General features: G+C 53.5%; 2 protein-coding genes and 1 long non-coding RNA gene across 3 annotated transcripts; 1 reads left to right on the top strand and 2 right to left on the bottom strand.

Moving 5' to 3' along the window:
• Positions 1 to 16948: 16948 nt before the first annotated feature.
• On the top strand, positions 16949 to 19489 carry LOC135287270 (cytochrome P450 4F3-like). The gene is made up of 8 exons (XM_064400623.1): positions 16949 to 17134; positions 17398 to 17542; positions 18134 to 18229; positions 18304 to 18433; positions 18505 to 18623; positions 18698 to 18783; positions 18868 to 18950; positions 19050 to 19489. The coding sequence occupies exons 1-8, from the start codon at positions 16949 to 16951 to the stop codon at positions 19297 to 19299; spliced, it is 1095 nt and encodes a 364-aa protein (XP_064256693.1). The 3' UTR covers positions 19300 to 19489.
• Positions 19490 to 19604: 115 nt separating this feature from the next.
• On the bottom strand, positions 19605 to 33592 carry LOC135287365 (zinc finger protein 664-like). The gene is made up of 4 exons (XM_064400724.1): positions 33439 to 33592; positions 32795 to 32866; positions 21920 to 21998; positions 19605 to 21733 (listed from the first exon to the last, which is right to left on the bottom strand). The coding sequence occupies exons 3-4, from the start codon at positions 21939 to 21941 to the stop codon at positions 20388 to 20390; spliced, it is 1368 nt and encodes a 455-aa protein (XP_064256794.1). The 5' UTR covers positions 21942 to 21998; positions 32795 to 32866; positions 33439 to 33592; the 3' UTR covers positions 19605 to 20387.
• A 19776-nt stretch (positions 33593 to 53368) lies between these two features.
• LOC135287441 (uncharacterized) lies at positions 53369 to 54869 on the bottom strand. Its single transcript, XR_010351121.1, has 3 exons — positions 54737 to 54869; positions 53921 to 54100; positions 53369 to 53672 (listed from the first exon to the last, which is right to left on the bottom strand). It is a non-coding gene; the product is annotated as an uncharacterized LOC135287441 (long non-coding RNA).
• Positions 54870 to 69659: the final 14790 nt, after the last annotated feature.

Below are 69659 nucleotides of genomic sequence, written 5' to 3'. Positions count from 1 at the left end.
CTGTGCCCCCCGGCACAGGCCAAGGTGAGGCACCAGCCAAACGCTGTCCCCACATCCTGCCCTTTCTGGCCTCCCATCCCACCCTTTTGTATCTCTCTCTGTGCCCCTGACCATTCCTGAGGCCTTTCCTTCCATATTTCCCCTCAGTCCTTTGCATTTCTTCCTCTCCAATGCAGGAGGGTCCCCCTGTACAATTCCCTGACTCACTCCCCACTTCCACACCATCTCTCAGTCCTGTTGGTTTTGTCCCTACCTGTCCTCATTTTTCTGTCCCCACCAAGCCCCTCTCTTGCACTCCCATGTCCCTACACTGCAATTCCTTTCTCCTCCCCTGTACCTCACACCCTGCTCCTTCCACGCCCCCAGCCCTGTCTCATGGGCCCTCAGTTGACGCCAGATCAGTGTCTTTGGGTCTCCCCCCACCTCCAGCAGATTTCCTTGGAGGCCCTGAATTCCCATCCCTCTGCCTGGGCCCTGCTCCCTGCACCCGTGTCCCCCCAGAGCCCCACAAGGTCCAGTCCAGACCAAGCCTTTGTTCTCCTTTCCAGGCACTCCTGGAAGGAACCCAAGATGATCTCCGGGTGGTGAGTGGGCTGCTGGCATTGGAGGGCATCCCCTCAGGGAATTGGGTGGCAGTTCAGTCCCCCCATCCCTCGCTGGCACTGGGGACATCCCAGTGACCAGCCAGGTCTCCTGCTCTCTCTGCAGTTGGATTTAGACAACGTCGTGGACCTGGAGACGCCTCTGGTGGGTACCACGAGTTCTGCCGGTGTCAGACCCTACCCTTGCATGGCCACCACAGCCCAGGCCATCCCAGTCTGTCCCAGCACAGCCCAGTGCACCCCTACTGACAGCCCAGACAGCACCCTGCCCCACGGCTCCTCGCCATGGAAGCCTTTGCCCAGGGGCCCTGCTGCATTCCCGTCCCTGTCACCCCAGGACCCCCTGCATGAGCCAGGACGCAGCCCCTGCCCCAGCTGTGCCTCTTGGCCAGGAGCCCAGTGCTTCTGGGCAGGAGCACAGCAGCTCCTGCACCCCATTGCTCCTGCAGCCCCTTCCCCAAGGACCCCCCTGCTCTCCCCTGCCTCCCAGTCCAGCCCAGTGCCCCCAGTGTGTCTCTAACACTGCCTTTGTCCCCAGCCCCCTCTGCCTGAAAAGCTGCGGGATGTTCTGCGGCAGAAGCGCCAGGCCGAAACTCACCAGGGATGGGTGAGCAGCACTTGGTGGTCCCCCAAACCCCACATGATCCTGTGAGGTTCATGGGGGACCCTGGAGTGTTCTGGGTGGGCAGAGTTTGGGGCCAGCCAGGGACAGAAAGGGGCTTTCACTGATCTGTTTCCCAGGGGTGCTGCACAGAGCAGCCCCCAAGTCTTTCCTTGCACCTGGGCAGCTCTGGGGAACCCCACAATCTGCATGGGTGCTGGAAGCTTCTTGGGTTAGTTTTGGAGCATCCCAAGGCTTAGGGTGTCTGGAAATCCTGTGGATCTGAGAAGCCAAATCATGTCCTGGGTCTACCCAGGGCCTCAATTCCTTTTTCCCTCCAGAAATAGGGGCAGGCACGAGGCCCCTCTCCTGTCCCAGGGAACACAGGAGATCATGTTTTTGGCTCTTTTTTTAGAGGTGTATCTGCTGGTGAAAACCATGTCCTGTCCCTCTCCTGTGGCATGAGGAGATGATCATCCCTGAGGAATTGCCTGATCCCCTGTGAGCCCTGGGCCTTTTTCCTCAAATGAGAAATAAACCCTTGCACCAAAGCAACACACTGTGCCTGTGTATCTGTGTCCTTGTTTGTGTTGTTCAAAGGAAATTTCCCTAAATCTCAAGGAGGTTCCCCCAGAGGTGTTCTCTTGTCCCTGTGTCCATCTGCACACCCCGTCACTCTGCCACTGTCACCTCCACACATCTCTGACCCCGCTGGCACCTCCCAGGTTGGCGCTGAGCTCCTCCCTCCTGCTCCCCAGCCCCAGCAATGACCATGGCAGGGAGCTCAGAGCAGGAGCAGTCAGGCCAGGGATGGAGAAGGAGCATCTGGCAGAGGCAGGAAGAATCCCCCATTCCAGGGGCTGTGTGGGGTGCACGGGGGGCAGCTGTGTCCCCTGCCAGCCTCAGGGCTGCAAAGCAGGGAGGAGATGTCTCAGCTGCCTCAGCTGAATCGCTTCCCTCAGCCCTTGGCCTGGGAAGTCTCTGGCTGCAGCACAACCTGCACAGGAGACTTTGCACCTGGAAGAAAAAAGAAAGGAATTGTTTCTGCCCTCTCCCTCATCCCTCCCCTTTTGCTGATTTTCTCGTCATCTGTTAGCAAAACCAACCAAAAAGCATCTACACTGAGGTGTTTCCGAGGGTCAGTTCCTAAATAGGGCCAAAGGAAGGTTTTCTGCCATGGCAAAAGAGAGAAATGTGGGAGGTGATCTGAGAGTTGAACACATGACAGTTTCTAAACACTGGAAATGCAGAGGCTACAACAACAGAGTTTGCAGTTTGAATGGTCCATTTTCCTCCCTCTTCCCACTGCTCATTTGTCCCATCCCAACTCCAGAGGAGCAGATTCTGGAAAGCAGACCTGCAGGGAGTCTTGGACTCCTCATCCCAGAGAGAGAGAGAGAGAGGAAGGAAGAGTGAAATCGGGAAAAAATTCCAGTGTTTTCTCAGTCATAACAACCACAAATAGCTCTGTACTCCAAGTGCAATATCCAGGTGATGAGGCACATTGCTCCTTTTTAACGCCAAATCCCAGCACTTTGGGAATAGTTCCAGGACTAGAACAAACCACAGGCCAATAATTGACCCACTTTGGTTCCTAAATCAGAATCATGAAACTTCTCCCAAGCTGTGCTTCCCTGCAGTAAAGAAGGCAGTTTGATTGCTTTTGTCCTGAGTATCTCCTGAGTTCATGACTTCAGATGGACTGGAACGGTCCTGACACCCCAAAAGCAGCCACAATGAGCAGGATCAAACCTCCAGGTCACCATTCAATTGTTCTCCATCCCTGCCTTCCAGAGCCCAGCAGCAATTCCTGCTGCTTCCCCCACTCTGGGTCAGCCTGCTGGGATCACTCTGGTGTGCAGAGCCAGTCCCTGCAGGACACAGCGCTCGGAGCCGCTCTGTGTCCCGCAGCGTCGGCATCTCCTGTGCCGCTCCACGGCCGTGAGGCCTGTGCCACCAATGTGCCAGCAATGTGACACCAATGTGACACCAATGTGCCACCAATGAGCCTGCAATGTGACACCAATGTTCCACCATTGTTCCACTAGTGTGTCACCTATCTGCCACCACTGTCCATGGCTGAGCTACCAATGTTCATTACTGTAAATCAAAGGTGTCTCCAATGTTGGTGAGGGAATGAAGAGGTGGACTCCATTAATATCAGAAAGCTAATTTATTACTTTTTTATAATATACTGAATGCATTACATCTAAACTGAATCTGCCAAGCACTCATCTCTTCACACAACTGCACAGAACTGCACTCATCTCGTGACTCTCCCCTGACTGGCAGCCGACAGTCCGACACACACACTCTCTTGGCCCTAATAGGCCCAGGAAACAAAACATCCTCACTTTGGGTAAACAATCTCCATATTGCATTCTACTTTGGCACAACACACACACAGCAAATGAGATAAAAATTGTGTTTTCCCTTTCTCTGAGCTTCAGAGAATATTAATCTTAGAAATCCTTGGGAAGAATTGTGCCTTGCTTTTCTTTATGAAGGAAAATGTGGCAACAGTTCATGGCTATGGTTCCTGTTCCACCACTGTTCCACCTTTTCCATGGTTACTCCACTGCTGCTCAAAACCTGCTCCAGTGCTGCTCTGGGGATGTTCCTCTGAACTCTGAGCACAGTTCTTCTGCTCATCCACCACAGTTCCACCACAGCTCCAGCACTGCTCCAGCACTGCTCATCTCCCGCTGATCCAGAGCTCTGTCTCTGCTCCTCCCCTGCTCCCCTGTTGTTCCACGGCTGCTGCTTCTGTTCCAGTGCTGCTGCCACAGCTGCAGTGTCACAGAGAGGGGAACGTTCAGGCATCACCCACTGTGGTGTCACAGAGACCAGGACAAGGGAACTGCCACAGCTGTGGTGTCACAGAGAGGGGAAGGTTGGGGCGGCTGCTGTGGTGTCATAGAAGGGAACGCTGGGGCTGCCACCGCTGTGCTGTCACAAACGGGAACATTTGGGGCTGCCTCCCCTGTGGAGTCATAGAGAGGGGAGTGTTGGGGCTGCCACTGCAATGCTGTCATAGAGAGGAGAATGTTGGGTTGCGACCTCTGTGGTGTCTCAGAGAGGGGAACGCTGCGGGTGCAACTGCTTTGGTGTCATAGACAAGGGGTCATTAGTATTGCCACTGCTGTCATGTCACTGACAGGGAAACACTGGGGCTGCAGATGTTGAGGTGTCACAGAGAGGGGAATGTTGGAACTGCCACTGTGGTGCTGTCATAGAGAGTAGAACTTTGGATGGCCACCCCTGCAGTGTCACAGAGAGGGGAACTTTGGGGCTGCCACCACTGGGGTTTCACAGAGAAGGGAACACTGGGCTTATAACTGCTTCAGTGTCATAGACAAGGTGACATTGGTATTGCCACTGCTGTCATGTCACACAGGGGGAACACTGAGCTTGCCAACACTGCAGTGTTACTGACAGGGGAACACTGTGACTGCCAGTGCTGCAGTGTCACAGAGAGGCGAACGCTTGAGCTGCTACTACTGTGTTTTCATAGACCAGGGGAACATTGGGTCTGCCATGGATGTGGTGTCAGAGAGATTGGCACCTTGGGGCTGCCACCACTGTTTTCTCATAGAGAGGGGAATCTTTGGTTTGCCACTGTGCTGGTGTCAGACAGAGGGGAGCACTCGGGGTGCCACCTCTGGTGTCACAGCGAGGGGGACTAGGGGAGTGCCACAGCTGTGTTGTCACAGAGAGGGGAACGCTGGGGCTGTAACTGCTGTGATATCAGAGAGAGGGGAAGGTCAGGATTGCCACCACTGTGGTGTCACAGAGAGGGGAATGCTGGCACTGCTACGGCTCTGGTGTGACAGAAAAGGGAATGCTGGGGCAGCCATTGCTGTGGGGTCATACAGAGTGGAATTCTGGAGCTGCCACCCTTGTGGTGTCACAGAGAAGGTGATGTTGGAATTGCCACTGCTGTGGTGTCACAGAGTGGGGAATGCTGCCAAACCTCCCCTGGTGCTGTGCCCACTCCAGTGCTGCTCCTCTGTGACACTGCAGGGTCTCCTGGGGACATTGTGACACTGTATGGCCTCCCAGGGACACTGTGAAACTGCAGGGATTCATGGAGACATGGTGACACTGCGGTGTTTCCTCAGGACCCTGTGACACCTCAGGGACTCATGGAGATACTGTGACACTGCAGGGCCTCCTGGGGTCATGGTGACACTGCAGAGATTGATGGGATCACAGGGGCCCTGTGACACTCCAGGCCCTTGTAGAATCCAGAGGCTCCTTTGGGGCCATGGGCCCTCATGGAACCAAGAGGAGACTGCCAACCTGTGGGGCTTCATGAAACCTGATCCCTCAGGGCCTCATGGTTCCCAGGAACCATTGTGACACTGCAGGACTGAATGGAACCAAGGGGCCATTGTGACACTGTGGAGTTCATGGAACTGAGGGGATAATGTGACACTCTGGTGCCAAAAGATGCTCAGGGGCTCTTGTGACCCTGTGGCTTGTGGAATCAAGGGGACATTGTGACACTTATGGGGTCTCAGGGAATCCAGGGGCCCTCGTGACACAGCCAGGCCAGTTGGAAGCAAGGATCCATTGGGATATCTCAGTGCTTTGTGGTGTCCAGGGGTCCTTGCGACACTGTGGGATTTTATGAGACCAAAGGGGCCCTGGGATTCTGTGGGGCCTCTTGGAGCCAAAGGGGCCCTGGTGACACTGTGGCTGCTCAGAGATGTCTGTGGCTAGCCCTGTCTCCTGGCCCGTGCCAAGAGTGGCCACTCCCTATCTGCCCTTTGGGCCCGTTTGGCTGCTGGTACAAGCAGGGCTGCTTGTCTCCCAGAAGCAGCAGGCTGCTCTGTGCAGCTACTGATGTCCCGAGCTGAGAAATCCAGAGCGAAGGAAAGAGAGGGATCGCTTGTGTAGGTTCCCAAGAGGCTTTAATATCTGACAGGGTCCAGGGACAACTGACAGCAAATCCAGGGTTACAACAGCTGCAGTACAGGGGAGTGAACATGGGGAGGATACAAACCAGGACCAATGGCAGGAAACCTGGGCAGGAGCACAGGGCAGCATCCACATTATGACAACCAACGGGGAACAACAGGGCAGGAGAGTAGACTGAGCATACCAGTAGATATTTGAGGGATACAAGATGGACACAGAAGATTCTAGAGCTCAAGGTGGGGTTTCTGTAATGGACAAGGGAGGAGGAGAGGGTTTCCCTGAGTGGCAGGGAAGGGTCTGGAATAAGGGGTAGGTCTTGAGGTAGATGGACAGGGGGATGGGAAGGTACATCTCCGGCCCAAACCAGTATGCATGGGGAACAACCAGAACAAACTACTTTCACTTATAACACAACCGTTTCATAACAAAGGAACTCACTACTACACCCTGGGATTCTGTGGGGCCTCCTGGAACCAAGGGGACTCAGGGACACTGCAGGGCCTCCTGGTTCTCAGTCTCTTCTGACACTTGTGGCCATCTACAGAGACACAAAACTGGGCAGCCTGAGCCTGTTGATCCAGAATATTCCCTTCTCCATGGGAGGACGTTCCTGCCATCTGTGCTGCTGTGTGTTCCCTCCGCTCCCCGGGGGGAATTGAATCCTACAAGAGACACCGACCACTCCTGTAGCTGACACCACAGGGCCTCCTGTGGGGTGGGAGCAGAGACATCTTTTCCTCCATCATGTTGCTCAGAGCCCATCCAACCAGGAATGTTTCCAAGGATGGGGCATGCACCAGGTGTCTGGGAAACGTGTGCCAGTGTTTCACCGACCAGAGCATCAAAGATTTCTTCCTTATCTCCATCTGCTTTAAAACTTATCCTCTTCTGCTTTAAAACCATTTCCTTTTCTCCAGCTGAGACAGACCCTACTAAAACATTTTTCCCAACTTTCCTGTGAGGTTCCTTGAAATCCTGCAAGGTCACTGTGGGGTCTTCCCATGGCCTTTTCTGATCTAGGCTGAACTGCCCCAACTCCCACAGCCTGTCTCTGTCACAGAGGTGCTGCAAGCATTTGGAGCATCTCAGCCTCCTCTGGAAATGCTCCACAAAGTCGGAGCCTTTCCTGTGCTGAGGACCCCACTGTAAAAGGTTGATGCAAAAGCAGCAGTCATGTCTCTTCACAGAGAAAAGCAAGGCACAACTTCCCAATAATATTTCTGAGATTCACATTCTCTGAACCCCAGAAAAAGGAAAAACAATTCCTATCTCATTTGCTGTGCCTGTGTTTGTACAGAAGTTGAATGCAATATGCAGACTGTCTACCCAAAGTGATGGTATTTTGTTTCCCTGGCCTATCAGGGCCAAGTATGTGTGTATGTGTCGGGACTGTCAGCAGTTGAGAGCAGAGCTGAGTGCTTGGCAGATTCAGTTTAGATGTAATGTAATATAGTGTAATATAGTATAAAATATTATAGTATAATATACTAATTAATTATGCTTCTGATATCCATGGAATCCTCTTCATCATTTCTCCTGCCATGGGGATCACAGTGGATACAATGGAGGGGAAATAACCTCATTGCTGAAATGCTGCTGAGAGCTGGAGGGACAGTTTCTGCACAGGTCATCCACAGCCCCGAGGGGGGCAGGGACATTCCCATGGTGTCCCTGAAGCTGCAGGGCCAATCTGCCCACACTGGGAGGAGCCTCTGGCCATGTCCAGCTCCTTCTGCCCGGGCTGTTAGCACGTGGTCAGTGGCTGTCCACTGCCACCCCCGTGACTGGCGCTAATCTCCAAGGAGGTCTGGATCTCTCCTTGGCCATTATTCTGCAATTGGAACCCTGTGGACACTTCCTCAATCCCATTCCAAGACCATGTCAGCACAGCAGTGATGTCACAGCACTTGTGCCTCTGGTCAAGGATCCCCCATGGGGACACTCTGGGCTCTGAGTCCTGGGGCACTCCACAGGAAAATCTGCCTGGACTCTGCAGCTCCTTGGGCAAGTTCCAGAGCAAACAGTTAAGGCAGTGGCCTGAAATGTTTTCATAGCTGGGCCACAACACATCTGGGATGGATCCACACTGGCCCTGGGGAAAGAGAGGTGCACAACCCTTCACTAATGCCCTGGAATGTCAAACAGGAGTCACTGCCAAGGACAGCTCTTGGGAATCACTTCACCATGGATTTTCCTTCCTGGAAGCCCAAGATATCTGAATGTCTTCCTGATGCCTCAGGGCCTGGGTAAACAGGGCTTGTCAGAGATGCTGGCAGGGGACCAACAGCCCTGCTCCTCACAGGGCACCTCTGTTACCCCAAGTAGCTGCGAGTGGCTGCCTGGGGACAGGTGCCCCCTTCCCCATGTCCCTGGGATGGGCACATCCTGCTCAGGGCCAGCACTGGCCTTAGTTCAGGGCCAGGGCATTGCAGAGACCCTGTGTGGGGCCAAGGGCCCTGGGGAGCTGCAGCCCATGGCAGCCAGGGCCAGGGCTGGAGTTTGAGCCTCGCTGGGGATGGGGTCCCTGGCACCCTGCATGTGGCAGCTGTGCAGAGCGGGACACGGGTGCTCTGGGTGGGCACGGTGGCCGTGGGTGGGACAGGCTGAGGGGCAGGGCAGGGCACATTGCCCTCTGCACTCTGCTCTGGGGCTGGAGATGGGACTGGTTTGGGGCCAGCAGGGAAAGGGAAATGGAGTGGTCTGGCTGAGGGAACAAGCACACCTGAGGCATTGCCCAAGGCTCAGCCTTGTCTGCAAGGTGATCAACAGGTGATCAACACTGCCCAGTGCTCCCAGTGTCTCCAGGGGCTGCAGATCCCAATCACCTGCCTGCCCTTGACTCAAAGTCCTGCCACATTCCTGCTTTCCTTGAGTCTGGGCTCCTGATGCCCCTGGAAGAGGGGTCAGTGCCTACCACTGTTTCCTCAAAGTGCCAGAGCAGGAACAGGGACAATTCTGCTGGGGCCCAACAGATTTTGGGACGGGCTCAGCTCTGGGCTGTCCCACAGGGAAAGCTCTGGGAGGGAAGGGGCAGCAGGAGATGGGGGTACATGGTTCTGGGGGCTGTTGGAGGATGGATTGTGTTGGAGTGGGGGTTGTCCCCACCAGGGATCCATCTGCTCTCAGCTCCCCCATGCACAGACCACCCTGCACCAGGCAGTCCCAGAAAGTCCCAGATATCTGAATGTCTTCCTGGTGCCTCAGGGCCTGGGTAAACAGGGCTTGTCAGGGATGCTGATAAGGGACCAACACCCCTGCTCCTCACAGGGCACCTCTGTTACCCCAATGAGGTCCGAGTGGCTGCCTGGGGACAGGTGCCCCCTTCCCCATGTCCCTGGGATGGGCACATCCTGCTCAGGGCCAGTGCTGGCCTGGGCCCAGAGCCAGGGCCATGCCCCAGGTGCTCTGGGAGGGCTCAGTGGCTGCAGGTGTGACAAGATGAGTGTCAGGGCAGGGCATATTCCCCACTGGACAGTGCTCTGGGCATGGAGATTGGATGGGATTGGCATCTGCAGGGAATGGGATATCAGGTTGTGTGCATGTGGGAATTGTCATGCCTGAGCCATTCCCCAACCCTGAGCCTTGTCTGCAGGTGATCAGCATTGCCCAGTGCTCCCAGTGTCTGCAGTGACTGGAGATGCCAATCACCCACCTGATCACATGTTCCTTGTTCCCTTTGTTCTCCCACATGTTGGGTTTGGGGCTGGGCTCAGCTCTGGGCAGCCCCACAGGGAAAGCTCTGGGAGGAGAGGGGCAGCAGGAGATGGGGGATCTGGCACTGGGGGTGTTGGAGGATGGATTGTGTTGGACTGGGGGTTGTCCCCACAGGGTGCCCAGATGCCTTTGGCTCCCTGCCTGCCCCCCTTGGCCCCCCAGGTGCCTGGGCCCTTCCAGGGGCAGCTGCCCTGTGCAGGAATCTGGAGGGATGCCGGGCAAGGGGGCTGGATCCGTGCCACAGGTGGGGTGGACTCTGTGCCAGGACTGGGCTTGTGGCCACGGCTGGGGGCTGTGCCAAGCCGGGCTTTGGCCTGGGGGCTGGCAGGGAGGGTGCAGGGAGGAGTCCCAGCAGGGATAAAGGTGCTCCTCACCTGCTGCAGCCTCAGGCAGCGCTGCCCAGAGCAAGAGGAAAATGAAGGTGGCTGTGCTCAGCGTGGCCCTGCTCTTCTGCATCCTGCTGTGCCCCCTGGCACAGGCCAAGGTGAGGCACCAGCCAAACGCTGTCCCCACATCCTGCCCTTTCTACCCTCCCATCCCACCCTTTTGGACCTTCCTCTGTGCCCCTGACCATTTCTGAAGCCTTTCCTTCCATGTTTCCCCTCAGTCCTTTGCATTTCTTCCTCTCCAATGCAGGAGGGTCCCCCTTTACAATTCCCCGACTCACTCCCCACTCCCACACCATCTCTCACTCCTGTTGGTTTTGTCCCTACCCATCCTCATTCTTCTGTCCCCACCAAGCCCCTCTCTTGCACTCCCATGTCCCTACACTGCAATTCCTTTCTCCTCCCCTGTACCTCACACCCTGCTCCTTCCACGCCCCCAGCCCTGTCTCATGGGCACTCAGTTGACCCCAGATCAGTGTCTTTGGGTCTCCCCCACCTCCAGCAGATTTCCCTGGAGGCCCTGAATTCCCATCCCTCTGCCTGGGCCCTGCTCCCTGCACCCGTGTCCCACCCCAGCCCCACAAGGTCCAGTCCAGACCAAGCCTTTGTTCTCCTTTCCAGGCACTCCTGGAAGGAACCCAAGATGATCTCCGGGAGGTGAGTGGGCTGCTGGCATTGGAGGGCATCCCCTCAGGGAATTGGGTGGCAGTTCAGTCCCCCCATCCCTCGCTGGCACTGGGGACATCCCAGTGACCAGCCAGGTCTCCTGGTCTCTCTGCAGTTGGATTTAGACAACGTCGTGGACCTGGAAACGCCTCTGGTGGGTACCACGAGTTCTGCCAGTGCCAGACCCTCCCCTTGCATGGCCACCACAGCCCAGGCCATCCCAGTCTGTCCCAGCACAGCCCAGTGCACCCCTACTGACAGCCCAGACAGCAGCCTGCCCCACGGCTCCTCGCCAGGGAAGCCTTTGCCCCTGGCCCCTGCTGCATTCCCGTCCCTGTCACCCCAGGACCCCCTGCATGAGCCAGGACGCAGCCCCTGCCCCAGCTGTGCCTCTTGGCCAGGAGCCCAGTGCTTCTGGGCAGGAGCACAGCAGCTCCTGCACCCCATTGCTCCTGCAGCCCCTTCCCCAAGGACCCCCCTGCTCTCCCCTGCCTCTCAGTCCAGCCCAGTGCCCCCAGTGTGTCTCTAACGCTGCCTTTGTCCCCAGCCCCCTGTGCCTGAAAAGCTGGTGGCTGCTCTGCGGCAGAAGCGCCAGGCTGAAACTCACCAGGGATGGGTGAGCAGCACTTGGTGGTTCCCCGAACCCCACATGATCCTGTGAGGTTCCTGGGGGACCCTGGAGTGGTCTGGGTGGGCAGAGTTTGGGTCCAGTAGAGGGACAGAAAGGGGCTTTCACTGATCTGTTTCCCAGCGTTGCTGCAAAGAGCAGCCCCCAAATCTTTCCTTGAACCTGGGGAGCTCTGGGGAACCCCACAGTCCCCGTGAGTGCAGGGAGGTTCTTGGGCTAGTTTTGAAGCATCCCGGGGCTTAGGGTGTCTGGGGATCCTGTGGATAAGAGGAGCCAAATCATGTCCTGGGTCTATCCAGGGCCTCCATTTGTTTCATCCTCCAGAAACGGGGGCAGGCACAAGGCTCCTCTCCTGTCCCAGGGAACACAGGGGATCATGTTTTTGGCTCTTTTTTTAGAGGTGTATCTGCTGGTGAAAACCATGTCTTTTCTCCCTCCTGTGGCATGAGGAGATGATCATCCCTGAGGAATTGCCTGATCCCCTGTGAGCCCAGGGTCTTTTTCCTCAAATGAGAAATAAACCCTTGCACCAAAGCTACACACTGTGCCTGTGTATTTGTGTCCTTGTTTGTGTTGTTCAAAGGAAATTTCCCTAAATCTCAAGGAGGTTCCCCCAGAGGTGTTCTCTTGTCCCTGTGTCCATCTGCACACCCCGTCACTCTGTCACTGTCACCTCCACACATCTCTGACCCCGCTGGCACCTCCCAGGTTGGTGCTGAGCTCCTCCCTCCTGCTCCCCAGCCCCAGCAATGAGCATGGCAGGGAGCTCAGAGCAGGAGCAGCCAGGCCAGGGATGGAGAAGGAGCATCTGGCAGAGGCAGGAAGAATCCCCCATTCCAGGGGCTGTGTGGGGTGCACGGGGGGCAGCTGTGTCCCCTGCCAGCCCCAGGGCTGCAAAGCAGGGAGGAGATGTCTCAGCTGCCTCAGCTGAATCGCTTCCCTCAGCCCTTGGCCTGGGAAGTCTCTGGCTGCAGCACAACCTGCACAGGAGACTTTGCACCTGGAAGAGAAAAGAAAGGAATTGTTTCTGCCCTCTCCCTCATCTCTCCCCTTCCGCTGATTTTCTCGTCATCTGTTAGCAAAACCAACCACAAAGCATCTACACTGAGGTGTTTCTGAGGGTCAGTTCCTAAATAGGGCCAAAGGAAGGTCTTCTGCCTGGGCAAAAGGGAGAAATGTGGGAGTCGGTCTGAGAGTTGAACACATGACAGTTTCTAAAACCCTGGAAATGCAGAGGCTACAACAACAGAGTTTGCAGTTTGAATGGTCCATTTTCCTCCCTCTTCCCAATGCTCATTTGTCCCATCCCAACTCTAGAGGAGCAGATTCTGGAAAGCAGACCTGCAGGGAGTCTTGGAGGCCTCATCCCAGAGAGAGAGGAAGGAAGAGTGAAATCAGGAAAAGAAATCCATTTGTTTTATGGATCATAATGACCACAAATAGCTTGGTACTCTGTGTGCAATATCCAGGTGATGAGGCACATTTGCTCCTTTTTAACGCCAAATCCCAGCACTTTGGGAATTGGTCTTTGACTAGAGCAAACCACAGGCCAATAATTGACCCAGTTTGGTTCCTAAATCAGAAATCATGAAACTTGTCCCAAGCTGTGCTTCCCTGCAGTAAAGAAGGCAGTTTGATTGCTTTCATTCTGAGTATCTCCTGAGTTCATGACTTCAGATGGACTGGAACAGTCTTGGCACCCCAAAAGCGGCCACAATGAGCAGGATCAAACCCCCAGCTCACCATTAAATGTTCTCTATCCCTGCCTTCCAGAGCCCAGCAGCAATTCCTGCTTCTGTCCCCGCTCTGGGTCAGCCTGATGGGATCGCTCTGGTGTGCAGAGCCAGCCCCTGCAGGACAAAGCGCTCGGAGCCGCTCTGTGTCCCGCAGCGTCAGCATCTCCTGTGCCGCTCCACGGCCGTGGGGCCTGTGCCACCTACGTGCCACCTATGTGTAACCAATGTGCCACCAATGTGCCACCAGCATGCCACCACTGTTCATGGCTGTGGTTCTGGTTCCACCACTGTTTCACCTTTTCCGTGCTTACTCCACTGCTGCTCCAAAGCTGCTCCAGTGCTGCTCTGGGGATGTTCCAGCACAGTTCCTCTGCTTGTCCAACACTGCTCCAGCACTGCTCCATCACAGCTCCAGCACTGCTCCAGCACTGCTTATCTCCCGCTGATCCAGAGCTCTGTCTCTGCTCCTCCCCTGCTCCCCTGTTGTTCCACGGCTGCTGCTTCTGTTCCAGTGCTGCTGCCACAGCTGCAGTGTCACAGAGAGGGGAACGTTTGGGCACAAACCACTGTGGTGTCACAGAGACCAGGACAAGGGGAATGCCACAGCTCTGGTGTCACAGAGACCAGGACAATGGGACTGCCACCCCTGTGGTGTCACAGAGAGAGCAAGGTTGGGGTTACAACCTCTTTGGTGTCATAGACAAGGGGTCATTGGTATTGCCACTGCTGTCATGTCACTGACAGGGGAACACTGGGGCTGCAGATGTTGAGGTGTCACAGAGAGGGGAATGTTGGAACTGCCACTGCAGTGCTGTCATAGAGAGTAGAACTTTGGATGGCCACCCCTGCAGTGTCACAGAGAGGGGAACTTTGGGGCTGCCACCACTGTGGTGACAGAGAGGGAGAGACACAGGGGCTGCCCCTGCTGCAGTTCCACAGAGGCAGGGACTTGGGGCTTGCACAGCTGCAGTGTCACGAGGAGGGGAAAGTTGAGGTTGTGACCACTGTGGTGTCACAGAGAGTGGAACACTGGGTCTGCCACAGATGTGGTGTCAGAGAGATTGGAACCTTGGGGCTGCCACCACAGTTTTCTCATAGAGAGGGGAATCTTTGGTTTGCCACTGTGCTGGTGTCAGACAGAGGGGAACGCTGGGGCTGCCACCTCTGGTGTCACAGCGAGGGGGACTAGGGGTGCCACAGTTATGTTGTCACAGAGAGTGGAACGCTGGGCCTGTAACTGCTGTGGTGTCAGAGAGAGGGGAAGGTCAGGATTGCCACCACTGTGGTGTCACAGAGAGGGGAACGCTGGCGCTGGTACTGGTCTGGTGTGACAGAGAAGGGAACACTGGAGCAGCCATTGATGTGGGGTCATAAAGAGTGGAATTTTGGAGCTGCCACCCTTGTGGTGTCTCAGAGAAGGTGATGTTGGAATTGCCACTGCTGTGGTGTCACAGAGAGGGGAACGCTGCCAAACCTCCCCTGGTGCTGTGCCCACTCCAGTGCTGCTCCTCTGTGACACTGCAGGTCCTCCTGGGGACACTGTGACACTGCGGGGATTCATGAGGACTTTTTGACACTGCAGTGTTTCCTAGGAACATGGTGACACTGCAGGGACTGATGGGATCACAGGGACCCTGTGACACTCTGGGGTCTTGGAGAATCCAGAGGCCCCTTTGGGGCCATGGGCCCTTGTAAGTGATGGTCTGAACTTTCCCTCATTTGCCTCATGACCATCGCAAGGACAGAGACTGGGACCCCGAGGACCCTGACTGGAGTTCTGGCCTGGCTGAGGTGGATGCTGCCCAAGTGATTGTGCACAGCTGTGTTTACAGTGACTGCTTCTAGCAGGGGGCTGGCAAAGGAGCGACTCACCCCATATGCTTGCACCTGCTTCTTGGCAATAGCCCATGAATTTCCCCACCTCTTGGCCAAATGAACTTTCAGGAGTAACGTTGGTGGTCCCTCACGGAAAACCCTTCATCTGCTTTTCTACCACCATGACAGACAGAGATTGCAGCCTCCCCTCCCAAGGGCTGTGACTGAGACCCCTACGATTCTATAATGGGGAGGGGCTGACCAAACTGAAGCGAGATGTGCCAGGTGTGGTTGTTGGGTCAAGAAAACAATGACTCTCACTCACTGCTGAGAACATGATCTGTTCCCCCTTGATGGTTTCAACAGACTTACTCTTCATTGTACCTGTTCCCCCTCAGCAATTTCAAGAGAATTACCTGTTCCCCCCCTTGGCAAAGGACTATAATAGACCCCTGAGTGTCACATTCACATTTTCTGAAAAATCTCTTTGCCCAGGATTTTTCTCCAGGGAAGCTGAGAAATCTCAGAGAAAAATGAAAGCAATGATTATCTGATTTGCTTCTCCTGTTTTGCTCATGTGGAATGTGGTTGGAGATTGTTTACCAACAGGGGATTGTTTCATTGGTTTTTGCTCTGATTGTTTTGACTTATTGGCCAATCAGGGCCAAGCTGTGGCAGACTCTGGAGGGAGTCACAAGTTTCATTATTATGCTTTTAGCCTTCTGTAATTATCCTTTCTGTATTCTGTAGTATAGTTTAGTATAGCATTCTTTTAATATAATATAGTATCATAAAATAATCAATTGCCTTCTGAGAACATGGAGTCAGATTCATCATTCCTTCCTTGTCTGGGGGAAACACAAATACAATACCTGAGTTAACCAGGACATTGAGATTCTCCCTGACATCACAAGGTGAATTTCCATCAACCTGGACCACGAAGATTTTGTCTCTATGTTTGGTAGCTATACCCTCTGTTTGTCTCTCTCTCTCTGTCTTTATCTTTTATCTCTTTTCTAACCCTTCTATGGCATTTGCTGTGGGCAGTCAATAAAAGGTGCATTTGTTTTGATCAATACTGAAATCCCCTCTGTGTTGATTTTGCACTCTGAGATCAGTTAATGAACCATCACGACCTCCGCTTGTACCAGAGGATTGTGACACAGGTGCCCACCAAACCAAGGAGAAAAGACAAAACCAGAGGTCAAAGTGCCGTGGGGTGCAGTGCGGTGTCATGGGGTGTCCCTCTCTGTGCTGGCACAGGGCAGAAGCTCAGTGCAAGGAACAGCCACGGGAACATCCGATGGGACACGGGGACATGCTGTGGGACATGTGAATATCCCACAGGACACGGCCCCAGGACCTCGGGGACTTTGGTCCCACCAGGGGCAGGAGGCAGGGGACATAGAGAGAGGGACAGGGACACACGGAAAGGAACAGGGTCACACGGGGGAGATGGGGATGAGGACACTCAGAGGGGACAGGGACACATGGAAGGGAACGGGGTCACATGGGGGAGATTGGAACGGGGACACTAGGACGGGACAGGAACACACGACGACGGGGAAAGTGGACAGGGACAGGTGCAGAGAGATAGGGACACACAGGTGGGGGATGGTGATACACAGAGGGAAGGAGAGACAGGGACACATGGAGGGGGGAACACGATGCCACCAGGATACACATGTGGGGACGCAGGACCAGGACATGTCAGCACAAGATGCCATCAGGACGTGTCAGAGGACGCTGCCACCAGAACGCGCATTACGACAAAAGGCGGATCCGGTGACACCCAGCGCGGCGCCATGTGACCCCGTGGTGACACCACCCATGCCCACCCCTTGCCCTGTCCCCAGCCTGTCCCCAGGAGCGGTTCCATGGCGGTGGCCATGGCACTAGGTTCCCTGGGCGCGGTGGCCCTGGGCACCTTTGTGGTGGCCCTGCTGCTGCGGTGGCTCCAGGATGTGCTGGTGGCTGTCACCCGATTCCGGGCCACTTTTCGCCAGCTGAACAAGTTCCCCATCCCATCCTGCTGCAATTGGTTGCTGGGACACACCGGCATGGTGAGGGCACAGTGGGTGGCACCTGCGGGGACAGCGGGGACAGGGGTGGAGGCACCAGCAAAGGAACAATTGGGTGGTGGCACCTGTGAGGGGACAGAAGGAATGGGGTGGTGGCACTTGGGATGGTGAGGACAGAGTGGTGCCACCTGCCAGGGGGACAGTGGGGACAATCACACATGTCCCCAAGGCTGGCAGTATCCTGAGGACACACGTCCCCAAGCCTATCTGTGCCCCCAGTGACACACATGTCCTGTTCTCCCCAGGGCCAGAGCACGGAGGAAGCCCTACTGCAGGTGGACACCTTGGTGGCCCAGTACCCTCATGGCTGCCTCTGGTGGGGACTTCCCTGGCTGCCTGTCCTGTGCCTCTTCCACCCCAGCACCCTCCGGCCACTCCTCAGTGCCTCAGGTAGGACATGGGACATCAGACAGATCCCCAGGGCCACCCATGGGTGTCACCGTACCTGGCACAGAGACCTGGCAGTGCCCAGGCAGTGGCCACCAACCCAAGTCCACAGGTCCCAGAGGTGTCAGCATGGCCAGGCCAAATGCCACCCCACAGTGGCCACCAACCTGTCCTTGAGGTTCCCCAAGGCCACCCAACAGTGTCACCATGTCCAGCCTCTGGTTGTCCCCCAACCCTCGTCCTTTGGTGGCCATGAGGGGATGGGGGATGATGGTGGCCATGGAGACATGGAAGTGCACAAGAAGGTGGCTGTGGCCATGGGGAGATGATGGTGACCATAGGGTGGTGGCCATGGTGGGATGGTGGTCTAGGGGATGGTGGTGCCATGGAAGGGTTGGCCATAGAGGCAAGGAGGATGCTGGTGGCCATGGTGGGCTGGGGCATAGACTGGTGGCCACAGGGGAACAGTGGTGGCCATGGGCAGCATTGACCATAGAGCTGATGGCCAGTGGGATGGTGGTGCCTGTAGGGTGGTGGCCATTGGGGAAGAGTGGTGGCCATGGATGGGATTTGGCCGTAGACCGGTGGCCCCAGGTGGCCCCTGGCTCATCTCACCCCCGCAGGACGAGAACAGCCACACCCTGTCGGACGAGGACATCGCGGCTGAGGCTGACACCTTCATGTTTCAGGGTGAGCACGAGCTCCCAGGCGCCACTGGGGAGGAGCCACTCCAGTGTCCCCTCACTCACCCAATGTCCCCACAGGTCATGACACCACGGCCAGTGGCCTGGCATGGCTCTTCTACAACCTGGCTGGCCACCCTGAGCACCAGGAGCGATGCCGCCAGGAGGTCCAGGAGCTCCTGGCTGGCCGGGACACTGCGGACATTGAATGGTGAGATGTCCCCAGGGCCACCCCAGGTCATGTGGCTTGGGGACACGATGCCACCCCCACTTTGTCCCCAGGGAGGACCTGTCCCAGCTGCCCTTCACCACCATGTGCATCAAGAACAGCCTGCGGCTGCACCCTCCTGTCACTGCTGTGTCCCAGTGCTGCACTGAGGACATCCCCCTGCGTGATGGCTGTGCCACCCCAAGGGTATAGCATGGCCAAGGTGTCCCCAGTGTCACCAGCCACCCTCATCTGCTGTCCCTAAAGTGGCCATTCCCATCCCACCAGGAGTCATCTGCCGGATGAGCATCTACAGGACCCACCACAACCCAGACCTCTGGCCTGAGCCTGAGGTAGGGCCACCCTATGAGGTGTCCTTGTCACCATGATGGTGACAGCTGTGTCCCCTCGGTGTGACTGTGCTGGTGTCACCCCAGGTGTTCAACCCTCTGAGGTTCAGCCCAGAGAACAGCAAGAGATGGTCCCGGTTGTCCTTCATCCCCTTCTCTGCTGGCCCCAGGTAAGTGGTGGACTGGGGACAGGAGTGTCCCCAGGTGCCACCTCCGTCTCTGGCTGGGTTCACAGTGGGGTGACACTGACAGTGGGGATGTGGTGGCAGGAACTGCATCGGGCAGAGCTTTGCCATGGCTGAGATGAAGGTGGCAGTGGCACTGTCACTGTCCCGGTTTTCACTGCAGAGGGACACGGCGAGGCCACCCCCGCGCCGCAAGCCCGAGCTGATCCTGCGTGCTGAGGATGGGCTCTGGCTGCTGCTGGAGCCACTGGGAGTAGCTGATGGACACGGGTCACCTGGACACGGGGACATCCTGCAAGGGAGGTGTCACAGCCAGGGAAAGAGCAGGGAATAAACGGGAGCATGAAGGGGACAGTATCGTGGTGGTGGTGGGGATATGCTGTCCTTGGTCATGGGACACCTCATGGCATGGACATGTCAACCCATGGACATGTCCCCTAAGCCACTTGTCACCACCCATGGCCACATCCCCCATGTCCTCATCCATGGCCATATGGCCCCATGTCACCATCCATACCTGTGACACCCCCCCCATGCACAATATCGCCATCCACAGCCATGTCTGCACCCATGTCCTTGTCCATGTCCCCAGCCCCATCCCCACCATATTCCCCAATGTCACCATCCGTGACTTAGTTAAATGTCTTTATTTTTACCCCAATGGTGGGTGAAGGGATAAAGAAATATGAAGGAAAATCAAGGCCAAAATAAAAGGATTTACGTGTACATGCTGGCTGAGTATCCATGTGCCTGGGTGGGTAGAAAGGATCTTTTCTAGAGGAATTTCCACTCCATTTTCTCAAAAATCCTGTTTTTGTGCCCCAGTCCATCACCATTTGGCTGTGGAAGATGTCTCTAGGCCAGGGAGAATTAGAATCATAGAATGATTTAGGTTGGAAAAGACCTCTAACACCATGGAGTATTCCTTGATGCCACCTGAAGAAATGATTGGATGCAAAAGTGAGATATTTTTGGGGTCGAAAGTAAAAAAACTGTACGGTCCCCTATGAAATTCTGATGTCGGTTTGCATCCCAATGGATTTTTCTCCTGCTGCCCAAGTGTCCAAGAGGAGCCAGGAAGATGTGGAGACCACCAGCCAGGTTTCTTCCTAACATGGATCAAAGGGACCATGGATCACCAAGTCTCTGCCAAACGAGGGTCATCGTGGACCATCCAATGGGGGTCCTCCAGTGGGGGATGGAGTTGGAGCAGCGCTCAAAGCTCTTCCTGCACACGGGGCACTTGTAGGGCTTCCCTTACTGCTGCCTCCCTTGGTGCTGGGTCATAGTAGAGTTCTGGGAGAAGCGCTTGCCACACTTGGGACACTCTTAGGGCCTCTCCCCAGCGTGGATCCGCTGGTGGGTGATGAGGGTGGAGTTTTTCTTAAAGCCCCTCCTGCACTCGGGGCAGCGGAAGGGCCTCTATTCTGTGTGAATCTGCTGATGCTTGAGGAGACGGTATCTGCTCTGAAACCTCTCCCCACACTCAGGACACTCATAGTGCTTCTTCCCGGTGTGGATCCTCTGGTGGACAGTCAGGCTGGAGCTCTGGCTGAAGCTTTTCCCACATTCCCCGCACTTGTAGGGCCTCTCCCCAGTGTGGATCCTCTGGTGGGCAATCAGGGCGGAGGGCGCAGTGAAGCTTTTCCCACATTCCCTGCACTTACAGGGCCTCTCCCCAGTGTGGATCCTCTGGTGGAGAATCAGATGGCAGCTCTGGATGAAGCTTTTCCCACATTCCCCGCACTCGTAGGGCCTCTCCCCAGTGTGGATCCTCTGGTGCATAATCAGGCTGGAGTTCTCAATGAAGCTCTTCCCACATTCTGAGCACGTGTAGGGGCATTCCCCAGTGTGCATTGTCTGGTGGATGATCAGGCGAGAGCTGTCACGGAAGCCCTTCCCACATTCCCCACACACATAGGGGCGTATCCCAGTGTGGGTCATCTGGTGGAGTTTCAGGCTGGAGCTCCTCCTGAAGCCTTTCCCACATTCTCCACATTTATAGGGCCGTTCACTGGTGTGGGTCGTCTGGTGGACGATCAGGTGGGAGCTGATCCTGAAGCTCTTCCCACATTCCTCACACTTGTGGGGCCGTTCCCCGGTGTGGATCCTCTGGTGGGCGATCAGGTGGGAGCTGATCCTGAACCTCTGTCCACATTCCCCACACTCGTGGGGCCATTCCCCAGTGTGGATCCTTCGGTGGGTGATCAGGTGGGAGCTGGTCTGGAACCTCTTCCCACATTCCCCACACTCGTAGGGCCGTTCCCCCGTGTGGATTCTCTGGTGGGCAGTGAGTTGGTGGCTGATCCTGAAGCTCTTCCCACATTCCCCACACTCGTAGGGCCGTTCCCCAGTGTGGATCCTCTGGTGGGCAGTGAGTTGGTGGCTGATCCTGAAGCTCTTCCCACATTCCCCACACTCGTAGGGCCGTTCCCCGGTGTGGATCCTCTGGTGGATGATCAGGTGGGAGCTCGCGGGAAAACTCTTCCCACATTCCAAGCACTGGTGGGGCTTCTTGCCATCATTAAGCTGCTCATTGACCACCACCTCAGAGCTCTGGCCAGATCTCTGGCTGCCTTCCTGGCACAGGCTGGGTCTTTCTCCCTCAGCATATCCTGGGCTGGGTTTGGAGCCCCTCCTCCTGAGGGATCTCCGAGGCTTTTCAGCCCCATTAGGTTCCCGTGCTGTGGAGCCGCTCAAAACGGCCTCGTCCATGAGGTTCTGCCGTGGGGATTTGTCCTCCCTGCTCTCCATCTTCAGCTCCTTGTCTGCGGGAGGAAGGACAAGGAGAGGATGGGATTTGCCTCTGTGCCAGAGGGAAGGAGAAAGAGATCCCCCCAGTCCATCCCCAGCAGGACAGCGTTGGCAGCAGGGTTGTCCTGCAGCCAGGGGCAGTGCTGAGCTGGGAGATGGAGCAGGAGAGAGGGGGAAAGGGGCACTGACTTCCTCCTCACCTGCCTCAGTGTTCTGGAGCATATTCTGCTTCCTCGCAGCCTTCTCCTCTATCCAGATAAGGTCTGGGAATGGGAAATCCTAATTTGGGAGAAAAACAAGATGTGAGTGCATTGGTTTTGAAGGTCCCGCTGGCCAGTTCCATCTCTAGAAGTCACCGGGTGTCTGGTGGCCAGAAATACCTCCAAAAATCAAGAAGGAGTCGAAAACCTCTCCCAGGAGTTCCCTGTTTCCAGCGTCCTTACTTTGGGGTTATGGGGGTCCCTATTCTCAGAGCTGCTGAGGGGCCCATGGGTCCTGGACATCCTCCCTCTCCCAGGTCCTGCTTAGACAGGCTGAGTGGGGTTTAGGGGTCTCAGGAGTGACTTTATGATGCTCGCATCCCCATTCCTCTGAAATAAGTTTTGTATCATTAAGGCTGGTTCTGAGAGCAAAGAGGAAGAAGAAACATGGAGTTTGTTTTCAGAACCTCTCTCATTTCAGAACCTCCACATTCCTGCTCCTCTGTTGTCTGCGGATGGACAGACAGCAGGACAGAGCTCTCCTTTTGCTTTTAGTTAGTTCGAGGTTGCTGAGGCAGAGAAGTTCCCCCTGGACTGTGGTTTTTTGCTTTCCTTGTCTTTGGACCTGTCTAAACCTGCTCTGGACTGAGCACTCACAAGAGCACCAGGAGCTCACACCTGTGCCCCACCGGGGCTGGGCCGCGGCATTTCCAGCACCAGAGGGACTGATAAGAGACTGAGTGAGCTGAGCTACAGCCCATGGAGGGGCTTTGTGAGTTGGTCATCTCTTCTGGAGCAGCAAGAGGTTTTATTGCTTAATACTGCTCGTTTCTTGGGCTGGTGAGTGCTTTGCCTGTTAAATAAACAGTGTTTTCCACTTTTCTCAAAGGAAATATTTTTCCAGAACCAGTTGGGGGAGGAGCCACTTGAAATTGGTCTTCTAGAGGAAAGACCTTTAGAGGTTTTCTCCCAAAATTGTCCTAAACCAGGACATTAGCTTTGAAGGTCCTGCTCTCCAAGTCCATCTCTAGAAGTCACTGGGTGGCTGGTGGCCAGAAATACCTCCAAAATTCACTAAGTCCAAAACCACTTCCTAGGAGTTCCCTGCTTCCAGTGTCCTTACTTTGGGGTTATGGGGGTCCCTCTTCTCAGAGCTGCTGGGGCCCCGTGGGTCCTGGGCATCCCCCCCGCTCCCAGGTTCTGCTCAGCCATGCTGAGGGGCTTTTGGGGGTCCCAGTGCTCATCCTCCCCTGATTCTGTGACAAATGTTTTTGTGATTCGTGTCAATTGGCAATGGAATCAGAAAATGCTTCAATCTGCTGTGTCCAAAATAGACACTAAGAAAGGTTTTGAAACTTTCTGACCAAATGGCCAAATAAAGCAGCAAAATAAAAGAAGTACAGTAGAGTGAAAGAGATGAGGTAGCAAGAAAACCAATGCTTGAAATAAAATAGACAAAGATGTGGTGAAACTAAGAGATATTAAAACAAATCAAGTAAATGCTTATGTATAATAAGCATTAATGGACCCATTAAGATAGAAATAAGTAAGCCAATCATTCCAATAAGAGTGAGAGTATTAGAAGCTTTGAGAGGTCCATCAGTGATAGCTGCTGTCCATGTAAGAGGACATCAGAGGGGAATGGATTATCGGACTCATGGCAATAATTTGGCTGATGCAGAAGCACAAAGGGCAGCAGTACGCTTACCTGTGTTTTTTAAATAACTGGAATAACAGTGAGGATGATACAAAGTATCAGTATCAAAAATGCTCTATCTCAAAGGAAATACAAGAGATGCAGAAACTAGGGGCTAAGCTAGAAGGGCATAAGTGGCTTTTACCAGATGGTAGAGAAATGGTATCTAAAAGTAATGTTAAAAGAATAATTCTCAAGTTACATTCATGAACTCATTGGGGAACATGAGCACTAAGTGACCACTTTTTAAAGTTTTTTGGGTGTATAAGAATATTTGATATAGCAAAACAGAAGACACAAGGATGCATTATTTGCCAGAAAATTAACAAGAAGACATCTAGACAGACCTCGCGGGGAGGGAGAAAAACTGCCTATAGGCCTTTTGAAAAGATACAAGTGGATTTTACCAAACTACAGAAAATGGGAAGATAAAAGTAGTTGTTAGTAATAGTGGACCAATTAATTCATTGTGTGGAGATCTACCCTGTGACACAAACAACAGCACATTTTGTTACAAAGATTATTTTAGAAGAAATAATTCCACGATTTGGGATGATTAGAGTGATTGATTTGGATCAGGGTTCCCACTTTACCTCAAAAGTGTTAAAAGTAATGAAAGCTCTAGGGATCTCTTGGGAATATTATACCCCTTGGCACCCTCAGAGTTTGGGGAGAGTTGAAAGAATGAACCAGACCCTAAAGCATCACCTAGCAAAACTAATGATTAAAAAAAAACTATCTTGGATTAAGCATTAATCCAATATTTACCGAGTATTTACCATTGCTGTGGTTAAATATTCGAACAATGCCAAACTCAGAGCATGGGATCTCCCCATACAAGATGTTATATGGGATGCCATATTCTCAAGAGATGTCAGGAGATAAAATAACCTGTATTGAAAAGGACTGTAATTGCTATCCCTTTGTAAGCACTGAATGCAACTATTGGAAGGAGAGGTGGTGTTATCATTGTCACAGGGGTAATCCTCCAAGTGGGTTGTGTCCAGAGTGTAAACACATTGAACAGATTTTGTCTGAATATATTTTTTATAAAAGAGACTAGAGAAAGGAACATTAAAACTAGATTCTTATGAGTGGTAGATGTTGTGGAAATATGGATTAAGAGGGGGACTATCAAGTGAGTCAAACATTAAAAAGATTGAGCGTTGCAAACGTAATTGAGTCCCTTGCGGATCCAAGCCAGCCAAAGCAAAGAACTGGGAAGTATTTAAGAAACGGCACGGAATGCAGGAAAGCTCACATGGAACCCCTGAAGAATATCCTTGCTGCAGCAAAGATGGTACCCCTCACTGCTGGGAGCACCCCGGGAGGCCAAGGAGGAAGAGGGACAATAAAACCTTGGGGCCTTCTGGTACTGTTGGGTCTTCCAGGGAATGGGAAACCAATCCCTGCTTGAAGTGCTACCAAAATGTAAAGTATGGCTGGACCATGGCCCGAGCACACACTCATATTAATGCAGGATGTGATGGGCCAGGACAACCTGAAACCTGTACAACAGGAGAGAAGAGTTACTGGGTAGCAACAGATTCAGGAGTGGGAGGATGGGCACCTGGAAACTATCAATTTTGTCACCAGGGAGAACCATTCTTCTCTTTTCCCAAAGGCGGAACGTGGGGATACTCAAATAAAGGGGGAATACAAGATAAATTCAAGGAAGAGTTAGTGAAAAATGTCACAAAGAATTTAGGGGAAATTCAAACCAAAAAGAACAAGAGCAGGAAGTGACCTGTATAAAATATTAAGAAAAGACTCAGGGATTGGGACCTCCCCATGTTAGGAAAAAAATTTGTTTATTGATCTGATGCAAAAAGTAGTTAAGGAATTAAATGTGACTAACTGTTGGGTTGGTGGGGTCCCAAATAACCGAGCAATGGCCGTGGAGGGGAGAAGGGGTTGGACCGGATCAGTTGATATTATGGAACACTACACAAAGATTTAATGAAATTCAACCTCAGGGGTAAATATTGACTCATGAAGTAGTAGGCATAATTTGTATTTTTAGGAAAGGAAACAATTATACTACGTATGTAGGACATACCTCCTGCAAGTTGATATATACTACCAACTCCACTTTTACAACCTGGTGGCCAAAACCACCAACAGGTTATTGCTCCATCAATTGTACCAATGGAACTGTTTGCTGGGAAAGTGCAACACATGCCAATCCTTTAGAGGAGGTAAAAGATCTTAAGGGATATTGCGAAAATCTGGGGCAGAAGGCTGAAAATAGGAAAGCTTCAAATGGATTATTTTGGATATGTGGTAAAGGGGCATATGATGAATTATCAAAGAGGTGGAGAGGTACCTGTACAATTGCAATTATACAACCTGCATTCTTTTTGCTACCAAAGAGCAAAGGTGAATATTTGGGACAATCTCTTTAGGAAACTCTGCGCAGAAGAAAACAAACTGAAATAGGAGGAAAACAGACCTGGAAAAATGAAGAATGGACTTCCCAATGGATCACAGATTACTGTGATCCTGCCTCCTGGGCTCAGCACAGCAGCTGGGGTTATAGAACCCCTATTTATATGCTTAACCAAATTATTAGATTACAGGCCAGTGTAGAAATTGCTTTTAACCAAACATCAGAGGCATTGAAGCTTGTAGCTAGACAACTAAGCCAGACCAGAGCAGCAGTATATCAGAATAGGCTAGCCCCAGATTACTTATGAGCTGAAGAAAGGGAGTTTTGTGGAAAATTTAGTACATCTGAGTGCTGTTTAGAGACTGATGATAATGGAGAGGCTGTTACACATTTGGTAGACAAAATTAAACAAGTTGCACGTGTTCCAGTGCAATAATGGAATTCCACATGAACTGACAATTCACGGAATAATTTGTTTGAAGGTGCCTGGTGGAAAACATTGGGGTTTATGTTGCTTTCTTCTGCATTAGGCCTATTGTTTATACCATGTTTGATTCTATGCTTTATTAGGTTAATGCATTCAGTGATCCAGGGAATGCAGATTTCAGCAATACCCATAAACCCTAAAATAACAACCACAGGAGAAAAAACTCACTCCCTTATGACAGTCAAGGGCAAAGCAGAACCAAATAAAACTGAAACTCAAACAGTATTAGCTCAATTTGAAGCAAAGACATGAATCAATAAGATAAAGGGGAGGATTATGAAAAATGTTTTTGCAATTTGTGTCAATTGGCAATGGAATCAGCAAATGTTTCTATCTGCTGTGCCCAAAATAGACACAAAGAAAGGTTCTGAAACTTTCTGACCAAATGGCCAAATAAAGCATCAAAATAAAAGAAGTATAGTAGAGTAAAAGACAGGAAGTAGCAAGACAACTGATGCTTAGAATAAAATAGAGGAACTTGTGCTAAAGCTAAGAGATATTACAACAAAGCAACTAAATGCTTATGTATAATAAAAAGCCTGATGCATTTTGTTACGTATATTTTGGTAATTTGTGCTGATTGAGACTATATGTGTATGTGTATATTGATAATTCGTACATTTTGAGTATTCTGTCAGATGTGGTATGAGTGTTATATAGGATATAGTATGATTTCCAATCAAACAAGTCATGAAGTCATGAGACGTGGCACTGTCACGAAGCGAGTGTGGACCCCAGGATCACAGTTCCACTCTTCCGAGAGGAAAGTGGTCGGTCGAGGGGGAAGCAGACAAAAAATCATTTTCAGACAAAAAAACCTGAAAGTCGGGGAGCTAGGGGGATCGATTACGGGCAGGATCAGAAAGGGGAAGGTAAGTTCTCCAGCATGGGGGAAAAAGAAATCCAGGTAAAAGAAAAGAACAAGAGCTCATTACCAGCCGAAAATCCACAGACCGGTTCGCTGTGTGTCTAGTAGACTGGTAATATTTTTTCAAAAGGGGATCAGAACTTAGACACAGTACCAGTAAAAAAGTTTTTCTAGGAATTCCTTTCAGCTCAGAAAAAGGTACGTACGTTAAGGGAACTTTAGGAAGAGCTTGTGAAATGGAGCAAAAAAAGAGCAAGATTCAGGGAAATACTCAGAGCAAACCTGAAAAAGAACAGGAGAACAGTCTACCTGAAATTCCGAGAAATAGTGCGTTGAGGTGGATGCTAGAACACTAAGAGAACTGCCCCAAGAGACAAATAAGATCCAAAGAACTAATGATACATTATTGCGTAGAAATAGGGGGAAATGAGGAAATTAGAAAACATCTAATCTAGCCTGTGTTTAGCACCTTCAAAAAGATGGACTTGCCAAGCTTTACATCATCACGTGGGTGGTAAGAATTTGCAAAATAAAGAGGAAGGGGACTATGCCAGATTATGGGACTATGCTAGTACAAGATTATTCCCAATCAAAATTTACAGAAATGCTGCGACCCAAAGACAAATAAAAAGCAGCAATTCAAGTAGGCATCTTTGCCTCAAGAGTTTGTAGATTCACCAAATCCTTTTGGTCAGGCTCTTGAACAATTATTAAATCAATTTGTGCAAATAGAAGGGACAAAATTATTACAATATGTAGATAACCTCTTAGTGGCTAATCCTAAAGAGAAAGATGTAAAAGCAAGTACCATAACATCATTAAACTTCTTAAAAGATAAGGGCCTAAAAATTTCAAAATCTAAGTTACAGTTTACTGAACCTGAAGTTAAATATCTGGGACATTGGTTAATAAAAAGAAAAAATAAATTAGACCCTGAAAGAGTAGCAAGAATTGTTGCTTTACCCTCCCACAGACAAAAAGAGAAATCAGACAGCTGCTGAAACTTCTAAGGTATTGCAAGCACTGGATTGAAGGGTATAGTGAGAAAGTAAAATTCCTTTATGAGAAACTTACTACTAATAGGTTAAAATGGACAAGATGAGTCAGAATCAAGGGTTAAAGCTGAAAATCAAAAATAAGACTTGGGAGTCCTGTGACAATTTACCTCCCTTGCCCAGCCTGTGGAGGAGGCTGTAAGACCATCTGCTCCTCCTAATAAGTTGAATTCAAGAAAAAGAGAGAAGGAAGAAGTGCCAGTAGATACAGCTCACATTATCTCAAGAGGCTCACATTAGCAAAGCTTTTGATCTTAGTGCAAAGAAAACATGTATTATAGAAATACCAGGAAGATGTGAAACATGAAAAGTCCCTACAGAAATAGAAAAAGGAAAAGAATTTGAAGTTCCTATTATTAAAAGTGTTGCAATTAAGAGAGACACCAAAATATAAAAGAATAAATACCTTATCAATTTCTAAACTAAGTTTCAATGTGTTAAGAAAAGATCTAGAGGTGTTATTAGAGAAAAATAGCAAAATTTCTTTCCTAGAAGAAAGTAGTATTGAAGTGTATCTCCTTAATTATGTGCATACCTATAGAGATGGTGTACAACTTTGAAAAAAAGTTTTTAAGAGAGACTAGTTGAGAAAGATTGATGCACTTTTGCAGATTAAAAAATTTTTGGAAATTTGCTTGGAGTTTTGAAAGTCTTGAGAAGTTTTTGAAAAAAATTTTAGAAGTTTTAGAAGTTTTAGAAGTTTTCAGAAGTGTTGAAAGTAAATTATTGTGTTACCACAAAAAGGCTAGGCTAAGAAGACGTTTAGAATATTGTAAAGATCAAGATCCTTAAGTGTCTGCTCAAGTCTGTGAATTATATGCAGTTTTAAAAGTTTGGACAAAAGTTTAACAGAACTAGCAGCTCTAAAGTAAATCAGCCAGATTTATATGTTTGAAGTCCAAACGAGTCTTGTAGCTTATAATTGATATGTGCATAAAATATGTGTTTAACCAGTCTCTGTCTGTAAGTGTTAAATTTGTGCTGTATTTATTATGATTACAGTGCTTTAAAGTAAACTAGTAGTATATTGGTTAAAATATATATATATATATATATTTGTGCTTAAACAGAAAAGAAAGATTTAAAACATCACATTCAATGTGTGAAATTAAGAAAAGCTACATTGGGTGGAAGTTTTAAAAGTTTAGATGTGTTTTTAAGACAAAGCAATTATAAGTTTAAGAACTGTAGTGTGATCTGAAACAATACTGTCATCCTCTGAGAAAAGTTATAGTTGCATCAAGTTACTATGTTTTTATTAAATGTTGTAAAACTTAAAACTTCTTCTGGGAGCTAGATAAGCTCCCTATTAAAGACTCCCAAAGGCAGAGCTGAGCCCTTTGTTTGAACCACAAAAGAGACATCCAGGCCTTTATCTCCTAAACGACTCAATTTACAAGTTCAATAGACACTGTAGGCCTAGTAAATTGCCAAACTGTAAGCTAAGCAACTAAACTGCTCTTAAACTAACTTCTCTTGCACAAGTGAGATGAAATCTTCCCAATCTTTTCCTATGTTTTCAATTTTTAAAATATTCTTTGATAAATTATTTGCCACAAGGTTACACAAAAAATCAAAAGAATCCCATCATAATTAATGTCCATCTAGTAATTTTGAAGTGTGGAAAACACCTCTTGTTTTATAAGTAAATGAGTCTGTGTTTATGCATGTTAATACCTAAGGTTGTAAGTTGTAAAAACAGATTGTTACGAGAAGTAAAATCTTTTCTTTGGAACTATGAGTATTATTCTTGAAGTTGTTTTAAGTATATTGAATAGTTAGAAGATACTGTAAAGAATATAATAAAACAAGTAACGTGATTAGTGAAAAATCTGGAAAGACTGGGTATATAAGATACAAACTAGATTGAAGTTATAAGAAACATTGGAAGTAAAATTAAAATAAGTTAAAGTACGACAAAAACTGTTGGATATTTAGTAAGCACCAAATTAAAAGAGAAAAGCCAAGTAAATGACTGAAAAAGATCAGGTAAGTTGCACAGTGACTGGTTGCACATCCATCTATTTTAAATGCGAATGCTGTCACTAAGTCTAGGTTACACACACTTGGATATAGACCAAGAGGTTTATGTACAAGGGATACAGAGGAAGAACAGTATCTGACTAGCTGTATCTTAGAAACCACTACTGAATTAGGCATAATAGAATTGGATTCCCTGGAGTGACATCACTTGTTTCAGAACAGGACAGAGGGAAAAAGTAAATTCGCAAGCTCAAATTCTAACAATCGAGTACCAGAGATTGAACACAGTGCCCTGCAGAACTGATACAGTTCAACTATCAAGATGGGGCATCTTTAAAAAAGTATGTGGCTTGGTCCGGGTATGGGACCCCAGAAGAATATTCTTGCTGCTGAGAAGATGGTCTGACCTTGCTGCTGGCTGCAACCCAGTGGGCATAAGCAGAAGCAGAAGAATACAAATATGGGGATCCAGATGGGCCTGAGTCTAACCATGTGCAGCACAGCTGGTTCACACCTGGAAAATTTGCCCAGCATGGAGAGGCAGAGTCCTGGTAATGAGTGCAGGCAATGTTTGCAGATTGTCCTGAGAGGACAAGCAGAGACAGAGACTTCAGCACACCCAGCCCCAGCAGACTGCAGCAAGGGTAAGAAAAGTGGGTACAGTACCTTAAATATTACTCAGTATATGTGACTAGAATGGAAAAATAATATGTTATATGCAAAAAGCAAAAAGTCAGAAACACTCATGCATAAAATTTATAAGAGGAATATCGAACAGATACCCATCCCTATTTGTGATACGTGTAATCACACCATGTAGACTGGGGGAAGAATGGAGTTTGTAGCTTATTTCCAAGTTAACAAACTATGTTATGATCATAATCGCCTGAAAAGGTGTGTGATAAGAAAAAAACATACTGGGTAAGAAAGAATTTGAAATATGAAAATAGGCTATCCCTCAAGAATGAGCCAGTTATTCTTGACCTTCTTGAAGATCATGATGACAGGGCTTGTCTGCAATATGATAGGACTTTTTGTCTTTGAAGAATAAAGATGGGGTGGATCCAGAGAGCAAAATAAAGCAGGTAGCTCAAGAGTTAAGACGACAGGAGTCAGAAATAAAGAAGAAGAGGGTGGAACAATCCAACTGCTGGATTTGTGGAAGGCTCATATCAGCAGAAAAATAGCCCTAGAAAAGTGAGAGTTTAGCTCCAGAGCAGCTTCTCAAATGCGATAATGCAAAGATTTCAAAAACAAAAGGGTGATTACAACAATTTGCATCAGCAGGGAAGGAAAAGAATATCATGAAGTAGAAGAGTATACTCCATGTATTTCCATCCTAACAGTAAACTCACATAAGCACCAAGTAGCTAAAGGTAATCACATGGGTTCTAAGGGAAAATTTTTAAAAGGCTGGAAAGATGTACGCATGAACATTTTTAGAAAAACAGCACAACTTAATGTGTTTATGAAGAAGGGGAGGGATTGTTAGGTGTATTTTGGCAATTCGTGCTGATTGAGACTATATGTGTATGTGTATATTGATAATTCATACATTATGAGTATTCTGTCAGATATGGTATGAGTGTTATATAGGATATAGTATGATTTCTAATCAAACAAGTCATGAGGGAACACTAGCCAGACAAGGGATTGCTACAGAGAGTGAGGAAACCACAGCTGGCAGCAGAGGAAAGGAATCCAAATTAACACATGAAAAACACTGGCTGAGACAGGAGATGGGTGTTCTCTCTAGAATGAACCAGGAGCCACCCAGACATGATGGCCCATGAAGATGTCTGACCTAGATAATCTGAGCCATCAGAAACTTACATCTGAAATACATATTCCAGGAACTCGGCAGTGAAAATACATGGATTCCTGGACGAGCTTTGTTAGACTTTTGCACGGAGAAATAAAACGACATGAATATGAGAAAACCTGAAAAAAGACGAGAGTCCTACATGGAAGACAAGAGACCCTGCCTGGGGCTAGAAAAACTGTATTTAAGCTGCTCTACCAGGCTCTCTTTGTGAGCACTGGGGATTCGCTGCTGGGGAGCTCGGACTCTGTGTTCACCCAGCTCAGATCCCAGGGTCGGTGCTGTTCCTTGATTGCTGGCTGTCAGGACTGTATATTGGTTGTGAATAAATTCTGTTTTTATTTTTATTAAATTGGCTGCATCAATTTTTTACCTACAACAACGTGATAAAATCAGGTAGCAGACACCAGTGTAAATCACCTCCCTCCAGATGACCACAGGAAGGACAGGAAGCCAAGGACCACCTGGAAAGATGATGAAATTGCGTATCCCAGCTTATTGATATTTGCTGATTTGGACTAACCGAGCACATTGGAAAATGCTTTGTAGGCTTAAAAACAGTATATATACTTTACCGAACTTGTAAGTGGTGTGTGCCGTGAGTGGAGCGGTGACTCCCCGACCACCCAGCGCTGCTTGCTTGCTTGCTTTAAAATAAAAGACATAAAAAATAAAATTCAGTTTGGCTATTGAAATTTTATATCAATTCGAGCGCGGCTCCCAGGTGTCCCAGGGTCCCCTTCTCCAGCATCCCCCCACCCCAGGCACTCAGCGCTTCCCCCGCTCCCCGACAATACTTTCAGGCTCGGGGCCCGGGCCCCACTCATCTCCCGGCTCCACCGCCCCTCCAGCCTGCCAGAGCTCCCCCAGCTCTGCTATCGCCCCTCTCCCCACGCCGGGGCTCCCGCCTTTCATCCCCGCCTCTCCCGGGGATCCCCAAACCCGTGGCCCGCCCGCCGGCACCGGCCGAGCGCCACGTGGGCCCCGCAAAATCCCCCCGGGCCATTCACGGCTCAGCTCTGCACTCCGGCCACATCCAAAAATGTCCCCTCGTCATAGGAAGAAAAAATACCGCTCCCAGCGACACCGAAATATATTTGGGACGCGACTCCGGATTCCGCCAGACCCAAGCCCCTCCAACCTCCCTCCTTTCGCCCCCCAAAAATCCCTCCCGGAGCTGCCGCGATCGGCTCGGGGCGAGCTTCCCCTCCGCGCTCACCCGCGGCACGCAGGGCAATGCGATGCTGCCGGGGCCAGCCGAGCTGCGGGCTCAGCGGGCTCGCCGTGGAGCCCCGCAATGCTCCTGCCACTGCTGCTCCTCCTCGGGCCGCTCCTCTTCGTGCTCCTCGCCTTCCTGCTCCTCCCCTTCCCCTCTCCCTGCCCTTCCTCCCGCTTCTCCTCCGCTCCCGCCCCGGACCCGCCTTCCGCACCCGCTCTGCCCCACGGCCGCAGCAGCGCCGGCTCTGGGGCAGGGGGAGAAACCCCCAGCAGCCCCCAGCCATGGGCAGGGGGCTCGGGGCCCCCAGTGCAGATCCGTCCGTGCCGTCCCCTTCCCCCCGAGCCAAAATTCCGCTCCCGGGGCTCGCTGGATGCGAGCGGGTGGTGCAGGTGGGGTGGAAGTGGGGAGCGCTGGGCGCTGCGGCTCTGCCCGGGAACTGCGGAGCCACCGCTGAGGAATGGTAGAGATACATATTATAATATTGGCTTTTCGACAATATTAAAAAAATGGATTCTATATGTGTGGTGTTAAAGTAACTTTGTTATATAGCTTTTATTTCTGTTGTTAACTAAAACTTAGAAATAGTGATGTAAGTGTATGCTTGTGTTAAAATGCCTGCTTGGATGGCATAAAACCCAATGAACACAGGATGAGCACACCTGCTACGGATATGCCAACCATCAGCACTCACCGTCTGAAGACAGTGTGGACCAAGGTGCAATAGTGAAGGTTGTGATAAAAATGGACTAAAATCACAGCCAAGGAATCTGCATGCTCTAAAATGCAGACCCGAGGAGGAGCCATGCTAAACAGTTCTTGGAATATGTAAACTAGATTTCAGAGAAGTTTACTAAACATAATTGTTTATGAATATGGAACAATCTGATGCATTGGAAATGGTATCTAAAGAGTGTTTCCAAAATATCAGGGGTGCTCTGGGCTGAGTGCCAAGATGCTCCTGGCCATAACATCTTTGCTCTGTGGTCTTTGTCTCCTATCTTCCTTTATTAAACTTTTAAAGTTTCACAGGAGAGTGGATGTGTTTTTCCCAGGGAATTGGTCAGTGCATCCTCTGGCTGGAATTGGGAAAGGCGCTGTGCTCTGCGGGTGTCCCCAGCAGCTGCCGAGTCCGAGCCAGAGGTCTTTCCTAGTTCTTTATCTCCCTGAGACAGCAGGGTTGTCCTGCAGCCAGGGGCCATTCTGGGCTGGGAGGTGGAGCAGGAGGGAGGGAGAAAGGCGCAGTGACTTCCTCCTCACCTGCCTCAGAGTCCTGAGGCATCTTTCGCTTCCTCACAGCCTTCTCTATTCAGAAAATTGTTGGGAATGGGAAATCCTGATTTGAGAGAAAAACAAGATCTGAGTGCATTGCCTTTGAAGGTCCTGCTAACCAAGTCCATCTCTAGAAGTCACCGGGTGTCTGGTGACCAGAAATACCTCCAAAAATCAAGGAGGAGTCAAAAACCTCTCCCAGGGGTTCCCTGTTTCCAGTGTCCTTACTTTGGAGTTATGGGGGTCCCTCTCCTCAGAGCTGTTGAGGGGCCCGTGGGTCCTGGGCATCCCCCCTCTCCCGGGTCCTGCTCAGAAATGCTGAGGGGCTTTTGGGGCTCCCAGGGCTCATCCTCCCCTCATTTGAATGCGACTCCCAGGTGTCCCAGGGTCCCCTTCTCCAGCATCCCCCCACCCCAGGCACTCAGCGCTTCCCCCGCTCCCCGACAATACTTTCAGCCTCGGGGCCCGGGCCCCACTCATCTTCCGGCTCCACCGCCCCTCCAGCCTGCCGGAGCTCCCCCAGCTCTGCTATCGCCCCTCTCCCCACACCGGGGCTCCCGCCTTTCATTCCCGCCTCTCCCGGGGATCCCCAAACCCGTGGCCCGCCCGCTGGCACCGGGTGATCGCCAGCTTCGCCAACACCCCCCATGGCCATTGCTGGAAAAATGGCAACACCCCAAAATCAGCTGCACTGTGCCCAGGGGAGACCAGACCCTGGAGAGCCACTCCCCCAGACAGAAGGAGCCGGGGACAGGACCGGGAATAGGATAATGAGAATGGGAATGTAGGATAGGGAATGGGAACGGCACCAGGACCAGCAATGCGATAGGGAGTGTGGCAGTGAGAATGGGAATGTGGTATAGGGAATGGGAACAGGCCTGGGACTGGTAATGGGAGAGGGAATGAGAACAGGAATGTAGAATAGGGAATGGGAACGGGTCCAGGACTGGCAATGAGATAGGGAATGGGGCAATGAGAACGGGAATGTGGGATAGGGAATGGGAACAACACCGGTACTGGCAATGGGATGGGGAATGGGGCAATGAGAATGGGAATATGGGATCGGGAATGCAGGAATGTACTGGTTTAGGGCAAATTTGGGAGGAAACCTCCAATAGGGGCCCCCCCAGAAAGCCAACCCACACGGCCCCTTCCCACAACCGGTTTGGAAAAGAATTTCCTCAGAGAGAGGTGGGAAAACCTGTTTATTGAACAGGCAAAGCATTCCCCAGCACACAAAATGAACAATACCAGATGACAAAGCTCATTTGTCACTCTGAAGAGATGACTGCAAGAGATGGTCCAAAGTTTCCCTCATCTGCCTCACGACCGTCGCAAGAGCAGAGACCAAAACCCTGAAGACCCTGACTGGAGTTCTGGCCTGGTTGAGGTGGATGCTCACTAGGTGATTGTTTGCAGCTGTGCTTACAGCCATGGTACACTGCTTTGAGCAGGGCCTGCCAAGGAGCGACCTGCCCTATATGCTTCCACCTGCTTCATGACAATAGCCCATGAATTTCCCCACCTCTTGGCCAAATGAACTTTCTGGGGTAACTTTGGTGGTCCTCCACAGAAAATCCCTCATCTGCCTCATGACCACCGTGATGGACGGAGATTGAAGCTCCCTCCCAAGGACCGAGACTGAGACCCCTTCAATTCTGACACAGGGGCACTGGCTGGACTGAAGCAGGATGTCTGCCAAGTGTTGCCTGCAGGTGTGTTCCTGGACCAAGACTGGTTTCCCAAAGAAGCCAGTCCTGAAACAATGGGCCATGCTCACTGCTGAGATTGACTTACCCTGTTTCAGAACATGGACTGTCTGTTCCCGTTCTCAATAGACTCATTCTCCATTGTCTTTTACCTGTTCCCCCCCCGGTGGAGAACTGTAATAGACCCCTGAGTTAACCAAGACTTTGAGATTCTACCCAACTTGCCAAGGCGGATCTATTGGCTGGTCCACGAGGATTTCGTCTCTATGTTTGGTAGCTCTACCCCTTTCCCCTTTTTCTCTCTCTCTCTCTATCCTTTATCTCCTTTTCTAATCCCTCTATTGCATTTGCTGTGGTCATTCAATAAAAGGTGCATTTGTTTTGATCAATACTGAAATATCCTCCGTGTTGTTTTTGCACTCTGAGTTCAGCTAATGAACCATAACATGCCCCACTTGCATGAGCAGATCAGAAAGTCTCTCTGGGGGGTGGTTGCTCTGTTATCAGTCCCTCTGGTGCGGGGAAGGGCTGCAGAGTAGGGCCCCGTAGGCTGCAAAGTGTGAGCTCTTGGTGTTTCCTCAGGGCCCAGTCTGGAGCAGGTTTGAATGGTTCCAAGAAGAGGGAAAGAAAAACAGTCCAGGGAAAACCTGGAATGCCTCAGCTAGCTAAAGTAACTAACAAAAAAGCAAAAGGAGCACCGGGTTCTGCCCCATCTGTGCCCAGACAACACAGTCAGTCTCCATTTTCTTTTAGACTTGTGCACAGGCCAAATGGGGCTGTTGAAGGGTGAATGGGTTTTGCTGACCACCCCTTGGCTCTCCAGCTCACAGATAATTTTGTGGATGGGGATCACAAAATCTCAATTTGTTCAATACTGCTGGCAGTGCACAGTCGAAGAAGCAATTGGCACTTGTTGCTCTTCCACCTGCTGCAGATAGGTTTTCTGATAGTCCAGGCAAGGTGTTCAGCTGCTTAATGTCTTCTACCTCTACAGCAGCTATGCCAAAAGCCCACCTGAGTCCCTTTGGGTCTTTGCCATAGACTTTCCAGAGGAAGTCCATGCCCAGGATACACGAGGCCTCAGGGACGCTCACAGTAGGATGTTTCTGCCACTCTTTTCCAGTCAGGCTCACCTCTGCTTCCAACATGGTCAATTGCTGTGATCCCCTGTCACCCCAGCAATGGAAACAGGCTCTGCCCCCACATGTCCCAATGGTATTAGGGTACACTGTGCACCAGTATCAACTAAGGCATCGTATTTCTGTGGTTCTGGTGTGCCAGGCCATTGGATCCACACCATCCAGAACATCCAGTTTTCCCGTGCCTCTCCCAGGCTAGAGGCAGGGCCCCTCTAGCCCTGGTTATTATTTCTTTCCTGGGCATACATGGTAGAGGTACCTTCAAGGGGATCTGACAGATCATACTCAGCAGCTTGGTCATGGGAGGTTGAGGCTACCTTCACTTTAGTGGAACTCCCTTGGTTAGTGCTCCCTTTGAGTTGCCAGCACAGAAGTAGGTTTCCCATCCCACCTTCCCATGTCTTCCCCATGGTCACACAGGAAGAACCACAGGTCAGCCTGTGGGGTGTACCCTCTCTCTCTAGCTGGGGGATGTTGGGCTCTGACTTTGGGGCCTGTGACTCGCATGGGTGCTGCATTGATCTTCCTCACCTCCTCCTTGATCTCCCTCATCTCCTCTTTGAACTCCTTAATCACAGCAGAGACATGAGCCTGCACTGGGCCATTGATCATACTCTTGTAATTTCTAAGCTTGTTGGTGACAGCACCCGCTGTCTCTCGGTTGGTGTCAGCATCAATCATTGCAATGAAGGTGCTGTATTGAGATGGCCCCAGATGTGCCAGACTCCACATATGCCCTTGATACCTTGTCGGGATCATTATCATGCTGTCCATCCCTCCCAACGAGTACCTCCAATACTGCCACGTCTCTCGGCTGTTGGATCCTTTCCTCAAGGGTCTTCCAGCACATTCTGTGTGGTGCTCCTGCATTCTCTCCCTGTCGACAAACCTCTCTCTGACACTCATTAAAAGCTGCTCCCAGAAGGAAAGGGACCCTGGCTCCCTTATCAATATCCCTGATTCTTACCTGAGTCCTGGGCAAGGGTCCCAAATTCCTTTCCAATTCCTTAAGTAGCATTTGGCTACTTAATAAACATATACAAATATATATGTCTCTATTCCAGGTTAAATAAACGTGGCCCATCCACCTGGTCCAGATCAGAATTTGAAACCCAAGAACTGGGCAAGGAATGACATGGTATGAAGGACAAACCCCTCCCTCCCATAAATCAATTCCACTATCCAGTTGTAACCATCACGGGAAGGGGCTTAATGTATTAAACAGATACAATCAAACAAACTTTGCTGACAAATATATGTACAATATCTACAGAGGCGACAAGCACTCTGGATGCCAAGGCCCAGGCAATCTTCCCTAGGCACATTTTAGAGATACCAAGGGCCAAAAGCAACTCCAAGTCCTTGTTGTACCATTTTTCCCTTGCTCCCATGGGGAAACCTACAAATTCAATATCTACTGCATTGGTCAGTTCTTGTATTTGTGAATGAAGATGCTGATATTTCCTGGCCTTCTCAGCAGCAGCCTCCCTCAATGAGGAATGCACCATCCAGTTGGCCGCCTGCACCCATAAGGTCCCAGACCCAGAGTAGCCAGGTTGTATAAGCCTCACGTCCCCGTCATACAATGTCTTTGTGCAGATTACGGTGACTTTTGTACATCAGGGACTCGGGGATGATCGCAACCTCTGGCTCCCCTGTGGATTGTGAGGGCACTCCTTTCTTATCCTTATCTGGGTGTTCTGATTTCATCTTAGATCTCCTTGTTTCCACAGGGGCAACTGCTGCTGGCTGTGGCTGCCTTTGCAGTTCAGCTGGAGCCTGGACGGTTGTAACATCTGTGGGTTCCACTGCTGCACCATCAGACTCTCCCTCTTTGAGGCAGGGGGAGGGTTTCTCACCAGCTGGGGAAATGTACCCCTTCAGCATCTACCCTATCTCCTTCACCTGAACCCCCACCCAGTCTGGGTGGGCTGTGGGGCAGGGTCAGGCTCTGGGGCAGCAGCATCCCCAGGCTCTGGGGGAGGTGTCAGGGTGCTTATCCAGGTTAATCTTCCCTTATCTCTGAATGCTAAATGTAACAGGCCTATCAGCAACACCAACCACTGTTTGATATCATTAGTATTTAGAGTGGATCTAACACTTTGAAAACTGCTGGGGCAGACCCAAAGAGATGGCTGAAGGTTTGGGAGAAAATTTTCCCCTGTGTCATTTCCTCACAGTAAGTACCATTATTAAAGTAACCCCCAAAACATACAGTTAGTGTGATAGCTCTGAATCCACGTGCCTGCCTTCCAGCGGAAGTTAAAGATCCATGAATCCCTCACCTTATTTAGCCATAAAGCAAACTGGATAACAGCCACAGTAGCCTTAGTTATGGTTAGCCTGTGTTGAGCTCCTGTATGGAGCTGCAATCCCCGCCCCAGCTGCAGTGGGCTTCGCTCCTTCTGTGGACAAGGGGTGGCGTGGGCAGAGCACACAGAGATTTCAGGGATGTGGGCAGGGGGATTCACGGCCAGCACCTTGCAGCTGATCCCCTTGCCCCCTCCTATCTTGTGGCCATGGCAAGAGCTGGATGGGATGGCCCTGGAAGGAAGGTACCCTTGGATTCCTGCAGGTCCAGGTTCTGTCTGTGGCTCTATTCTTCTCTCTTCCAGCCCTGAGTGAAAACGACAGCCCCTCCCACATCAGCATATTTGTTCAGGTGATGTTTGAGGGAAGAGCTGCAGAACTACTTTCATCTGCTGGCTCAGAAGTAGCAGTGTTTCCTTAAGACCTCCAGATCCCTTGGAAGATGAGACCACCTGGGGACCAGAGGAGACCAGATGGAGCTCCAGGCACAGCTGATGACTGGCACAGCTGAGCCTGTGGGAAGCTCCCATAGCTCCTGCCTTCTCCCTCCCTGCTGCAGCTCCCTCTCTTCCGCCCTCAGACCATGCCTATCCCCTTTCTTCCCTCCCAGCTCATCCCTTTGCTTCGCTTTCCATTAATAAGCAGTTTGGCTTCTTTGCTTTACCTGCATCTCTGTGGAGCTGAAGCGATGCAAATCCAGAGCCCTGGGACACACAGGCCCCTCCTGCCGTTCTCTTCCATGCCGTGTTTGTGCACAGACACAGAGGAACGAGGGCAGATCAGGCTGGAAAGGTCCCTGTGCTGAATGTCCAGTTCCACAACACTGTGGAGTTACAGATCTTGCTGAGCACCCTGGAGCCCCTGGATTTTGGAATAGCCAGCCTGAGGATGTTCTGAAGCCAGCTGTGAGGGATGCCCTGACAAGCATCCACAGAGGGCAAAGGAGCTTGGAATGCTGGAAGGTTTCAGGAACAGCTTCCTGAAAGCACAGCAGTGCTCCATGCCTGCACAGGATCAGGAAGAGGGCAGAACCAGAGACCATCCGGGCTTAAGAGAGAGCTTTGGGTGTGCCTAAGAGCAAATGAAGCAGCAGCACGGTGCCCGAGACTCGGACACGCGACCGTGCCAGTGCCCGGAGCGCTGCCAGGCAGTGCCGGGATCCTGGGTGTGGTTCTGGTCCCCACAACCAAGGAATGGCAGCCCCAGCCTCAGACCCAGTCAGAAAGCCAACCAAGCGAGAGCAGAGGGAGGGCACCCTTCCAGTTTCTCTGGGGCATGGTCACAAAACAACCCCTGCTGCTTCTTCCTCTGCCTGTGTTTGGGGTGTGCTGGTGGCAGAGCCAGCCAGGTTGTGCTCTGCCTTCCAGAGCCTGTTGAGAGCGGGCATGAAAAGTGCTGCATGCACAGCGGAGAGTCCTGGAGAGTGCTGGCAGGAGCGTCCTGCAGGGACAGGACTCTGGGCTCTGGCTGGGAACAGCCTGGTTTTGGTGCTGTGAGTGCAGGCAGGAGTTGGGGCAGGTGAAGAGGCAGCAGGCAGCTTGTGTTTGTAGAGAGACTGGGGCTGCACCTCTGAACCTCCACCTGGACACACACTTGGGGGAATACAAGCTAGAGCTGGAGTGCCTGTCCTGAAAGGACCTGAAGTAATTCAGCCTTGCCAGCTTTTTTTAACAGTGTGTTGGTGCTCCCCAGGAAAGCTACACATTTGGGGAAATGCCTTTGGAGGAAAGGGGCTTGCTTCTCAAGGAAAGGGCTTCCCAGGGAGCTCCCAGTGAGGTAGGTGCAAGTGACCCCCTTTGGCTCTCTGTGCTCCTTTCAGTCCTTGATGCCCATTGCACATGGCAGAGGGGCAGGGCAAGGAAGAAGGCTGTGAAGAGCAGGTTTGGCATCCACCTGGATCTGCAGAGACCAACCCAAGCACCTGCAGCAGGGTGTGTTCCCCACCTCTGGACAGAGGTGTGAGCAGGAGCATCTCTGCCCAGCCATAAGCCCCAAAGCTCTCTTTGAGAGCTGTGAATTAAAAGGCCTTTACACACACACTTTTCTCATCTTACCTTTCTGCTGTGTTTCAGCTCTTGGCAATATGCATTTATTTGCCTCTTGCTTGCTGGAAGCTGCTGTGGCCCAGGGCCAGCACAGAGCTGGGCTGGGTGGGCCAGGCAGCGTGGAGAGTCTTGGCTGATCTTGCTGTGCCCCTGGCCTCAGAAAAGGCTTGGAAGGTTTGCATCCCAAGGCGTCCTGCGCATTGGCTCTCCCTGTGCATCTTGGAGAGAACAAGGTAGGCAATTCTGGCAGCTGGGCATCAGCAGGCCTTAAAATGGGGGCGTGTTGTGGAGCAAGCCCAGCTGAGATACCCTGAGAGGAGCCCAGTGCTCCTTGCTCCCCTCTGCTGACACGTGAGTGTTTGTCTGGTTTTGGGATGACCCAGGCTGTGTCAGGGGGTGCTACGTGGACACGAGACAGCCGGTCCTGTCCTGCTGTGTCCCAGAAGTGCCTCGCAGCAATCCTACATCCATGTCAGGATGCTGGCCAAGAGATGTTCTGGAAGCTGAGGCAGCTGATTTTAAGCTTGTGCAGGTGCCTACAGGTCAAGGCCAACAGTGTTCCCTCAGGATACAGCAGTCCTGAGGGGTCTCCCTCACTCAAAGAAATCAGCAGACAAATGCATTGTCTGCCAAAAGCCCTTTTATTGACCTGGTGGGAGGGCAGGAGTCTACACCCCACTGAAATGCTTCTCTGCCATGGATAAATTTCAGTGGGTTGGTGTAGGAATTGTATCAAAAATACCATCCATCTTTATGCTGCTGAGGTGGTTCCATAGGCAGGGGGTTAGAAATACACTGTGTCACATTCCTATATTTGAAGCTAATGTCCAGGTGCTGGCCAGCAGTGGTCTCGATGCCCTAAAGCAGCACAAAGTCTTCCTCATGGCTTCCCTGCACAGGGCTGATTCTGTACTTGCCCTTAGTTCTTCTGGCAGACTATGTCTAAAGCTTTTTGTCAAGTCACTCTCCTGTCAATTAGGCCCCCAAATTTTTCTTATTCTAACTGGTGCAAGTACTCAGGTCTGTCTGTGCTAAGCACTTGTTCACTAATGTGAATGGCTTGTGCTTACTTAGGTCAAACAAAGGCCTTGTTTCACTGCCAAAGGTGCCTCAGGCTCCTTGTGGCACCAGTTGCTTTCCTGTGGAATGCTCTAGCTCCCCTGAGAGTAAAGAGGGAGCTGGAGAAAGAGCTGGCCAGGCTGCTCTGGATCCTTGACCAGCAGTCCTGGTTAAGTGGAGAAGTCCGAGCTGAGCAAAGGTGCCCATGGAACAGCCGTGCACAGGAAGGCTCGGTGGGAAGGGTGATCCAGGAACCACAGGCCTGGCAGCCTGAGCTGCCACCAGGGAAGGCCTTGGAGCAGACCCTCCTGAGGGCCATCCCACGGCACGTGCAGGGAACCAGGGCGTCTGCTGGAGGGTGGGAAAGCTCTGCAGAGGGACAGGGACAGCTTGGGGTCCTGGCGAGGTGTTGAGGGCTTCTGTGTGGGAGGCTGGGGGGGTTGGTGTTGGGGGGGTGCTGGAGAAGGCATTGTCTGGAAGGTGAGAGGTCTAGGCTGGAATCTGAGCCAGGTTGAAGGCAGCATCTGTGGTTTGGCACAGCTTTGGTTCCGGAGGGCAGAAAGAATATCTGTGACTTTTCCTGTTCATGGTCCTGATTCTCCTGCAGGGAACCAGAGGGCAGAGCTGTACTTTACTGGCCACTTAGATATCTGTACCAGGGGGATGATTAGCCCTTTTGCCATCTACTTTTTTGGTCGGGCTACTTTGGGAACACTGAGTGAACTTTCATTTCTTGAGAGTTTTATTCCTTAAGAGAATGAGGATATTATCATCCCTTCATAGAAAACCATTTGCAAACCAAAGAATGGCCCTTTTTTTTGCCTCTGTGGAGTGTTATGTTCTGTAAAGTGACTCTCAGTGGATGACATTAAGACATCCTTTGAGATGGGAAGCAGAATTCCAAGTCTTCACCTTCTCAAGCCATCCCAATTGATTTGGGAAGTTTGCAACTGTTTGGAACTACTTGAGTTAAGCAATGGGAAGTGAAGCTTTCCTGAACTGAGGATTCTTAAATGCCACATTCTTCTGTGCCTTTGCTGTTAAGGTGTTTTCCTGAAGAAGGAAATTACTTCAATGAGAAAATAATTTGAGCACGGAGTAAGAGCTTCTGACAGAGACCAAGTGTTGCCAGCAGTTGCTCCAGCTGCTCCTGCCAGCAGCCCCTGCAGGAAGGAGCACAGTCCCCAGTGCATGTGGGCTTTGGCTCCCTGTGGCACAGAAGCCCCCCGGGGCACAGGTCTCTGGGCAGGAGACGGGCACCAGCGCTGCCAGGGCTGAGGGGTGGCAGGTCTGCTTGGGCAGGGACTCTGCCACAGCTGCTGATGGCAGCGCTGCACGGGCCCCAGGGCTCAGAGCAGCATTCGTGCCCTGGCCCACACGTTCCTTGTCCATGTCACACCCGCAGGTTTAGGATGGCCACCAGCCAGGACGTGTCCCTAGGAGGCCGTGCCAGCTTCTGTGGAAGGCCCCGTGCCCTTCCCAGGGGGGCTCTGTCAGCAGCCCTGGGGGCTCCTTCTGCTGCCCTGAGCCTGCAGAGAAGGGCAGCATTTGCTGATGGTTTGAGCCGTTCCTAAAGACCCTGTCAGGCTGTCTCAGACACCCGGGGCCAGAGATTCCTCCTAACCTGGGCCACTTTGGGTGGGCTGGGGGTGGCTCCAGGGCAGGGGCAGTGTGTGCAGGGGCTCTTTGTGACACGGTGTACCATGGTCACCACGCCATGGAACGGGTATCCTAGAGCCCTTTGTGACACGTGGTGACATAGGAGCTGGTGGCGACAAGAACACTCCAGAGTGCTCGGAGCACACAACGGGACAGGACGAGACAGAGCAGTGCTGTGAGGAGCCCCACACAGCACACTCGTTCGTGTCTGACCCGGAGCCTTTCCGAAGTGTTATTCCTGCAGCTGACCTCGAGGCCAGACCACAGGACTTGGTGACCCGTGGCCTTCCCGAGGCTTCTCTCCTGCAGGTGCCCTCGAGGGCAGACCGTGGGCCTTGGTGCCCCGGAGGCATCTCCCATCCCTGCCGCCAGTGCCCTCGAGGCCAGACCACCATCCTTGACAGGACTCTCCTGCCCTTGTGGCAGGAGCCCTCCAGAGCAGAGTGCAGGACGTGCTGTCCTGTAGCCCTCCTGAGGCTTCGCTCTTGAAGGTGCCTTCCAGGCACGACTGCAGGACTTGCTGACTCGGAGCTTTTCCGAGGCATCTCTCCTGCAAGCAGCCACAAATCCAGTCAGTGACATGGAGCAGAGACCCCTGAGAGTGCCCAAGCTGGCCTGTGTGGAGGAAGAGGAAGAAGGCCCTGGAGCTGCCCCAGCACAGGAGAAGGAAGAGGTGGTGCCGTTCAAGCCACTGCAGGAGGGTGAGTGGCAGAGCTGGGCCACAGGGTTGGTGCCTGCAGCCAACTTGGTGTGATAGCATCCCACTGCATCCCATTGCAACTCATCCCATCCCGTGGCATGGCATCCCATGGCATCCCGTCCCATGGCATCCCATCTCCTGGGCCATGCCTATGGACAGGACGGAAGAGGGGCCAGGCAGACACCCCGCAGCGGCCGTGCTCCATCCCCTGGGGCATCCTGGGGCTGTCCCTGCCTGGGCAGTGCAGGGCTGGGCTGTGTTCTCCTGCCTCTCCCGCAGCCCCTCAGCTCTGGCTGCGCTCGCTCTTTGCCAGATGCAGCTGTGGAGCGCACACAAGAGCAGCAATCCAGCCGTGGCCTCTTCCACAGAACGGCACAGGTACCTGCAGCCATCCCCACCTGGGCTGGGCCTGCTGTCACCATGCCTGGAGCATTCTGTGGAACATCCCTGGTTTCTTGCCCTTCTCCTACAGCTGGTTTGCAAATTAATCAAGAGAATTCGGGAGGAAGAGACCAGCACCGTGGGCACTGGGCTCAGAGCATACTCGCACATCTTCAAAACCAAGACCAGTGCTGCCCTGCTGGATATGCTGGTAGAGGAGGGCTTTTGCAATCCAAAGCAAGTAAGCAGCCCGTGGCCAGGGTTTGATCCTGCCAGGAATTGCTTGGCCTCCCAAGCAACACCCGCTGGTCACTGGAAGCCTTTGAGGCCATGGCAGTGTGGTGGGAAGGGAAGCACTTCTCTGGGCAAGCTGGGGACATTCCTCCCTCTGGCAGCTTTCCAAGTGTCCCCGTGCCTTCTCCAGGTTCCCGCCATGGTCAGGTACATCCACCAGTGGCTCATGGCCAATCAGTTTGCTGAGCACAGGCTGAACAGGACCCTGCTGGATCTCACCGAAGCACAGCCCGCTGACGTACTGGTGACGCTCCTGCGTGTGGCCCCATCCTGTGACAGGTATGGGGCCCGCCTGCCCAGAGCGCTCAGGGCTCCCCAGCCCATCAGCCTGTACAGCCTGTCCCAGCTGTCTGAGCAACAGAGAGCTCCAGGGCCCTCTGGCTGCTCCCTTTGCCAGCCCTGGCACGTCAGTCCCCGAGCCTGCTGCCATGCTCCCTCACGGCCCCTCAGGGGCCTGTCCCCACAGGGCTGGGCTGCTGGGAGCTGCTGGCCAGTGGCAGTGGGCAGGGGCAGAGCTGGCAGCCAGCTCAGGTCCCCGCTGCTGCCCAGGCCACAGTGCTGTGTCCCAGACCCCCCTGAGACAGAGCTCTAACCCCACAGAGCTGCTCTGACCATGTGGAAGAGCATCATGTGCTCGCCCAGGACTGCGGAACCTGCGCTGCTGATACTCCTGGATGTGCTGGGGAGCTGGCCCGAGCACAGCATGTGCACCTCCGATGGGGACAAAACGGGTGTCTTGGTCCTGGCTGTGAGTTTCTGCAACTGGCCTTTGCTGGCCCCAAAGCCGCCTCTCCAGCAGCTCTCCATCCTCCTTCCCCCACTGCATCTCCCTGCCTCAGGCGCTGGGATGAAACCTGGCCTCGGGGCAGCTTCAGGGGCACCAGGCCCCTGCTCCCCCTGCGCCTCTTTGGGCCTCTCCCTCCCCTGCTCAGGCCCTGCCACACGGACACCTCGGCACTGAGCGCTGTCTCAGGGGGCTTTGTCCTTTGCAGGCCACTGTGGTGATGTGGAAGATCCTCCAGGTGCCCTGTGTCCCACACGTGGTGACGGTGTATTTCCCCCGCCTCTTTGTGCATCTGCTTTTCCAAGTGTTCTTCACCACCCTGGATATGCCAGAGGAGGTCCATACCTTCTGGAAGGGATGCCAAGAGCAATATGACCTTGCCGCCAGCCCCAACAGGTGCTCCATCCCATTCCTCCTGTCCCTGCCACGTCCCTGGGCAGGAGCCAGTGCTCCAGCGTGACCGGGGCTTTGCTCTGCACGCAGGTTTGCAGTGCGGACCCTGAAGTCCCTGCTCTGCCAAATGCAGCACGAGGACGTGGTGGTGGCGATGGAAGCACCAGCGTGTGGCTGGGACACGCTGCTGTGTGCTGACACCCACCACTATGCCGTGGCTCTGCTGGCCAGGTGAGACCCCCTTCTCCCCGCTGCCTCTGACATTTGTGCTCTGTGCCCAGGGTGCCCCACACAGTCCCCATGGTCGCGGGCCAGAGGGCCTTGTCACTGAGGGACAGCCAAGCAGACCGGAAAAGGCTGGGAGAGGAGGGTGCCCACAAGGAGCCACCTCCCAAATAGCCCAGGGTCCCTTGCAGGATGCTGGGGAAAGACCAGACCTCTGTGAGTCAGTCCTGGCAGAGCTTTGTCCCCATGGCCCACAGTCTTGGTGACTTTTTCTCCTGCCAGGGAGATGTCCTGTGTCTCCATGTCCTTGTGCTCCCGCATCGCTCGCTACCTGCTCCGGCTGCTCAGCACACAGGAGCCACGCTGGGAGCTGCCCGCCCTGGCCTTCCTTGCGGAGGTGAGCCTGATGGCCAGCGCTGCCTCCCAGCTCTCTGCCCTCTCGTAGCCGCAGCTGCCTGGGACGGTGCCCGTGCCTGTGCTGCTGCCTGGGCCCAGCCCTGTGCGGTTCTGGCTCCTGCTGGCCGGCTCCCCTGTCACTGCCCTGTGCCTTTCAGGTCCTCGAGTTCCTGGACTTGAGTGAACGTGGTGCTAAGAGAGTCCTGCAGATCTTGTCAAGGCACCTGCGGAGCGAGTGCAGGGAGAGGCGTCGCCTGGCACTCAGGGCCCTTCTCAAGTTCACTGACGAGCCCTCCATGGTGAGAAGGGGGCAGGGGCTAAGCTGGGCAATGCAGTCCTTTGGGCTTGGCTGGGCTTTGGGTGCTGGGGCAGCTGCTCCCAGCTCTCCTGCCTCCCGCTTCAGCTGCCCGAGTGCTTCAGGATAGGCCTTTGGCCTCTGGGCCCTGCCACAGCAGGATGGCATTTCACCAACTTGTGTTCCGAACAGACCAAAAAAATGTGGAGCCTGACTGAAAGCCTTGTGGAGCTCCTGCAGGACACAGATGGAGAGATAGTTTGCATGACGGTCATGCTACTCAGCTTTATAATCTTGGACAATGACACGCTGATAGCCGGCCCCATCACACTGCAGCTGGTTGAGGCGCTCCTGCCACTCTTTGACCACGTAAGGCTCGCTGCCCTCAGCCACGGCCACTGGGTGCTGCCCGGACACTTTGTGCTCTGTGAATTTGCAGGCCTGTGCCAAGCTGAGCCCCTTGCAGCCAATGCTGAGGTCTTATTCTCTTCCTTTCATCCAGGACAATAACCAGGTGCAGGTGCTCTCCATACTCCTCTTCCGAACATTGGTGACGCTTCCACGGAAAAAGGAAAAAAAGGCCCTGAAGACACCCCTGCGGCAGAGCCTGCTGCCACTCTTCTTCCACTGCCATGATGAGAATCGGCTTGTGGCACAGGTGAGGATTCATGGGCTGCTGCTGTCCCCTGGCAGGGGGCTCGGCCGCCTCCTGCCCTGGCGCCTGCCGGGCTGCAGCCTCCTCCAGGCCTTGGCACAGGGACGCGGGTCCTGCACCCTGGGCTGTGGGGCCATCTCTGCGTCTCTGCTGCTCTCCAGGTTTCTCAGGAAACGCTGCTTTGTGTGGCCGAGCTCCTGAAGAGGAGGGATCTTGAAAAACAGTTGAAGAACAAGAAGCTGTGGAAGTTCACCGAGTGCCTGGTAAGGAGGGCCTGGAAGCCCCAGCCTCAGCCTGGAGAAGCCCCCTGAGCGCCGTGCTCAGTGTGCGGCACCGGTAGCTGTGCCCCTGCCCGCTGCTGCACCCCGAGGCCGTGCGGGCTCTTCTCCAGGCTCCTGTGGGCCCGAGCTGGGGGCCGATGGAGCCGCGGCCCGGCGGGGCTGTGGGCCGGGGCGGCACCGCGGCTCCCCGGGCTGCAGCCGGCCCTCTGCCCCCTCCAGAGCCCGGCGCCAGCGGCTGCTGGCCGCGCCTCAGGGCTGTGCGGGCAGGGGAGGCCAGGGCTGGGCGCAGGGAGCGCCCGCCACAGGGGCTGAGCCCGCGCCGAGCCTTCCCTGCTGCCGCTCTCTGCAGCTGGCAGAGGACAGGAGCCGAGCGGCCGAGCACCTGCGCCGGGCCCTGCCGTACCTGCGGAACCCACAGGAGTCCCTGCGAGCGGCGGCCATCAGGTTCACGGGTGAGCCACGAGCCCGGGCTCCCTCCCCGGCCCGCCGCAGCTCGGCCCCAGCCCCGCCCGCTGCCCCGGCAGCGCCGTCCGGGCCCGGCGCCCCGGAGCCCCGCCTGGGCTGGGCGCTGCTGCCGGCCTCTGGCAGCCGTGCCCTCGGGCGGCAGCGTGCGGCGTGGCCCGGGCTGAGCCCTGCCGGGCCAGTAGGGCGTGCGGCCGCAGCGCCGGCAGCGCCACTGGCAGGGAGCTGTGCCGCTGGCGCCGTGACAGGCTCTGTGTTCCCAGGCATGGCCGGGCAGCACCTGAGGGGGAAGAGGGAAGAGCTCCAGCTCATCTGCAGCGGTGAGTGAGGGCAGCGGGCTGGCAGCGGGGGCTGGCGGGGGCAGCTGCGAGCCCTGCCCCGGCTGCGGAGGGCTCTGCTCCCTGTGCGGACGAGGGCCGGCGTGGGCAGAGCACACAGAGATTTCAGGGCCACCTGGGGCATTCGTGGCCAGCAGCTTCGGGCTGAGCCCCTTGGTCCCTGCTCCCTCCTGACCATGGCTAGACCGGGCTGGGATGGCCCTGGCAGGGGGCTTTCCTCGGGTCCCCTCAGCTCTGGGATCTGACCATGGCTCTGTTCCTCTCTCTTTCAGCCCTTGAACACCTGGCAGAGGACATCAGCAGTGCCGTGTCAGACGCGGCACTTCAAACATTGGATGTCCTCCGGGCACTGCAGAGTGAGAAATACTCTGTCTTCCAGAGGCTGCAGGACCAGCTCCGCAGGGCATGGAGGACACGGCCTCGTCTGTCGGGGCTGGGCTGCCTGCGCTGCTGGAGCTCTGCAGAGAGCTGATCGCAGCGGCTCTGTCTGCTGGGGCCACCCGAGCCAGCGGGGATTTTCTGTTTCTTTAATATTGTTCTTTTCTTCTTTTTGTTTTTTCTTTAGCATATAAATATAGGATGTGTTGTAATAGACAGACTCCCAGGATCTTTCTTTTGCTGCTCAGGGTTTGCAGGGCATGGGGGAAGAGGGAGAAAAGGGTGCTTGGGCTCAGCAAGCTGCCCAGGCGTGCAGTGTTGCAGGGAAAGTGGCCAGAAGCCCCTTGGCCTTTGGTGGTTCTGCTGAAGCCTCTGTGCTGCCAACAGAGCGGATGGGCAGGGGCCGGAGCTGCGGGGACCCCTGTGAGACCGGTGCCTGGAGATGGCCACAAGCCCTGTGCCAGGCAGGAACCGCCATCCGTGTCCTCCTGCCCGTGTGTTGCTGGCTGGATTGCTGAGGGCTCCCAGGTGCCTCTTGATGGGGCTCCTCTGGAGCTCCTGTGTAGCTGCAGTGCTGCTGCTGAGCAGCTTGGCCGGGCTGGGGGAGACCCTGAGGGGACGGGGCCACCAAGGGATGAGGGGCTGCAGGAGCCCTGACAGGACAAGGCAGTGGGAAGGCACGAGGGGGATGTGTGAGGGACTGGGTGGCTGTAACATTGGCCCAGGGGTGTGGGTTGGAGACAAAGGGACCACTCACCCCAATGTCCATGTGGCAAACAGCGTTTATTCTCCAGCCCTTCCTTAGAAAGAGCCTTTGAAAAACCCAGTCTGGAAAATGTCATTGGTCTGATCTCTACGCCCCTTCAGGTTCTGGCCAGTGAAATGCTGCAGCCTTGGGAGAGATGTGAGTGGGTGAGGCCCTGTCAGTCACACCAGGGGCTGGTACATTCACACAGTACAAGCCAGCCTGCGCTGTGACACACGGCAGCAGAGTGCGAGGCACAGCTCCAGGTGCTCCCCGTGAACCTCAGCTCTGGGAGCACTGTCTACCCAAAGCTCCAGGGGCTGCAGTGGGAGCCCGGCTGGGCTCTGCCCAGGGGCCATCCTGCAGGGACAGCTGAAACAGGGAGCATTCATCTGCCACAAACAGCCAAGCCAGGGCTGCAGGGCAGCTGCTCCAGCCCGGACTACACTGCTGTGTGCTGTGCTCTGGGGCTGGGGCTCCCCGCACAGGGGACTGGACTGGTGTGCCAGAGGAGACAGAGAAGCTTCAGCTTCAGCCTCACTGAGGTGGGTGTGTGGGCTGGGAAGAGTGGGCTGGTTCAAGGAGATTCAAAGAGCTCATCCTGCTGCAAGGACAAGGAAAAGGGAGTGGGAGCTCAGCAGTGAGGAGAGCTGAGGGCTGGAGAGTGGCTCTGAATGACACTAAAATCCCACAGGACCTCTGAGACATTGCTGCTCCTCAGCCAGTGACAGGATGAGTCCCAGAGCCTGGGGCTTGGCCTTCCTCGTGGTGAGGGGCACCAAGGAAGGCAACAGTGTGATGGAGACTGCCATGGGCTGGGAACTCACTGGGGGAAAAGAGGGAGCAGTTGGGAAGTAAAAGGCAGGTGGGGGAGAGAACTGTTCAGAGAAGGGCTGAGCTACAACTTGAGCAAGCTGAAAAATGTCATTTGGGGTCATCCCAGATTGATTTAATTTCTGAAGCTATTGAACAAGTTTATTTTTGGGGGGGTCTTGTTTTCCCTTGGAGATGTACACTCTGCAAACTTGAGCTGTGTTGCCAAAATGCTCAAGCAAGTCTGTGCTGCAGGTCACACCATTTCTTCTTTGGCTGATCCTGGCCCGGTGCTGAGCTCCAGCAGAGCCCTGGCAGAGCCCAGAGCAGCCTCAGCATCCACAGAGCCCGGCTGCAAGGAGAGAAACCAGAAACTGCCATCAGCTGAGGGCTCCTCTCCCCTTGTCCCAACGCCTGTGGCACCCAGGCCATGCTGGCTGTGCCCAGAGCTGTGCCCAGAGCTGTGCCCAGAGCTGCCCATCACTGCTGCCTCGGGGAGCAGAGCAGGAGGGCAGGACACGTGCCCAGCCTGCAGCCAGCCATGGCACATCCAGCCCTCAGCACCTGCCCAGAGCGGGATGCTCCTGTGCTCGCTGCCATCTCCCAAAAGCTCTGATCCCACCCTGCCAAGCAGACAGGGACCCACCTCACGCCATCCATGACTGGAAGAAAAGCTGGTCCCAAACGATGTCCTCAGCCTGCTCCAAGGGCACGGCCCATCCACGCCACAGCTGCTCCCAAGCACTTCCCGATCCAGACTGGACCCCACCTAGAATGCTTCCTCTGGAAAAACAAACAATAAATTTTTGAAAAGAGATTAGAGACAAAAAGGGAAAACAAGAAAAAAGGTAAAAAATTGTATCTCTGTCAGGGCCTTGAAGAAGGCCCAACCCCTACATGCTAGGGAAAAACCCAGCCATGGGTGAGGGAAGCCCACACTTTCTCTCTTCCCCCCTGCACTGCCCCCCACAATAACCGTGATCCCAAAGCAAACAAGGGCAGTGGAGCAGCCCAAGCCCTTCCTTGCCTACACAGCAAAGCAGCCCCAGCACAGGTTCTGGAGTCCCACCTCTGCTCCCACCATGGGGGTTTGTTTGTGTCGGGCTGGCTGCCCCAGCTCCAACCCCAGCCCAGGCCACGGTGGGTGCTGGGGGCTGCTGGCAGGGCCAGGAGCCTACTCCCATTTCGTACCCACCCCAGCCCATTCCCCAGCCCTGCCAAAAGCAGCTGGGCAGCCAACTGAAGGATCAGCTGCATCCACGCCAGCCAAGGGGGAACCTTTGGTTCCCAGCCAGGCTGGGCAATGCCCAAATCTGGGAGCATTTCCCTGCGTGTGGACTCAGCTGCAAATTCGCTGTGGAGCCTGGCTTTGAAGAAGGTGCCAGATTGAAGTCCATCATCTTCAGCTGGCCAGTGGCCAGGTGGAGGAAGAGGTTGTCATCCTTGATGTCATCCTCGCTGTCTCCAGCAGCAGCAGCATTCCCACCCAGTACAGCTTCTCCAGGGGCTCCTTCTCCTTTCTTGGGGTAAGACCAGGCTGTCAGGGCTGTGCCCAGGGCCCCAGCTGTCAGGGAACCAGGACAAGCAAAATTAGCTTGGATGGCAGCCACCAGTGCTGGGCAGAGCAGCTCAGCTCCAGCACAAGGGCTGTGTGTTCCCATTTGATGACCTCTGGGCAGTGACACAGGCAGGACAAAAAAGGTCTGGGTTCCTTTGCTTCTGATTGCCAAGGCATGTGTGGAGCTCTAACTTACCAGGGCCCTGCATCAAAGTGTACCTGTGGCTCTCTCCCTTCTTCTAGGGCACATGAATATCCTGCATCCAAGGATCACAGAACATCTCTTCTAATGAGGGCCTTTCCAAGTCCAGCATGCATAAACACTGCCTGATCAGATCTTGGCACTCTGGGCAGAGAAACCAGAAACTGCCCATCAGTTGGAGAAGGCTCCTGTTGGCTTTGCCCCACTATTCCCGTGCCCAGGCCATGCTGGATGTGCTCAGAGCTGAGCCTAAACTTTCCCATCAATTCCCTGTTTTGGAGGAGAGCAGGACACGTGCCACCTCCTCAGCAGCTGCCACAGCAGGATGCTCACGAGCCTGCTGCTGTCTCCCAGCACTGGTATTCCCCCTGTGCCCAGAGATGAGGATCCACCTGGAGAGAGCTGTTGTGGCAGTGAGAGCTGATGGTCCCAGCTGATGTTCTGGTCCCTCCTGAATGGGTGCTCCCCACAGACCATCTGCGGCAGCACGATGCCCAGGGACCAGATGGTAGCTGGCTCGCCATAGTACCAGCCCAACTGGGTCCATTCTGGGGGGCTGTATGACCATGTTCCTATGGAATACAGATGGAGTTCATCATGGGGATGCTGCTGCTCCCAGAGCCTGGCCCCAGCATCCCTGGGCGTGCAGGGGCTGCACCAGTGGCACACAGGGTGACCACTGCCCTCTCACCAGCACCTGGGACTGGTGTACAGACTCAGGGTTGGAAAAGAAGTCACTGGTGTCAGAAAAGGGCAGAGGAAGCCCTGGCAAGGCCCGACTATGACAATAAATACCCACACAGAGTTGGGGAAAAACCATGTCTTCATCCTCCCTGCCTGAATTGCCCCAAAAAACATTCTGAACCCAAAGCAAACCAGGTGAGTGGAGCAGTCCACAGCAGTTCTCACCTGCACACCAGACTGGCTGGGGCACTGGTTCTTGTCCCCCCCTCTGCTACCCCCACGCACAGGTGTTTTTGTCAGGCTGGCTGCCCCAGCCCCAGTTCTGGGCAGAGTGGTGGGCAAAGGCTGCCAGCAGGGCTGGAAGCTGGCTCCCCACCCAGCCCTGCTCAAAAGCAACTCAGCTACAATCTCAGTGCCATGAAGGGCAGCAAAAGGGAGAATCCCTGCTGCCACAACCATTTTGGGCTATGAGATGTTGGGCTGTGAGATGCCGGGACCAGGAGCACACCCCTGCATGGGCTCACCTGCAAAGTGAGTGTAGGCTGTGTCTTGCAGGTAGGTGCCACAGCCAAAGTCGATCAGTTTGGCCTGCCCGGTGGCCAGGTCACCCAGGATGTTCCCTGGTTTGATGTCCCTGGGCAGGACCCCTCAGCTGGTGCAGTGCCGCATGGCCTCCAGCACCTGGCGGAACAGCTGCCGTGCCACCTCCTCAGGCAGGAACTCCCGTGCCCGAATGAAATGCTGCAGGTCCTGAGACCGCTCTGGCTGCTCCAGAACCATCAAGATGTCTTTGGGGAGCTCAAGCCACTCCAGCAGCTGGACGACACCAGGGAAGCCAGTGGACTCCTTGTCCAGAAGCACGATCTCCAGGGGTGCGCTGGTGCCGTCGGGCTGCGGGAGGAGCACGATGCCGTCAGTGGGGCCGATGCTGTGCCAGGGCTGGGGAGCCCCTCACCCAGCCCGGGATGCTCTGTGCCCTGCACTGGCCCCGCGCCTGCTCCCTCTCGAGGCGTCCCGGCGGCTTCCACCCTGCCAGGCCTCGGCTCATCCCCGCCCGGCACGCGCCACTGGCCCTGCTCACTCACCAGCTGGCCCCAGTGCAGTTCTGTGGCATCTTTTTGATGGCCATCTGCGAGCCAAGGGGAGCAGCGTGCTGAGCTCACCACCTGCCCTGCCAAGCCCCATTCTTTTCCTCCTCCGCTCTCTCCTCCTCCACCCGCTGCCGTGCCCACCGCTCACCGGGGCACTGTCCAAAAGCTGCGTTGCCGAGAAGACGCTGCCAAAGACACCGCGCCCCAGCAGCGAGCCCAGCTGGTACTGCTCCTTCAGGCCCTGCTGCACCTTCCCTGCGGGCGGGACGTGGCTGTCAGTGCTTGGCCTGGGCCAGCAACGGCCCCGAGCGCCCCTCACCTGCCCCGGGCCGGGCATCCCCAGGTGTTTGCTCTTTGGAACGGGACACGGGAGCCTTGGGGCGGCAGCTGCACTGCCGGGTGGCGGAGCTCGGGCTGGGAAAGCCACAGCAGAGGAGGCGGGAGCGGCTGTGCTGCCTGTGTCCTCCGTGGGCCCCGGGAGGAGCCGGGGCCAGGACTGGGGCTGGGGTCGGGGCCGGGGCTGGGGTCGGGGCTGGAGTCGGGGTTGGGGTCGGGGCCGGCCTCGGGCCAGGCGGAGGCAAAGGCAGGTGACGCCGCTCCAGCCCCAGGCACTGATGCCCGCCCAGCAGCGCCATCGCCAGTACGGCCAGAGCCGGGCGGAAGCGAGACCAAGGCGGGACACCCGGGGCCGGGCATGGGGCAGCCCCGCCCGGGGCCAGGGGTGGGCTCGGGGTATGGCCCGGCCTGGCACAGGGAGGGAGAGAGACGGGAAGAGGATGGGACACCGGGAAAGGGAGACCGGGAGAGGGTGCGGGACAGTGGGAGAGGGAGAGGAGAAGCAAGAGGGAGTCGATAGAGTCGCTTCTTTCACTGATTTCACTCCCTGTGCCTCTCCTGCCGCTACTGCCGCTGCAACTGAAGCACTGTGGCAGTTTGTCCCCGTGTCTGTTTGTCCGTTACACGTTCGCCCCCGCACCAAGCCCCACAATCCCTGGGTGCAGCCCCTGAGCCTGTCCAAACACGGGAACTTTGCCGTGTTCAGCCAAGACTCAGAGTCTGTACTCCTGCACAGGGGCACAGGAATCCCCTCGGTCGCTGCTGTGTATTGTCCCTGCTGAGGGTCAAACACTATCAGAGCACATTCCCTGAATGCAGAATTTGTACCTGACCCAAGCACTGCACTTACCTCTCCAGCATTGCTTTCTAAAAAATACAGGGGAAGGAAAACAGTGTGTAGATCATGGTATTTTAGAGTGTCTAAAACTTGCCAAGTCATGGATCTTAGAGGTAAGATCCATTTGGAATTAATGGGAAGGAGAAGTAGTGCAAGATGGAAAAGGGGAGCATAAAAATAAATAAAACATCTTGGATTGTTTCTTTCCATTCTTATTTCAATTCTTAAAAGCTGTTTCACTTTTCCCAGAATCTTCTCCACAGTCCTGTTTGCTCTTTCCAAGAACCTTTTCCTGGAGAACGAGGAGCAGCTTCTGTCACAAGATGTGCCACCAACTGCAGCTTCTCTTGGCTTTCCCCGCCGTGCGTGCAGCACAACTCTTGCAGCAAAGCAGGACAAATATTTAAAAACTTAACAACTTCTTCTTTCTTTCCCTTGTGGGCTGGCCAGTTGTGTCATTGGTAATGTTTTCATTGTTACTGTTCTACCTTAAGAAAACATGACGGGCTACCAGGAATTGTTAGGGAACACAAGCTTGACTGAATGCACAAAAAGAATCTCCAGAGCCTGCAGCCAGAAATGGAGAGCCGTGTGATAATCATTCCAACATCCCCATAGACATCTTGAAAGTGATCTGGAAGATGAAAATGGGCTGACAGACAGAGTTTCTTTCTGTGTTCAGCTCAGATGCTTCTACATCTCATACATTGCTATAAATCACAAGTACAATCAGTTCATGGAAAGCACCAGAACAAGCTGGACCTCTCAGAAGATGACTGAAAGAATCTGAAAAGGAGAAATGCAGGGAATTACTTGGTGAACTTTGCCTGTAAGAAGGGTCATTTTCCCTAAGGATTTCCAATCCATTCCCTTCGGTTTTGTCCTTCCTAACAAAGCCATTTTCATCCCAAATTCCCCATGAAATGAGAACCCTGAGCTTGTGGAAGCGCCTGAAAGATGCCGTGTTCCTCTGCAGGCACACTGAGGCTGAACCAGGAGCCTGAGCCCTCTCTGGGGAAGCCTCCTCCGAGCTGGAATTTGTGCCATGCTGGGAGAGGAGAAGGAGAGGGAGAAGGCTGGGCGCTGTGTGGCAGGAGCAGGAGGTTTGGGCCGCAGGACATTCCGTCTGCGCTGCTGCCCCACAATGGGCGGCTGTGCCTGGGGCTCTGGGCCTGGCCCCCGTGCGCTGAGCTCCCGACACTGCGGGAGCTCCCCGGGCTGGGCTCAGGTTCCCGCTGGGACTGGGCAGCAGGCTGGGCTCCAGCTGGGACCAGCAGCAGCTGGAAATACCTCTGGCCATCTCCATTTTCTGCTGCTGCTCAGAAGAAACAATGAAGCGAGTCGAGAAGTTCTGGTTTTGTTTTCTCCTGGTGGATTTTTTCATTTGATTTGACACTCCAGAGGCAATTTCTGTCATGGCCTCTGTCAGTTGATTCTATTCCAGCAGCAGCAGCAACAGGGCTGTGTTTGAGCACTGCAAATGTGGCCTGTGTGGCTTTAATTCTCCTTGACTTAGTGCTCAGGGACTTGTGATCATTTCAAGATCTGCTAATCATGATGCCTGTGACAAAAAGCCAGAGTCCCCCATCTCAAAAGCACTCTGGGTAGCACTGATCAAAAAAGGCAATTGCAGTTTTACAGATAAAAGTCAAGTGACAAGCAGAAGAGGGACAAGAGCAGCCATGATCTCCAATTCTCAAGGCAAAGGCAGCAGCAGCAGCCTCCTGCTGTCAGCTCAGGGTGAGTAAAACAGCGCTGAAAACAGCGCTGGAACCCGATCCTTTCCTCCTCTGAGGGCTGGCTCAGGGCAGCACAGGCGGGCCCTGAGGAGTCAGGGCTGTGTGTGGGTGCTGGTTGCTCTACTCCAGGATTCAGCTGGAAAAAGCCCTTGGGAGCTGAGGCAGGAGCAGGTGGGAAGGGGCCGGCGCTGCTGCTGCTCCTACCCGGGAGCCCCGGCTGGGCCGGGCCGGCGCCCGCTGCGCTGCGGCTGCTGCTGCTGCCAGAGCCGGGCGGGACTCGGGGACAGCGACGGACACGGGGGGACAGCAAAGGCCTGGCGGCTGCAGGGATGTTGGTGCTGGGGCCAGCGCCAGCACAGAGCTTCAGCCCACAATTAACCCTGAGGGAAATGCTGGGGAAAGGCTCCATTTCAGCCTTTCTTTACTGGTTGCTGTGAAGGGACCAAAATCAAAGGAGAACAAGCAGGGCCTGACCCCTTCTCCTTTGGGAGGAGCCCCAGGCCTGGGGCTGTGAGGGGCCATGAGGGGCTGTGAGGGGCCATGAGGGCTGTGAGGGGCTGTGAGGGGCCAGGAGGGGCTGTGAGGGGCCATGAGGGGCCATGAGCTGTGAAGGGTCGTGAGGGGTCATGAGGAGATTTGAGGGGCCATAAGGGGCTCTGAGGGGCCATGAAGGGCTATTAGGGACCTTGATGGGGAAAAGGGTCCCTGAGAAGCTGTGGGAGGCGAGGCACCTCATGGAACCACGGGTCAGTTATAAAACTGCAGAACCAAGGAGACTGCTGTTGAGCATTATGAAAGCTCATGGAACCAAAAGTCCATTGTGACATTGTGAGACCTCACGGAACCTCATGGAGAATATTACAACAGTTTGGGACCCTTTGGAACCAAGGGCCATTGTGACACTACAGGCCTCCATGTAACTAAAAACTCATGTAACAGTGAGGAGCCCAATGGAATCAAGGGGCCATTCCATATTTCAGGGCCTCATGGAAGCAAGGTGCCCTTGTGACACTGCAGGAACTCCTAGAATCCTGGAGACCATTCTGACACTTTGAGGCCGTGTTGAATCAAGGGGTTTGCAGGGCTTTATGGAACCAAGGAGCTCTCTGTGACACTGCAGGGCCTCCTGGAAGCAATGAGACCATTCTGGCATTCTAGGACCCCACGGCACCAAGGGGCCATTGTGACTCCAATGGGTCCCCATGGAAGCAAGGGGCCAGTGTGCCACAGCCAGGCCTTGTGGAACCAAGGGGCCATTGTGATCCTGGGGAGCCCAACAGAACCAAGGGACCATTGTGGCACTCTGCACAGTCCCATGGAACCAAGGAAAACCATTTTGACACTGCAAGGCCTCATGGAAGCAAGGGGCCATTGTGGCACTGCAGAGCCAAGGAGACCATTGTGATATCACTGGGCCTCATGGAAACAAAGATCTCTTGTGATACTATGGGGACTCGTGGAACCAAAGGGCAATTGTGATGTTGCAGGGCCCCAAGGATCCAAGAACATGGAACAGGTCTGGTTGGCTGGGCCTGACTGGTCCAGCTGAGATGGCATGTTGAGGGTTGCTTCTCATCTGCCCCTAAAACTCTGGAGTTCTTCCTGTGGGAAAGAACTCTCCCTCTCCTCCAGGGGTTCATGGCTGAAATTGGGATTCTACCTCTATATCTGATTATATCCAAAGATTGTTCCCATTGGAAACCTGCCAGCAAAGACAGCTCTGGATGGCCTTGGCATCTTGGGGGCCACCTCTTACCTGCCTTCAAAACACTGGAGGGATGTGCTTTTCTTTCCATTGTAAAAAGCATCTTTGAAGTCCAGGTGTCTATGGCCACAATTGGGAATCTGCCTCCAAAACTCCCTATATCCAAGGACAGGTCCCAGACAAAATCTGCCAGGACTGTCTAGGTTCCTTTGGCTTCCTGAGGGCCAGCTCTCATCTGCCTGTGAAACACTGGGGCTCTGTACTTTCCTTCCTATGGAAGAGAACTGTCCTTCTTGTACATGTGCCCATGGACAAAAGTGGGGTTAGGCTTCCCAAATTCCCTCTATCCAAGGATTGCTCCCAGACAAAAGCTGCCAAGACAAACAGGTCTGGCTGGCCTTGGCCTCCTTGGGACTGCTTTTAATCAGCCTTTGAAATGCTGGGGCACTGCCCTTTCCTTCCTGTGGAGAAGAACTGTCCTTCTGGTCCAGGAACCCATGGCTGCAATGGAATTCCACCTCCAAAACTCCCCACATATCCAAGGGTTGCAAGGACAGACAGGTCTGGCTTGCCTTGGCCTCTGCTGACTCCCTCTGCATCGGGACAAAGGAGCTCTGTGCTCAGTGGGGTGGAGACTGAGGACAGCAGACGAGAGCCCTGGGCGGGATTGAAGGGCAGTTTCAGAGATGGTGGATCCTTTTGACACAATAGAAAACAGGGAGAAAAAAGAAAAAATTAATGGAAATTGCAGCTGGGGAGGTCCAGACTGGACACAAGGAGAAAGGAATTTCCCTCCCTGGGCAGGGCTGTGGTGCAACACATCCCCCAGAAGGAGTCTGGGCCAGCCCAAGGCTTTGTGTGGGCAGGCAGAGGCAGGCAGGAGGCAGAGCTGTCAGCAAAGGAAGGGGCCAGCCAGGTGGGGCAGCTGGGGGATGAGGACAGCCTGCAGGGACAGAGGCCAGGGCAGGGACACCACAGGACAGCCTGGGCTGCACAGGGCACAGGGATGTGCAGCTGCTGCAAGGCCCTGACAGAGCCAACTTGGGCAGCACTTTGGCCATGGCTGCTGGCCCTGGGCCTGAGCCAGGAGGAGGGGACGAGTGGCCCTTGCAGGCCTGGGGCCTCATTGCCTCCTTGTCCCTGCTCAGCAGCCTGGCAGAAGCTGCCCCACGGTCCTGCCCTTGGCATTGCACATCCCCACATCCCAGCGCTGATCCCATCCCTGGAAGAGCCCTGAGCAAGGAGGGAGGGACAGGATCTGCCTGGCCAGGGGCTGGGGCTCAGGCCTGGGTCCTTTGCATTCCTGAAACACATCCAGGTTTGCTCAGCATCAGAGACACCTTTCCCTTGTTTGTCCCCACCTGTCATCAGTGCCTCTGGTGTTCTGCTCTAACTGGAACCTGGGGACACTTTCTCAGTTGTGTCCCTCAGTGGGACCTATTAAAACTTGAAGAAACTTTGGAGTTGGATTGTGACTTTCAGCTCTTGAGAGGTTTTTTCAGCTCCCTCTCAGGGACTGATGTTCAGGGATTTAGCACCCAACCCACAAGAGAAGTCCTTGTGCTGTGTCTGTGCTGCTGAGCTGGGCCGGGCTCCTGGCACAGAGGCAGCTCGTGGCAAGGGCAGCGCTGCAGAGAGACAGCTCTGGCCAGGAGCAGCTGCTGTGCACAGCCCTGCAGGGCTGGGGCACTGCCTGCAGCCACCCCAGGCACAGCACAGAGACACAGAGAGAGGAGAGGCTCTATGCAGGCCGAGGATGCTGCGAGGTCACTGCTGGAGTCACCTGCACAGTCCTTAGCATGGTGAGTCTCTGCTCCAGGGCCATCCCTCAGGGTGCTGGAGGCTCTCTCAGAGCTCCCCTCTCTTGCTGCAGCTCGGATCTGGCTGGGTGGCTCTCAGGGTCCCTTTTCTGTGCAGAATGACAAGCTGCAGAGCAGAGACTCCCTGCAGCCCCATCAGAGGGACAGGGCCCAAAATGTCCCTTCAGGGGAGGCTGCAGGGGTGGGAAGCCGGGTGTTCAGCCAGGGCTGCCCAGGGCTTTTCCAGGAATTCAGAGACCTGCCCTTGAACCTGGATTCACCAGCTCTGCACAGTGTCCAGTTTCTCCTCAGGGAGCCCCTGGGTGCCCTCCAGCCTCAAGAGGGGACAGCCCTGGGCAGCTGAGGGCAGGGCTGATGGACAGACTGTCTGCCCCACCCTGCAACAAGGGATGGTCTCTGTGCCTCACAGCAGCCACGAGGTGTCTCTCAGACAGAAGTGGAAATGCCAAGGATTTCTGCCTTAAAAACTCCACTCCCTCTGCTGGGGGCAAGTGTGGTGTCTTGTGTTTTTAAAGTTAAAAAGTTATTGTTATTAGTTCTGTTATGATAATTAGTTATATTCTGTTAGCTTGAAAAATGGTATGGTCCTTGGTTCCCCCTATGTAACTCCCTCTTGATGGTACCTTCCAAGTTGTTTACCCCCTGCTTTTCCCGCCACTGGCCTGCCCTTCAAAGTGAGTGATGCCTTGCTCCGCCCCTTATTTCCTTGTATGGTTATGTCAATCCCCAAAGTGCTGCTGTCCATCATTGTAAACACTCCTCCCCATTTTTTCGGGGAAACTTCTATGTCAATCATCCCCTACACCCACTGTGATTTGTGCCAGAGGCTTCCTTCCTCCCCTGTGTAATCTTTATTGGTTCTATTGTTTCTTATAGTCCTCCCCTTGCTTTTACCTATTGGTTCCCTCACGTCTCCTCCCTCCTACACCCACTCCCTTTAGAAGAGCTAGCCAGACCCTTTTTTTCTGACACCTGTTGTTACTCCTGCTGAGGTGCTTGATCCCAGTCCTGTTGGGGAATAAAGCTTCCTTGGCTCGCATACAAGTGTTCGCTCTCTCACTCCTTTGTTTTGGATCCTCGTGGCTCACACCCGCCTGTGTCACCCACGCCGCAGACAACACCACTGCCCAGGTGTTCTCGGAAAGAGAGCCTGGAGTGGCGCGTCTTGTGACCCCCTCTGGTCACAGCAGGAGCAACTAGCCGGCACATCCCAGCCCCAGTGACCGCAGTGTGGAGTCGCAGGCAAGTAGAAGCAAATAACCAAAACAACATCCCCAGAGCTCTGCTCTGCAGTGGGGTGAATTGGGAGGGACAGTGCTGAAAAGCTATTTGATACCCTGGCCGGATTTAATCAAACATCACTCCCAGTTTCTGTTTATCTGTTTCTATAGAACAGACATGAGTCCTCCAGAGCATCAGCAGAGCCCCTTGTTCCTTGGAGCTTTCTGAGCCAGTCCTCACCAGATTTCCTAAAATGGGTGATGAAAGGTTTGTGTAAGAGAGGAGAAATTATTTCAGGGCGATTTTACATGAAGTCTGGAATAGATTTTATTCTGTGAAATCTAAAGTAATGTGGCACAGCCATTTCCTTCCCAGACAGGTGTTAATCCTCTATAACCATACCCCAAGGCTGCAAATGTCCAACAGCAGCTCCATCAGCCACTTTCTCCTGCTGGCACTGGCAGACACGCGGCAGCTGCAGCTCCTGCACTTCTGCCTCTTGCTGGGCATCTCCCTGGCTGCCCTCCTGGGCAACGGCCTCATCATCAGCGCCGCAGCCTGCGGCCACCACCTGCACACGCCCATGTTCTTCTTCCTGCTCAACCTGGCCCTCACTGACCTGGGCTCCATCTGCACCACTGTCCCCAAAGCCATGCACAATTCCCTCTGGGACACCAGGAACATCTGCTACACAGGATGTGCTGTACAGCTCTTTCTGTTTATCTTCTTCAATGGAGCAGAGTATTTCCTCCTGACCATCATGTACTTCGACTGCTACGTGTCCATCTGCAAAGCCCTGCACTACGGGACCCTCCTGGGCAGCAGAGCTTGTGCCCACATGGCAGCAGCTGCCTGGGCCAGTGCCTTTCTCACTGCTCTGCTGCACATGGTCAATACATTTTCCCTGCCCCTGTGCCAGGGCAATGCCTTGGGCCAGTTCTTCTGGGAAATCCCACACATCCTCAAGCTCTCCTGCTCCAAATCCTACCTCAGGGAACTTGGGCTTATCATGATTAGTATCTTTTTAGCCTCTGCATGCTTTGTGTTCATTGTTTTCTCTACGTGCAGATCTTCAGGACTGTCCTGAGGATCCCCTCTGAGCAGGGACGGCACAAAGCCTTTTCCACCTGCCTCCCTCACCTGGCCATGCTCTCCCTATTCATCAGCACTGCAGCCTTTGCCTACCTGAAGTCCTCCTCCATGTCCTCCCCATCCCTGGATCTGGTGGTGTCAGTTCTGTACTCAGTGGTGCCTCCAGCCCTGAACCCCCTCATCTACAGCCTGAGGAGCCAGGAGCTCAAGGCTGCAGTGTTGAGAGTGATGAGTGGAGGTTTCAGAAACACTGAACTGCTGGCCAGTTTCTGCAAATCTCTTGTAATAGAAGTAATTTTTGATACTGCTTGTTGGTTTCATTTTGGAGGCCCTATTTCTTTGTTTTCTTCCTCAGTATTGTCCACAAAGAAATGCCATTGTTTGTGCCATTGCTCATTTTGTTTCTCTCCACCTTCCCTGCGGTCACAGACTGTGTCAATGAGGGGCTGCACTCTCAGTGATTTTAGATGAAAGAAAGTATTTCCCACCAGAGATCTCCTTTTGTTGCCTTCTCTGGAGCTGCAGCAGCAATGTCTGTGTGCAGAGCTGGGGCAGATCAGTGCTGGCACAGCAGCTGTGCCCAGGAGCAGCAGCAGCACTTGGTGTTGCCAGTGCTGCTCTCGTGCCCCTGCCCTCTCGGGATCTCCTCTGGTCAAGGTGAGCCCGAGGTGTGTTAAAAGTCTCTTTTTCCAACCCAGCTGTCAAAGAAGGAGTCAGAAGTCTTCAGCTCGTGTTCTCAAGGTTGTTTATTATTTCCTATCTAAAACATTTTCTGTCTGGCCTGCCGAGGTGTGTTCAGCAGGTCAGTCTGAGGCACGCTACTCTGCCCTGAGGCGTTGCTATGTCTTTGTACTAAAAACTACATGTACTTTATTTGCAGCTATTTTCCATTGCTTATCATCTATGTTAGACAGTGACTTTCTACTTTACACCAATCCTAGGGTGCTACCATCACCAAGAGGATGGAAGCTAGGAAGAAGAAGGAAGAAGAACAGGACAACGCTCAAATCCCTCCATCTTGTCCCCTAGATCCCCATAGTAGAATTCTTCCAAATTCCACCTTTCACCCTGTGACAATCACTGTTATGCTGCTTAAAGTTTTATGACTTGTAATTCTTCATATAAAGTTGGTAATTTGCTCCATGGGTGGAACTCAAAGCTGCAGGGGTCTTTGGCTACATGCCAGGATTCCTGAGCCCCCTGCCCGGGTCTCGAGCCATCCAGGGCACCCAGAGGGATGTCCTGGGTTCCGGCACTGCCCCGCTGAAATAAATGGGGCAGGAGATCCTTCTCCTTTTAAATGCCTTTATTAAAAATAATTAGCTCAGGTGGGGAGAAATCGACGGGTCGCGTCCACGCCGCCGGTGCTCCCAGGAGTGGCACGGAGGAGGAGGAGGATGATGCAGCTGTGTCCGCTGGTCTGCAGGCAGAGCTGGGGCTTACGTCCTCACGGGAGAGTCGGAAATTCCCCTTTTTCCGACTAACATTCCAGGTCCTCTTTCTAGTTAAAACCTTTTCAGGTTAGGGTGAGAAGTAAAAGGACCTTAGCAGATACTGGATGAAGTTCCTCATCCTTAGACGTCACTTAGGTCTCTTAATTCCATGTTGGCTCGTTGTTTTTAGGGTTTTTTTCCTGAAACATTGCAAAATCTGGTGAAATGCATTCTCATCTGCATACTAGCTCTGATGTCACTCCCCCCGCTGCTACCTGTGGGGTCTGGTGTCACTCCCTGGCAAGCATCAGGGGAACAATGGCTAATCACCAACCATTAACAGGTAATTGAAGAAGAGCTCTTAACAACAGGTGGCTGCAACATGCAGGTAACCTTCAATTCAACAGCAATCGAAGCAACTTGTTTAACTTGTTTAACTTTGCAACCTTAAAAAAAATGGGTAACTTTTTACTCATAACAGCGCTCAATATTCTGGGGCGCTGCAGCGGGGTGGCCTCGATGGCCGCGAGGGCCGTGTAGGTGGCCCGGGCTCAGGGCTGGGCGGGGGTCATGGCAGGCACCCGAAAAACCACGCCGGGTTTCCGCTGGTGGAGAAATACGTGCTGGGGGGGGGGGGGGTGCGGACCCCCACCGGGGAGGTTTGGGGGACCTCATCCTGCTCAAGGACAATCACCGAGCGCTGGCGGTGGCAGCGGGGGGGCTCGAGCAGGTGGGGACGCCAAACTTGGGGGGATAATGGGCGGGGGCTTGAATTGGGGGGGTTCTGGTTGTGGGGGGGGCTCCAGAATTTGGGGAGTAGTGGCGGCAGGACCCATGGATTGGTCATGATTGGTGGGGTGCTATGCGGAGAAACCCAGAGATTTGGGGGTCAGGACCCCAGTTTGGGGGGGAGATTGGTGGGGGAAGCCTTGAATTGGCATTTTCTGGGTGGTAGGCGTGACAACCCCAGTGTAGGTGGGAACATGAGATTAGGAGTAAATGAGGGGGTTATGGCGGACGGGGCTCAATTTTGTGAGGAGTGATGGTTTGGGGTACCCCAAATTTCAAGGGTGGTGGGGAAGCACCAATACTTGAAGGGGGTACCAATTTTGGGACAAACTCCTGGATTGGGGTATTCTGGGCATGGACTGATGGGGGAGGACCCCTGGATTGTGCAGGGGGTGGGTCCCAGTTTGGGAGGGAAATGGGAGGTAACCCCTAAACTGTGGGGGATGGTGTGTTGGGTAACTCTAAATTTGGGAGTTTGTAGGTGAGGCCACCCCAGTTTTGGGATCGGGGGACACCCTTGAATTGGGGGGCTCTGGGGAGAGGACCCCAATTTGTGGAGATCAGCGTGGGGAGGGTGATGGGGGGGATCCTAATTTTGAGTCAATGACTGGGGGCAGCCCCCCATTTTACCCCACCCCATATTGGTCTGAGGGATTGGGCGTCGATCTGGGGCTCCCCCTGACCCCCCTGTTCCCCAGATGATTTTGGGGGTGCGCCAGGCCGGGGCTTCACCCGCTGGTTGGAGGTCGAGTGCTCGAGGGTGGAGGAGGCGCTGGCGGCTGCGGGGGCTGGGGCTGACATCATCCTGCTGGACAACCTGGCCCCACAGGTGAGCCCCAAAATTGGAGCAGGGTCAATAATCGTGGGACCCCAACAAAGGGGGGTTGGACTTTCAAAATGGGAATAAACCCCAAAAACGGGGCACAGATCTCCCAAAAAGTGGGGTGGTAATGCCATAGATTTGACCTCTGCCCCCACCAGGTGAGTTCCCAAAATCTGGCAAGGGCCCCCAAGAATGGGAGGACGACTCCCAGGTGTGAAGCTGGACCCCAAAATGGGGGTCTGGACCCTTTAAAATGGGAGGCAGAGCAGTGAAATGGGTTGAAGACCTCAAAAAGTGGGGGGGAACCACACAGATCCAGATTCTGCTCTCCCTAGCTGAGCCCCCAAAATCGAGGGGAGCGGCAAAAATGGGGGACACCCAGGAATGAGGCTGCACGAGTAAAATGGGAATCTGCTGTAAATGTGGGGCAGCCCCAAAGATACGAGGGGCAATCCCAATTTTGGGGGGTCAGAGAGTTGGGTAATCCCAATTTGGGGGATTTCTGGGTAGAGGCACTCTTGACTTGAGGAGTTTAGGTTGGGGGACCACAAATTGGGGCTCAATGGGTGGGCAAATGCGTGGATTGGAGGGGTTGGGTAAAGGGCCAAAATTTTGGGGGGTTCTATGTGAAGAGACCCCAATTTGTGTGGTCAGTGGGTTGGAAAGCCCAAATTTAGGGTTGCTCTGGAGGTCACTGGTGGGTGGGGCCCCCAAGTGAGCAGATGTTGGGTGGGAAACCCCAATTTTTATTGGGTTTCTGGTTAAGGGGGATAACCCTTGATGTGGAGGATTTGGGGTTGAACACCCCAATTTTGGAGCTCTGTGGGTGCAGTAATCCCCGAACTGGTGGTTTCTTGGGGGGGGGGACCCAAACTGGACAGATTTGGGTAGTGAGACCCCCATTTTGGGGGAGAATTCTGCACATCCCAGATGCATTGTACATTCTGATGTTTTGTGTGTCCCCAAATTTTGGGGAGGGCGTGCTCCCTGCTCACGGGGTGTCCCCACCAGGAGCTGCAGGCGGCGGCGGCGCAGGTCAAGGCTGCACACCCCGGGGTGATGGTGGAGGCCAGTGGGGGCATCGTTTTGGAGACCCTCCCCCAGTTCTTGGGGCCCCACATCGACGTGGTGTCCATGGGGTGTCTGACCCACAGTGCCCCTGCCCTGGACTTTGCACTGCGGGTGCTGGAACCCTAAAATCCATCCCAGGACCCTGAAAACCCACCCTAGAACCCCCAAAATCCAACCTGGGACCTACAAAAACATACTCCAGAACCCCAAAATCCAACCTGAGATGCCCAAATCAATCCCAGGAAGAGCAAAACTCACTGTGAAACTCCAAAATCCACCCTGGGAATCCTCAAATCCCAAAGGCCCCTCTGCTGAGGAGACTGTAAAATCTGGCACTGAGTCTTCACATCTGCCAGAGGCACTAATGCCTGAGACCTCCCCAGATTCTGGGACTCCAAAATCCATCTTGGGAACCACAAAATCTATTTTGGACCCCAAAATCTATCTTGGAACCCCTAAATCAATTCTGGGATCCCAAAAATCCACCGTGGGCCCCTCCAAATCCTACCCTGGGACCCCAAATCTCCCCTGAGACCCCACAAAGCCCACCCTGGGGATCCCAAATCTCCATCCTGGGGTCCTCTCACTCACCTCCCCCCTCTAAGGTGGACCCAAAATTCCATCCTGAACTGTCCCCTTCCCCCTTTTCTCTTTGTACCCCCAAATAAACCCCTACCTCACTCCCCCATGTCCCTCCAGTTTTTTCAGGGTGCCACCCTCTAAACCCTCAGGTTTTGCACTTGATGCAAAACCAGCCACTTTAGAACCAACAAAAGGGGGGGGTTGTGCCCACTGACCTGTTGAGCCCCTACTCCAAACCAGTGTCAGTTCTGCTGCTCCGTCTGGGATGGGCCTTTTGCAAGGAACTCCCATCTCCTCCCAGAGTAACTGGGATGAAAAATAAAAATCCTTTGCCTTGATGTGGGAATTTGCACCTGGGGAATGAGCCCATAGTTGGAACAAGAGTTTAAAGGGCTCAGACCCAGTTGAGGGGTCCCAGATCTCACTTCAAGGGTCCCACACCCAGCTGGAGAATCCCAAACCCCTCTTTGAGGGGCCCAAACTCCAGGTGGGGGAGTCCAGACCCATTTTGGAGAGCTGAGACCCCAGTGTGAGTATCCCAGATCCTGCTGGAGGGCTGCAGACCCCCATTTGGGGGTACCAGTTCTCAGTTTGAGAGTCCCACACCCAGTTTAAAGAATCCAGATTACAGCTGGAGGGTTCCTGACCCCAGTTTGGGAGGCCAGAACTTGAACCCTTAATCTGAGGGACCCAATCCCCAGTTTAGGGGTCCCAAATCCCAGTTTGAGGGTCCCAGACCCACCACCAGCACACCTGGCACCACCACAACACTGGGAATTTGGATCAGGGGAGAAATCCTGCTGTAAATCACAAAATCGGGATCTGATTCCTGGCCTGATCCCGCCCAGCTCCATCACACCTGTGTGTGCCCACCTGCCCGCAGGTACCTTTGGGATTGCTCTAGGTG

Source organism: Passer domesticus, chromosome 29 (genome assembly GCF_036417665.1).
Source record: "Passer domesticus isolate bPasDom1 chromosome 29, bPasDom1.hap1, whole genome shotgun sequence".
NCBI classification, from domain to species: Eukaryota; Metazoa; Chordata; class Aves; order Passeriformes; family Passeridae; genus Passer; species Passer domesticus.
The sequence above is the reverse complement of the archived record's forward strand: the minus strand, read 5'-3'. Positions and strand labels throughout refer to the sequence as shown.

Coding starts and splice junctions, on each gene's coding strand:
- LOC135287270 (XM_064400623.1), top strand. CDS start 16,949: ATGGCGGTGGCCATGGCACTAGGTTCCCTGGGCGCGGTGGCCCTGGGC. Junction 17,135..17,397: donor TGCTGGGACACACCGGCATG/GTGAGGGCACAG, acceptor TGTTCTCCCCAG/GGCCAGAGCACGGAGGAAGC. Junction 18,230..18,303: donor TGACACCTTCATGTTTCAGG/GTGAGCACGAGC, acceptor ATGTCCCCACAG/GTCATGACACCACGGCCAGT.
- LOC135287365 (XM_064400724.1), bottom strand. CDS start 21,941: ATGCTCCAGAACACTGAGGCAG. Junction 21,734..21,919: donor GCTCCAGAACACTGAGGCAG/GTGAGGAGGAAG, acceptor TTCCTCCCGCAG/ACAAGGAGCTGAAGATGGAG.